The following is a 72,089-nucleotide window of genomic DNA, read 5'->3' on the forward strand; positions in this document are numbered from 1 at the left end:
TAGACAGGGCAGGACGATACATTCTGCTGCAGGGTACATTATATAACACACCCACGTTGATTATAAACACACATGGCCCCAATAGGGACGACCCAGATTTCTTCCAGCGTATAGGGCATATGATGCAAACACTTAACCACACCTCGGTCATATGGAGAGGTGACTTTAATGTGGTCCTCTCGGACGTGGCCGATAGGCAGGGTGCATCACGCGAGCATCACCCAAAAGCAACGGCGACGCTGTATGACATGATAACAGATATGCACCTAGTAGACTCTTGGAGGATGTTACACCCCACACTTAGAGAGGGCACCTGTGTAACACATCATCATGGCGCATGGTCGAGGTTAGATTTCTAGTTGTTGTCTAGAGATATACACACTTGGGTAGCAGAGAATAAACATCTATCACGTACATTCTCAGACTATGCACCTGTACAGCTGACATTTAGAGTGCCAGGCCCATATATAGCTCCGTTTAGTTGGAGATTTCCCTCTGGGGCGTTACAGGATCAGGTTTTCAGAGAAGAACTACGGAAGAAGATAGAGGACTACTTTGCACTGAATGAGGGTACTGTTGACTCACCAGGCACTATGTGGGAAGCGTTTAAAGCTGTGATACGGGGTGACTGTATAGCACTCAAGACAGGGGTACTCAAAGACATATGCACCACATTGGAGAGATTGGAGCGGGAGATTGGAGAGCTGGAGCGATTGCAGTCCTGCTCCCCAGATCCTACTAATATGGCGAAAATCCGGTCTCGACTGTCGGAATATCAGGCAGAGGCGGAGAGAGAAACTGCATACCTATATAAATCTGCACAGGCAAGGCGATATGGAGAGGGAGACAGAACAGGGAAAACACTAGCGGGACTACTTAGACCACCTAGGGGGTCGGATTATATAACGGAAATAACCACGGAAGACGGTGAGCTGGTTAGGTCCCCGCCAGAAATTTTGAATACGATGTCCCGATACTACGAAACACTATATGCGTCTAAGACTAAAGCTTCCCAGGCAGATATAGTGGACTACCTGGATACCATAGCATTGGCATGGTTTAGCAACAGCGCTAGAAAGTACATGGAGCTCCCCATAATGGTGAAGGATGCAAGACAAGTAATAAGTGATATGCCAGCTGGGAAGGCTCCAGGAGCGGACAGGCTTACGGCGGCCTTTTATAAAGAGTACTCAGATATTCTGGCGCCACGCCTGTTGCAGGTGTATCTAGAGGCCATGGAAACAGGCACCATTCCCCCTATCCTTAGAGAGGCTACTAGTATAATATTGCTGAAACCCAACAAAGATCCTAGAATGCCTGATTCATATCCCCGCTCTCCCTCATAAATTTGGATGCTAAAATCTATGCAAAACTCTTGGCCAATAGGTTGCAGACCATGTTGCCGCAGATAGCACTGCCAGACCAGTCTGGTTTTATACCGGGCCGATCGACTGCTTACAATTTGCGAACGTTGTTTGGAATACTGCACTATCTGGCCCCACATGTTCAGGCAATTGCTGCATTGCTAGACGCCACGAAGGCATTCGATTAGTTGGAATGGCGATTCCTTTTTGTTTTGCTGCCCCGCATGGGGTTTAGCCCCTTGTTTATTAAACAAATACAGCTGTTGTATACGAACCCTGTGGCACGGATACGAGTGAATGGGTAGGTGTCGACACCCATCGCCATAACCAGGGGGACGAGACAGGGATGCCCACTGTCGCCACTGTTGTTCGCCATTGCCACAGAACCATTGGCGGCATGGCTCCGCCAGCACCACACACAAAGAAGCATTGGGTTCACGTCCAGGGGACTGCTGATCTCAATGTATGCCGATGACATGATAATCTATATCACAAATCCGAGGGAAAACTTTGTGGAAGTCATGCGTGAGATTGTTCATTACGGTGGACTTACAGGTATACAGGTGAACTGGACCAAGTCTGTGGTATTTCGGCTCACTGACGGTACTACCCAGATTGACACACAATACCCTATACAGTGGGCTGGTGAGGAAGTCAAATATTTAGGAATATGGGTGAGCAGATCGGTGCAAGATATATGGCTGGCAAATTACGGGAGGGTGATGGACTGGAAAGAGTGCAAAATACAGAAATAGAAACATCTTCCGTTGTCATTAATGGGGCGAATAGCCATCATTAAAATGGTGATTTTACCTAAGCTTCTATATTTGTTCGTGAACATCCCAATGCCGCTAAACACCCATTTTTTCAAGAAGCTGAGATTGCATGTAGTGGACTTGGTATGGGCGAGTAGGAGTGTTGGAGACTAGAGTCACGGAGACGGAAGAAGGGCAGACGGAACTGGCCAAACAACTATGTGAAATGGATGGAGTGTTGCAGGTAATTCGATTAAAGAATGAGGATTTGGAGGCAAGGTCAAGGAGGAACAACGTACGAATTACCGGAGTATCGGAAACTACAGATATCCAGAACATGAAACGTTACGTAGAGACCATGATGAAAGAGCTGTTTGGCACATCCTTGTCCCCCATGTTCTTCATTGAGCGGGCTCACAGAACTTTAGGCCAGAGGTCACGACCAGGTGCACCGCCGAGACCTATTCTGGCGGGAGTCCTAAACTACAGAGATAGAGATGCGATCCTTCGAGCAGCATGGGAGAAAGGAGACGTGCAATACGACGGGAATAACATTGCTATGTACCCGCATTTCACATCGCAGGTTCATGCCGCCCTAAAAGAGTTCATGCCAGCCAAAAAGATCTTTCAGCAGATTGGAACTAAGTACTCGCTGATATATCCAGCCAAGTTAAGGGTACAGGGCCCTGGCAGGCCCGCCTTTTTTACAGACGCACAGGCTGCTCTGTCGTATGCTAAACAGTTGGCCAAGGAACAGAGACATAAGCCGAAGCCGGGGGATTCGAACAAGGCAAACAATCTGAGCGACAATGACTGAATGCACAGAAGGAATGCACCGTTTGGGCAGATAAGTCCACACATTTGCGTTATTGTATTGTAATGATTGAACTGATAGAGACACTCATTGACTGTAGACTCCAATAGGCTGGGTTATTAAGTTTTCTGGAATCGCTGCGGCCATACCAATGTACATGTTGTCACAGATATATAATCATCATGGCGCTGCGACTTGGGGCAATCAGTGATAAGCTCGGCCATCCTACCATGAATGTAGTGGTGTCATGCCAGGGCGGACCTGCGTTCCCCACGGGAAGATTCCCTTAGGGCTCCTTTTATGGGGCTACTGTTTCCAATTTTGGGTAATGGGGGGGGGGGACATCACAACCTCTTTGGGGGGTTGGTGTGGGTGGGGAAGAGGGGAATGGGAAAGTTGTGTTTTGGGTATCTGCCAAATGCTATATGCACACTCAGAGGTCGTTGTTGGTGGTTGAAAGAGAACACGTACATATGTAGATGCAGCCTGGATGCAGGTAAAAAGTGCTGGGCTGGAGGTAATTTGCAGAGGTGTTCTGATAGCCCGGTGTCTGATGTGTGTTGTAGAAATGTCGATTCCTTGATGCAACGATGTCGCATTTAAAATGTATTACTTGGAATATCAGAGGTCTGAATGATCGAAGGAAGGCGAGACTGGTCCATTCCTACCTTGCTAGGCACGGTGCGGACATATGTCTGCTGCAAGAAACACATCTGACGGACAATACTGTGAGTATGCTTGGACACAAAAGATGGGGGGAGGTGGTGGCCGGAGGCTATTCTAACAATTCAAGGGGGGTGGCCATACTGTTGCATAGAGGACTACAGTGGCGTACCCATCGCACAGTGGTAGACCGGGAAGGACGATACATTCTGCTGCAGGGTACATTATATAACACACCCACGTTGATTATAAACACACATGGCCCCAATAGGGACGACCCAGATTTCTTCCAGCGTATAGGGCATATGATGCAAACACTTAACCACACCTCGGTCATATGGAGAGGTGACTTTAATGTGGTCCTCTCGGACGTGGCCGATAGGCAGGGTGCATCACGCGAGCATCACCCAAAAGCAACGGCGACGCTGTATGACATGATAACAGATATGCACCTAGTAGACTCTTGGAGGATGTTACACCCCACACTTAGAGAGGGCACCTGTGTGACACATCATCATGGCGCATGGTCGAGGTTAGATTTCTGGTTGTTGTCTAGAGATATACACACTTGGGTAGCAGAGAATGAACATCTATCACGTACATTCTCAGACCATGCACCTGTACAGCTGACATTTAGAGTGCCAGGCCCATATATAGCTCCGTTTAGTTGGAGATTTCCCTCTGGGGCGTTACAGGATCAGGTTTTCAGAGAAGAACTACGGAAGAAGATAGAGGACTACTTTGCACTGAATGAGGGTACTGTTGACTCACCAGGCACTATGTGGGAAGCGTTTAAAGCTGTGATACGGGGTGACTGTATAGCACTCAAGACAGGGGTACTCAAAGACATATGCACCACATTGGAGAGATTGGAGCGGGAGATTGGAGAGCTGGAGCGATTGCAGTCCTGCTCCCCAGATCCTACTAATATGGCGAAAATCCGGTCTCGACTGTCGGAATATCAGGCAGAGGCGGAGAGAGAAACTGCATACCTATATAAATCTGCACAGGCAAGGCGATATGGAGAGGGAGACAGAGCAGGGAAAACACTAGCGGGACTGCTTAGACCACCTAGGGGGGCGGATTATATAACGGAAATAACCACGGAAGACGGTGAGCTGGTTAGGTCCCCGCCAGAAATTTTGAATACGATGTCCCGATACTACGAAACACTATATGCGTCTAAGACTAACGCTTCCCAGGCAGATATAGTGGACTACCTGGATACCATAGCATTGGCATGGTTTAGCAACAGCGCTAGAAAATACATGGAGCTCCCCATAATGGTGAAGGATGTAAGACAAGTAATAAGTGATATGCCAGCTGGGAAGGCTCCAGGAGCGGACAGGCTTACGGCGGCCTTTTATAAAGAGTACTCAGATATTCTGGCGCCACGCCTGTTGCAGGTGTATCTAGAGGCCATGGAAACAGGCACCATTCCCCCTACCCTTAGAGAGGCTACTAGTATAATATTGCTGAAACCCGACAAAGATCCTAGAATGCCTGATTCATATCCCCGCTCTCCCTCATAAATTTGGATGCTAAAATCTATGCAAAACTCTTGGCCAATAGGTTGCAGACCATGTTGCCGCAGATAGCACTGCCAGACCAGTCTGGTTTTATACCGGGCCGATCGACTGCTTACAATTTGCGAACGTTGTTTGGAATACTGCACTATCTGGCCCCACATGTTCAGGCAATTGCTGCATTGCTAGACACCACGAAGGCATTCGATTCGTTGGAATGGCGATTCCTTTTTGTTTTGCTGCCCCGCATGGGGTTTAGCCCCTTGTTTATTAAACAAATACAGCTGTTGTATACGAACCGTGTGGCACGGATACGAGTGAATGGGTAGGTGTCGACACCCATCGCCATAACCAGAGGGACGAGACAGGGATGCCCACTGTCGCCACTGTTGTTCGCCATTGCCACAGAACCATTGGCGGCATGGCTCTGCCAGCACCACACACAAAGAAGCATTGGGTTCACGTCCAGGGGACTGCTGATCTCAATGTATGCCGATGACATGATAATCTATATCACAAATCCGAGGGAAAACTTTGTGGAAGTCATGCGTGAGATTGTTCGTTACGGTGGACTTGCAGGTATACAGGTGAACTGGACCAAGTCCATGGTATTTCGGCTCACTGACGGTACTACCCAGATTGACACACAATACCCTATACAGTGGGCAGGTGAGGAAGTCAAATATTTAGGAATATGGGTGAGCAGATCGGTGCAAGATATATGGCTGGCAAATTACGGGAGGGTGATGGACTGGAAAGAGTGCAAAATACAGAAATAGAAACATCTTCCGTTGTCATTAATGGGGCGAATAGCCATCATTAAAATGGTGATTTTACCTAAGCTTCTATATTTGTTCGTGAACATCCCAATGCCGCTAAACACCCATTTTTTCAGGAAGCTGAGATTGCATGTACTGGACTTGGTATGGGCGGGTAAGCAACCGAGGGCATCCTGGAAGCTGCTGACACTACCTTTCGCCCAGGGGGGTCTGGGAGCCCCTGACTTCGAACTATATGCTTATAGTGCACAGGCGCAATATTTGTTTTTCTGCCAACACCCCACGCCCTTCCAACCACATGTAGCGATAGAAATCGATAGAGTGGCTCCCACTCCGCTGAACACGGCGATATACCAGCCTTACAAAAGACCCCATTTAGAAATTGACACAGTAGAAACACTAAGATGGGCATGGACTGGGATAGCTAAGAGGGCAAAACTCAAGGTATTATATGCACCATCTATGCCGCTAGGGGAAAACCCGCTCCTAACTCCACTAGTAGACAAAGCAGTTACGCAACGAGCCTCGGCACACGCGCTGGTGAAGGGTGCAGATCTTTATCCAGATGATACATTCCTTACTCTTCAGCAGATGTGCAAGGCTAAGGAGCCCACGGCATCAGACACACTTTTGTATTATCAGCTTAGAGCCGCCTGCCGGTATAGATACGCGTCTTTCCCGCAGGCACCGCCCGCACTACCAGCGCTAGAGAATGTGTTGGCGAATCCGTCTTCTCGCAAACTGATTACGCGTATATACAGCATCACACAAAAGGAATCGCCGATAATGGTGTGTACGGCCAGGGCTGAATGGGAGAGAGAGGCATGTATTGACATCACAGATAGACAGTGGCAATACTGCTGTTCGCAGCTAGAGCAGCTATCACCCAATTATAGATTGCGGCTAATTCACTTTAACTTTTTGCATAGATTATATCGTACGCCCTCCCAGCTGCACCGCATGGGCATACACCCGGACACGAACTGTTGGAGGTGTGGGGCATCTGGAGCCACATTCTCACATCTGGCATGGGACTGCGGTCCAATAGGGAGGTATTGGGAGGAAGTGTTTGAGCATGTTCGACAAATCACGAAACACAAGATACCGGCATCTCCGCTGACGGCGCTTCTGGGTTTTGTGTTTGAGGTCCCAAAGAACTCACGTAAACTTACGGCCATGCTGTTGCTGCTGGCAAAGAGGCATGTGGCAATTCATTGGAAAAAACAACAGGCCCCTACAATAGCAGCGTGGGTAAATACTGTGGTCTATTGTAAAGACCAGCTATCGCAATATTGGGAGTTAATGCCACTCAGATCCAGGCCGGCGGATATTTGGAAACCATTTGAGGGTTGGCTGGAGGCGGGAGGCTCAGATTTACGAAGGGGATAAGTGGAGAAGCACTGACGGCATCGCCATACAATAGGATAAACGTCAAAGTTTGGTGGTGTATATTACAAATGTGAGATAAAAGGAGAGAACCTTTGTGAGAACAGGCGCACTTGGGGGAACATGTGAGCGTATTGGCTCATGACAACCAAGTAGACTGCATGACCAACTGAGTGATATCGTGCACGAGTAATGGAAGGCAGAGGGGGTGGGTGGGAGGGGAAGTTAGTTGTTTTGGTTAAAGTAATTTAATATGAGTATACGTCATTAGCTGCACTGAGATGATAAATGGGCATAGCAGAAGTTGTAATGAGATTCTGTTGCAGCGCTGCCGGCCCGCTGGGTTGTAGGCACGCAAGTTGTGTACTGATAGCAATGCTGAAACCAGAAATTAGCTGCCGGCCTCCGGGTTGTGGGCAACAAGCTGTGTCAACCTAATTTTTTTCACACCAAATAAAAAAAAAAACACAAAAAAACATAGTTATTTGATCCGCTAATGTGCCCCAGAAGGCCGGGTTCCACAGCATCAAAGGTTGTAGTAGCCAAGTGGGAATAGGGGAGGGTGCTCTGCCTCAGATTAGGCAAAGCAGTAAGGGATTGTGGTCCGAAACCGTCATCAGAGGAGGAGATGAATGGGTAGAGGACAGAAGATCAAACTATCCTATCCAGGCAAACTTCAAGGTTGTGTACTGGGGAGAAGGAGCAGAATTTGACCCCGGATTGTGAAGTTGCCACGCATCCTGGAGGTACCAATAAGTGAGTCAGGAGGCCAAGTTCTGTGCGCTGGCGACATCAGGGGCTTTAGTGAGAGGGTGGTGTGAACAGTTAAGCCCTTTGTCTAAGACGCTGTTGAAATCACCTTATGTCCCAGTGGAGGTGTGTCCATTTTGCTAGTGAAGCAGAATGGAGCTGCAGGAAAGGAGCCTGATCGGCGTAAGGGGCGTATATGTTGCCCATGATAAGCGGGGGGCATCCAGTTTGGCATCCAGAAGGACAAATCTACCCCCAGAGTCAAGTTTCTGTGATAGGACTTGTAGTTGAGTGCCCGCCTTTATCCAGATCATAGCCCCTCTAGCACAGGTAGAATGAATAGTGGCGTTAGGCAAGCCCCTCCAACATCTCTGGAGCCTAGCGTCCTCGGTCCAATGCAAATGGAATTCTGCGAACAGTGCAGTGTGGAACCTTGTTCTGCGAAGGAGGGAGTTGATTTTGTAATGCTTAGTCGGGGTTTGCATGCTTCTAATGCTCCAGGAGGCAATATGATACTATTGGGGTGGGGGGATCAATGTTTAATGGGGTCAGTCCCATATGTTCCCATGCAGGAAGGAGAGTTCTGTGGCCCACTATGCTCTGCCGCTTCGTGGATGTGTGGGGTATGGGGAAGGGAGGAGTTGGCAACTCCAAGGGAACCTCAACCATGAAAAGGGAAGCCAGAATGGGGCTTCCCAAAGGTATTACCCAAGGTAGGGGGAAATGGCTCATAGATGGGAGGGTAGTCAATGCTGTTGATGGTGAAGGTGTAGTGTAAAGGTGTGAGTGTGACCTGGAGGGTTTATCGAGCTTCAGAAAGTGTGGCACTATGGTCAGTACCTCGAGACCCCCTCTAGGACCCAGGGGTGGTGCAGGATGAGCAACGGGGTAGTACTGCAGTGGCCTGTCAGTCAGAGGAGATTGTCTGCTGTTTGGGGGGTAACCCCTTGAGGTGGCCCCATCTCCTGTAGCAGTCCGGAAGAAGTGTCTCCATTGTCTAAGGCTTCAGAGGATGAACTCAGTGGTCCCCAGAGGGTTCGTAGAATGTAGCTCCCGTATACTGGATCAACTGCCTGCCACTGTTGACCTACGTGACCCCCATGTCAGGCAATTTATGCTTGACTCCCAAAATGGAGGCCCTCTGTCTCTGGACCATCAGTGTATAGAATGCGGAATGCAACGATTGTCCAGCAGTATGGGGTCAGGACCCAGTGCCATATCCAGTATTACTTCCCAGCCCTCATAATGAAGCATTTGCGCCACTATGGAGCATGGAACGGCTCCTGCTGGGGAGGCAGGCCAGCACTCAGTGGGACCTCTCAATGGAAAAGTAGGGTGTTATGCTGTGGTGGGGGACCAGGTCTTTCAATGAGGTAGTGTATTATATTCCAGCAAAGAATAGGAGATCAGGGGTGAGTGGACCTGCTTCCAGCAACCAGCATGGGAGCCTCACCGTGGACCAGTGCTGCTGCTGATATAATGGCAGAAGGAGGAACCATAGCAAGAAGTGTTGTGATGTCAGAGACTACCGGGTATTGGGGCACCACAATTTTGTTAACCTCTCGTAAATTCAATAATTACTAATAATAACTAAATTTTAGTATCAGTGTCTCTTTTCAAAATAGGAAGGATAGGGCTATTACAAATGTTATAAGGGACTTCTTCCACAACCCCCACCTTGATCAAATCCTGAACAATGTGCGTCAATGCTTCTTCACCTTCCCAAGATATTTTATATTGGGGCAGTCGAGGCAATGAAGCACCTTCCTTCACTTGAATATGCATTTAACCATTTGTCCCACTTCGGTATCTGATGTAGCCCATAAAGTACTAGGTAAAGATGCCAGAGTGATATCCTTTTTAATGAGACAAGATCTCTCAACCATTGGATAGTTATCATTTAAAATAACACGCACAGCTTCTGGGGAACAACGTATTGTAGCACGAAAATGTTTAAGCATATCGATACCCACAATATTATCCGGCGTGGTAGGGGAAAGCAAAAATGGACATGCTGCAGTGAATTTATCAAGACTAAATGTAAGTGGCTGTGACAGTGGGCTAGATGTAGGTGTCCCATCGAAACCTATCGATGTTATCATTGCGCCATACAGGGGAGCCCTAGGAACAAGAGCACTACGAGTAGCTCCTGTATCAACCAGAAACGGATCATTAGAGCCCAAGACATTTGCATCAACATAAGGACCTTTCTGATCTACTGGGACCTCAAACGGTTCCTTACCCCATCCTAGGCATCCTATGCATAATCAGAATCCCCAAGATCATCAACCGAATAATCAGACATTTGATATTGATTTTGTCTATCAATGGTATTAGAATAATTTGGTCCGTGTACAACTACCTCAAACTGGGGGCGAGGTCCTATACCCCCCCCCTATTTCCTGAATTCCCTGGGCGTCCTCTCATACTTCCTCTACCTGATACTGCTGACCCTGCAAAAGGGAGCACTCAGAATGCCAATGTCCAATCTCTTTACAATAAGCGCACTGATCAGAAGACAAAGTTGATCGAGAGAAAGGGGGTACACCAGGGGTATATACTGCACGTCCACCTCTACCACCACCTCTGAATGGTGGACCACATACTTGAGCCAACATAACTTTCATTTTTTACTCCTTTACCCTCTTATCCTCTCTGCTTCCAATTCCTGACGCTCATAATACTGGGCCATAGTCAAAAGGGAGACTGGGGAAGGCGTAGTCCACGAACTCTCGCTGGCCTTTAAGCGACTAGCTATGTCTGGCAAAATTTGTCGACGAACAGATGCTTACCCGTGTCATCTGTGAATGACTGCCCACTAAAGTCATGGAATGTCTCTTCAAATCGTGAAAAGAAATCAGAAACAGACTCATCCGCATCCTGTTTACAAGACGCTAACGTAGTCCAATCTATTTTCTTAGGGGGTATGAGAGTTTTTAACTTAGTTGCAATAGATTTGGGAAGATCTAATATCTCCTGTTGTGGCTTCTGTGCAGGCTCTTTAGCCGCATCTATTTCTTCTAAGTGCACCAAAGTACCACCATATGCTACATTATCATCTATTTTCCGAATTGTTCTCCACATATCAGGGGGCAAAATAAGTCCAAAAAACATATCAATATCTGGCAAGGTCATAGTGCAGGAGCTAATGGCGCCTTCCACTTCTTCATAGAAAGCGGCTGGATTTTTCCGCGGGTCAGGCAAAGCAGCTTTAAGAACCATAACATTTGCTCTACTCCAAGGAGTATAGACCCAATTATAGACAAAATATCCCTTTGCATCAGCTGAATCTTTATCAGCACTTGTTCCCGCACCCTTTGGAGGAACATACAAGGCGCAGCCTCACGCATCGGTTTTACAGTAACTACAGTATCACTAGGGTCATTATCTGTCCCCAAAACTACTTCTTTCTGCACTAGGGTCTGAACTTTTTGTGCAGTTTTAACTTTACCAGCTGATTTTTGCTCTGCTTTTAAACGTAGTGTATCATGTCTTAATTTAACTACTCGCCTAATTAAAACAGGTATATTTGACAAAAGAAAAGTTCCATCATTTAATTGTTTATAATCAGAATTGATATCATTAGGCTCTAAGTTTTTAGAAATGTTTCTAAAACCAAGTATTACCTCCCAGTTAAACTTCTCTGCAAAATATAACTGCTCTAAATCCTTCCACTGCTGAAACAGCGCTACAAGGTCTGGAGCAGTAGTCCCACGAGCTTCTTTGCGAGCAGTGGATCTGATAGTGACTTTTTCGTCAACAGTCAAAGTAGAGCTAGTCTGCCGCCCATCTTGCTTATCTAAGTCTTTATCATCTGAAGAAAGATGTTCTTCAGAAAGATCATCCTCAGGGGCAGAGGAAAATTTATACTGGGACGGAGGTCGATCTAACAAATGGAATCATTCTGAGGTTTATAAGTATAGGATAAATGGGGCGCCTAACAGGCTACTGGCCAGTTACCTCTAAACAATGCTCCCTTTCCTCCTTTTCTTTTATTGCCTTCATCTCTTTTATTTTTTAATTCTAACGCTTTTTGATATATCGTTTTTCGCTGTTCTTTTTCTGCTATAGCTTCTTCTTTCTCCCACATTTGTACACAATCAAACATATCTTGTCGACTTTTTCTCTTGAATAAACACTGCTCTACATATTGAATCTTTTTAAAGCCAAATGTCCCATTCACTGCCCATTGTAGATCAGGATCCTTTTTTGCATATTTGTTCCACAGTGTACTACACATTATGGAAGAAATACCATATTTGACATACATATGTCTATTAGGTGTCCCCTCTAGGGGAGCCGGCTGACTTCATTCTAAATCCATTTTGGTACCACCAAGACAGCAACACAGCCTACGGAGTGTGCTGGAAACAGGCATGATACCAAGTTTTTGTAAAATATTACTATTCCAAAATTTTCAAAATTGGAGAAAAATCTCCACATTACCTGCCTTTATTTTTTGCAAAAAATAAATCAAACAAACAAAACCAGAATCTTGGCCAAGCAAACAAGAGTGCCGCTTCAGCGACCTTACCAAACAAGAGTCTCCAACCTCAAACTGCTAATCTCTTGGTCGACCTAATGGTCACTGCAAAAATAACGCCAAAGGATACCTCAGTCGGGACCGGCAAACACCTGGAGGATCAAATCAAGAAAAACTGAAAAATCACTTCGGCTGCAAAGACAAGGGTTTCCTCATGCAGGATGTCTCCTCAGCAATATTCCACTATTCCGTCAAGACCACTCCTTCGGACGGCCGCGTCTCCGATGAGGACCCACGTGTCGGGCGCCAACTGTGGAAATGTGCCTTTTAATAAGCACACCGGTGCAGGGGTCACCCTTCTCTGTCCACGGGTCCTTAGACCAACAAAATAGAGATTGGCACTGAAGCTGGAATTCAAATAACAGGTTTATTAATCACTCATGAGTGGAACTACGTCCACACAGCACTCTCAAGTGCTGCCTGAGGTAGTACATTGAAGTCACAGAACACAGGCCTTATATACAGCTTTCTCTGCACTGGTGAGCATGTGGATACAAATAGAAGGTATAGGCCTACACAGGAATAGTTACCGACAAACATGGGCAGATGGGAGATTACTTAGTCAGCAAAGTGGGAGGGGGAGCAGGAATGCTTATGGCAGTAGTAAATGATTGACAGTTGAGTCTGAGACCAGGTGTTCTGGCAGCTACAAACTCTCAGCATGCATATTGCTTTTAGCTGAGTCAGGAAGTCAACTAAAATAGACAGCACAGGCTGGGAAAAATACGAGCAGCAGAGGATGGGAGAATTACAAAGCCAACAAAATGGATGCCATAACCAAGATGGCTTCAGCTTATGCTAACAGAAATTATTTCAGATTTCCACAATACTTTACCATTCAACAGCTTTTCCTCCCTACCTTTCATAAGAAAAGCCAGCACAAAAGATGAACAAATGCCCTGATAACAGCACAGACAAAAACAATTGCATGATAGTGATGATACAGCGGACAACCATTTAAACAGAATTTGTATATATATTTGAATTTTAAGCGTGGCAATGTAACTAGCAATTTAAAACACGTTTGAAACAAACCCATAGTTTTTTTTTTGGTTTGTAAATCTGTTTATTAGTACAATCAGTATTCCAACATCACTTTACAAGCAACAAAGCAACACGTTATAGTCCATCTATACCCAATAATTAAACTCCGTTCAGAGCTCACGGTACACATGTCGTGGGAGGCATCAGTAAAGGATTATATTTACAGTTACATTGTGGCCTATGCCATACATGTTAATACTGCTTCTTGAGGGGTAGTTCCCTGAGAACCTCCCGCATAACATAGTCAGTATGCAGTTGTGCCCTTAAATCAAATTCCTACTAGTTGATTTACACTTTTAATGAAAACAACCACCCATCAACAAACTACTATAACCATTTGACAGCTCCTGGCGGAATGGGCGACCCCCCTCGAGTTGTAGTGATGCGTCTTGCCACTGCGTGTAGGCGCAGTTTCAGTGTGATGTAGCTACTCATGCTCCTAACCCCCCGCCCGCCACCAGGCACACCTACGTTGGGGGAAGCCAGGGGAAGGGAAGGCCGAGGGGGGCCACACCCCCACCGCTGGTCTGCACTGCCGGCACAGCCCATGCACAAGGGGGGCGGCAAAACAAAGGCCCGCGGGGGCCAGGGGAGCCAGGGTGCACGCATATGTTGATGTTGCCTCTATGTGTGTATGTGTGTATGTATATGCAGTCTCAGAGCTGACGCCACTACTCGTCTGCAGGGGGAGGGTGAGAGCGATGAGGCATCTGGGGCGGGAGGGGGGAATTCCCGTTGCTTGCAAATTTGCGGGTGTGGTCCTGATTCGTCTGCATGGGTTACTCCTGGCGTTAAGTCCATCATGATGCCCCATGTCTCTAAGTCCCTGTCCGCATTTTCATCTGTTTGGACTGCCCTGAGTCGGCGCCCCTCCGCCACCCCCCATTGCCTTAGGTCCGCCCTCCATTTCTCTAGGGGGAGAGGCACCCCCGACTTCCAGTGAATGGCTATGCGGCGTTTCGCCAGCACTAGCCCCAACATAGCAAATTTGTGCTGAATGCGCATTGTCGTCTTGGGAGTCGGGAGTACCCCCAGAAGGCATCTTTTTATGGAAGCTTCAATAGTGAGCTTCGTGGCGCTGTGCAGGGTGTCCAACACTACGCTCCAGTAGGGGCCAAGTCTGGGGCAATCCCATGTAACATGGATAAAGTGGGCCGGGGAGAAGCCACATCTCGGGCATGCACCTGTCTGCGTCGGGTCAAACCTCACAATGCGTGCAGGCGTCAGATAAGTGCGGTGTAGATAGTTAAACTGTGTGAGCTTGAACCGGGCATTACTCGAGACGTCCTTAACCGCTGCCATGGTGCGGCGCCATTCCCCATCCGTCAAGGGTGCGGGCATGTCTTCCTCCCACCTTCCCCGTATCAGTGCAGTGTTTGGTCTGTGATCCGTTTTTAGGGCCTTGTATAGCCGGGAAATCAGTCCTCGGAAGGAACCCGGGTCCAGAATCGTGCTCAATGTGCTCGATTCCTCCGGCTCGTAGTCCATATTTCCCGAAACGTGCGGGTAATCTTTGCGTATTGTAGAAAATGGCCCCCTGGGATCCCATAGTTGTCCCTGGCAGCCTCGAAGGTTAAAAAGGAGTCATTAAAATACAGATCACCAGCCATAGTGCAGACGCCTGCACTCCAACTGGCCACATTCATCACCGAGTGCATCTGGCGATATCCCAGGAGCCATTCCAGCGGAAGCGCGCGTGCATAAGGGGCTCTTTGCAGCACCAGAGTCACCGCCCATTCCCAGGCAACTTGTCGCACTATGAATGGGCAATGCAAGGGGGTCCTAGCTCCCATCATCAGGTACCGTGGGAGCTCTGCCTCCGGACACCAACCGGCCAACAGTCTTTTTTCGGCGTTCGGGCCCTCCGCGCACCACTTTGCTGCATATTGGAGGAACCCAGCAATATAATAGAGAAGCAGGTCAGGAAGCCGAAGGCCACCCTGATCCATGTCCAGTTTCAGAATATCCAGTTTGACCCTACTCCACCAGCCAGCTCGGACCAGAAGGACTAGCAAGCTGTTCAGCATAGTGAAGGTGTCATTCGGGATTCGGGAGAATGAGTTCTGGAGGGTGTATAGGCAGCGGGCAGCAAGACCATCCTTGCCAGCGCTACCCGTCCCATGACGGACAGCGGCAATCGGTTCCAAAAAAGTATAGACTCTTTCAGATTATTGAGTATTCTCCCAGTGTTCAGGGTGTACTGGGCCTCCGGAGAGTGGGCTATCTGCATTCCCAGATAGCGAAAGTGGTCCCTTTCCCATGTCAACGCTATATGCGGGAGTGCGGCCACCTCAAGGCCCGCCAACCCTGCCAGAGGGAACGCGATCGACTTGGCCGGGTTGATTACCAGTCCGGACACTGTGCCGAAATCACAAAGGATGGTGAGCAGGACCGGGATAGCCTCCTCTGGTTGACGCACGTACACCAGTGCATCGTCCGCATAGGGACACAACATGGGTCCGTCCATCTATCTCCAGGCCCCAACGCTCCATGTCTCTACGGAGACGGATGGCAAGTGGCTCCCTAGCGAGCGCAAAAAGGAGCGGGGAGAGTGGGCACCCCTGACGCGTGCCCCGTTCAATATCAATCACCTTGGAGACCAACCCGCCCGTACGCACCCTAGCTGTGGGTTTCTGGTACATAAGCTGCACCCACGACACTAACGCCTGGCCGAGCCCCAAAACAAACCCATAGTTAAAGTAAAAGAGCTGTAGAAAAAATAAACAACATATCGAGCAACTCTAACTTAACAATCAGTGAAAGGCTTAAAAATATCAGACCGTTCTTGTGCAGTTTATTTATCATTCTATGTAAATGATTGACCTTGCACCTCTAAATACAGTCTGATATTTGATGTGCGCTGACATTTTGTTTAAAATTGTGTGGGTCTTTGGATTCTTGTTAAAAGAATCCCAGAGGCACTGGCCTGTGTCCCTGTGGAAAGAAAAAGAAAGGGTGTCCCTCCGTTTCCATGGGCAGCCAAAGATGTGCAAATGTACATATCTGCATAACAAGGGTCCAAGTGCCCAACATTGCTGATAACACCTTCAGGCCTGGGCTGGGGGATGGGCTCCCCTGCAACCCAAGGCACACACCTTGGCTAAGTGAGCAGACAGAGCAGGAAGCCAGGACAAACAGCACTAGGTGCGACTCGCCTGAAAGGCTGAAGATCTGCCAAAGCGTTTTTGTGTCTGTGCTCACAGCCTGAACTTGAAAAAAGTATCGTCTTCAACTGCAGCAAATGCAAGGCAGCATTATTCCTACGCAGGCTAGAGCAGCTGACTCAAAATTAGGTTTGTGTCCCGGCGTTTGCTCAACCTCCCCTGATTCTGGGCAAATCACTGCCTTAGGAAAAGAAAATCAACGGATTGATGTAAGGCCCTTTGGTCAAGTTTGCGCTATTTAAAAAAAAAAAAAGGTTATAGCCAAGGCAATCTTGCGATTTAATAAGAGCTAAGCACCTTCTACCAATGCATTTATTGAACAGAACAGCACAGTAATGGTGGCTTGGGTGTGTGTGGGTTCATTATTTGGCCTCGGGACATTTTCAAAAGGTTGGTATCCCATTTTTCCTTCCAGCTTTCGTGCAAAGCGATTTCTTTCTGCCCACCTTTATGTCGGACTGTATGACTCTTTATTCACCTATTAACCACAGGAACTTATTCCGATCAGTGGCCAGGTCAACCATCCCTTAAAACGAAGTTCGAAAGCACCGGACTGACTCCTGCTCCCTGGGCCTTGCCCCGCTGACCCACGTCGCCCTGCCCCGGCCTCCGTTGCACCTGTATTCGACCTCGTGTTCTTCAACCTGCATTTCTTGGATCTCTCCAGTGGCCTGTCCCAGATACCCCTTAGGTGCATCTTAAATTTCTCTCTCACCAGAGAGAGTCTTGTTGAAAAGAAGTAACTACTTTACTGATGAGGAGGAGCCTAGCGCGCAACCAAGATGGCCGCGTAGGTGCGAGGCTCCCGAGGACCTCCGCAACCTCCTACGTTTATCCTGCCTTCATCCTGAATCGGTTGAGGGGACTGTGTCGGTGAGCCTGAGCCGAGGTGGTACCCGTTTTCCGTTTTTGAATCGGACCCCGGGTGCCGGGGTGAGCACCGACCGAAGTTTGCGGCCTACTTCCCTCCTGACCCCGGATTCGAGTTTGGGGGTAACCCAGTGGCGAAGTGAACAACAACGGCGGGCTGGGCCTGGCGAGTCGCGTACCCCGCACTTTCACTTTCGCTTTTGACTCCCCCTGCCCTCATCGCAAGTGGGATTACGGCGCTTCTTTGTGTTGGGGTGGCCTCGCTGGGAGACCCTGCCTGCCTGCCTGCCTGCGGTGGCCCGCTCTGCCGTCCTGGGGTGACCCCCGGGGCTCTCGGCCTTGATTGCTTGCTCTCCACTGCGTAGCTGGTGAGGGCGCGAGCCACACGACGATGGCCACGAAGCAGGATGGGGATCGGTTGAAGGCCAAGTCTACCCGGCGTGGCACCGCGCATCAGGCCAACATCATGGACCGCTACACCCTCCCGAAGGGGTCTCCCGGCGGATCGCACAAGTCCTCCGAGTGCCCCTCGGATGCCCCGGATTTGCCTGCGGATCTGACTTTGCAGGATGTTATGGGCGCCATTGCTGAGATGAAGACCTCAGTGGGCCAGCAATTCGACACCTTGGCACAAACTCGACGCGGTCCTCATCGATGTCAACCTTGTTAGAGCCGATCTCTCTAAGACCAATGACCGGGTCGACTCTTTGGCCCACACCGCGTCGGGCCTCACGACTGAGGTAGCGGCCCTTCAGACGGAGGTGCATCGGCTCCGTCAGGCAAGTGCGCTCCTGGATCGGCGCCTGGAGGACTCCGAGAGTAGGGCCCGGAGGAATAATATCCGCATTATTGGAGTGCCCGAGGGACGGGAGGAGTCGGCGGCGGATCTCTTTGTGGAGGACCTGGTCTCTACCCATCTCCAGCCTAAGGGGCTGAGCAAATTCTTTGCGGTGGAGAGGGCCCATAGAGTTCCCGGAGGCAGGCCGAAGGTCGGAGCCCCTCCGCGGCCTCTTATTGCCCGTATTTTTAACTTTCGGGACAGGGATGCGATTCTGCAAGCTTCCAGACTGCAAGGGCCGATTAAGCTGGAAAACATGGAGGTGAACTTTTATCCTGACTTCACGCAGGCGGTCCAGAAGCAGAGACTGAGTTTCCTGGGTGTCAAGCGGCGGCTTCGGGACATGAACCTAAAATATGCCATGCTCTTCCCAGCCAGGCTGCGGTGGAGGCGGATGGTCGCACTCACTTTTTTGACCGTCCTGATATGGCCGGGGACTGGTTGGACACTTTGACTGGGGGACATGGTCGGGGTGGAGGGGGGGCGACGGGAGGTGAGCGCTCACCGGACCGGGTCTGAGGTACTGACACCGTGGCTCACCCCGGATGATGCCACTTTTGGCCATGCTTAGGGTCTTTTGCCTATTGTGCCTTGTTTCCCCTCCATGGGAGGTTGTGCTGGGTCTCGAGGGGGTTCTCCCTCCTCCTCTAGGGGGTCTTAGTAGTTTCATTTACATAGGGGCGACAGGCACACTGCAAGTTGGGGGGGCTGTTTGGGCTCATGCAGGGGTGCAGGGAGGGGGGAGTTTTGTTGGGGCTGTTGGGTTGGGGTTGGGTATTGTTTATTTGTACCACAAGGCAGATGTATTGTTGTGCTACTTCTACAGTGCTCCCTGGGGGGAGATGGCTCGACTTCGGCTATGATGGGGGGTAGGGGACTGAGTCTTTTGTCCTGGAATGTTAATGGACTGGGGACAGGATAAAACGGGGTGTGGTCCTGCAGTTTTTAAAACGTATTTCTCCCGATATAGTATTTCTGCAGGAAACACACCTCATTGGAAACTCCTTTCGTGCTATGAATAGACGGGGCTATCGCCTTGTAGCCCACTCGGGCTTCACCTCTGGTTCGAGGGGCGTGGGAATCATGGTTAAAACTTCGCTCCCGTTGGAAATGGATGAGGTGTTCCACGATGACAGGGGACGATACACGGCTCTGGTGGGTAGATTGGAGGGTAGAGTGATTGTTTTAGTTTCGGTTTATGTCCCGCCAGGGTTGCAAACAACTACTTTCGCTGATCTGGGACGCCTCCTCCTTGGCCTTCCGGAGGGGATTCTAGTGGTTGGGGGAGATTTTAACGCTGTAGTCTCCGGTACTGAGGATCGTCACCCTCCTAGGGATCTCCCCCGTGCCCAAGCGTGGTTGTCCGGCCTCTTGGATACATTGGGGCTGGTGGATTGTTGGCGGCTGAAACACCCTACGCAGATACAGTACACCTTTCATTCCGGGGCTCATGGCAGTCTTTCAAGGCTTGATTATGTTCTGATGCCAGCGGCACAGGCGGGGAGGGTTGGGGAGGTACGACATTTGGCGCGGGGTATTTCGGACCACTCTCCGCTCCTGCTGCACTTCGACATTGTCCCGAGGGGGGAGGGGAGGGTGGTCCCGGTCAATCCCTGGTACCTGCGTGATCCCACAATTCGCGCAGCTTTGGTTAAATCTCTTGAGCGGTATTTTGAAGATAATGTGGGATCTGTATCGTCTTCGGTCTCTCTGTGGGAGGCGTTTAAGACGGTAATCCGGGGGGAGGCCCTGTCCCTTATTTCCCATTCCCGTTGGCGCGGGCGGGAGGAGGTGACCCGTATTGAAACTGAGATAACTGAGTTGGAGGGTGATCTGGAATGTGGGGTGACGGACGACAAATTACATGCTCTCCGACTCAAGCAGGCGGACTATAAGGCCCTCGTCACGGAGGCAGTCAGGGGCCTCAGTAGAGAGCAGCATGGGAGACTGTATGATGTGGGTGATAAGGCTGGTAAATTGATTGCGTGGTTGGATAAAAAGGAGAGAGCGAGTCGAGTTGTCCCGTCGATTGAGAAATTGGATGGTGTGTGTGTCACTGATCCGGGTGAAATTGTTGATTGCTTCGCAGAATATTTCCGTGGGGTGTATTCCCCGGTATCTTCCCGCTCGGAAGAGGATTCCCATGCTCTGCTCAGGGACATTGCGCTGCCTTCCCTTTCGGAAGAGGATAAAGTGTCATTGGACGCCGCCCCTACATCTGAGGAGATTGCCCTCGCCATACGTTCGGTAGCTTCCGGCAAGGCCATGGGTCCTAATGGCCTTCCCATCGAATTGTACAAGCTGCGACCGGATACGCTGGCGCCACATCTCCGTGCTATGTTCCTCGCGGCCCGTTCGGCGGGTTCCCTCCCGCTGGACCAGCGTCTGGCCACTATCGTGGTTATTCATAAGGAGGGGAGGCCGCGGGATCGGGTCACGTCTTACAGGCCCATTTCTCTGTTGAATGCGGAGCCCAAAATTCTCGCCAAGGTGCTGGCTAATCGGCTGGTTAGCGTGGTGTGCGATCTGATTCACCAGGACCAGTCCGGCTTTATCCCTCATCGCAACACCGCGCTTAATCTGCGGCGTTTGCATGGGGTGCTCGCGCGGGTCCCGTTCATACGAGAGCCGGACATTTTGGCGTCCTTGGACGCCACTATGGCGTTCGACACGCTTGAGTGGCCATATATTTGGGCGATGCTGGCGAAGTTTGGTTTTAGCCCGGGATTCATTGGTTGGGTGAAACTGTTATACTCCGGACCTCTGGCGCAGGTGGTGGTGAACGGTAGAGTGTCGGCTCCGTTTGAGCTGGGCAGGGGTACGCGGCAGGGCTGCCCGCTGTCGCCGCTCCTCTTCGCGCTTGCCTTGGAGCCCCTGGCGGAGTGGCTGCGGTGGGATCCTTCCATTCATGGTCTCCGTTGGACCCCTGAGTATGAGGATCGCGTATCCCTTTACGCAGATGATATCCTTTTATACCTTGCTTCCCCGCGTAAATCGCTGATTGTAGTAGTGGATGTTTTGCATTCCTTTGGCCGCAATTCTGGCCTAGTCATCAACTGGGCTAAATCCTGTGTGTATGTCCTCTCCGGGGAGACTCCTATCCTACCGCGGGGCTGCCCTATCCAGGTCGCTCCGCAGGGATTTAAGTACCTGGGTATCTTTATCACCCTGGACGCTGAGGCCCGATATAAACAAAATTTGCTCCCCCCCCTCCAGCGCCTGAAGGAGGACGTGGCGCGTTGGAGGCGCTTGCCGCTCTCATCGCTTGGCCGTGCGGCATTGTTTAAGATGATGTCGCTGCCACGTTTCCTATATGCTTTACAGAACACGATGGACGTTGTCCCGGCGCGCTACTTTCGCGAGGTGGAGAGTCTGCAGCGCCACCTATTCTGGGATGGGAGGCCGCGTATCGCCCTTGCGAAGCTGACACTCCCGTGGTATGACGGGGGGGTCGCCCTCCCAGACATCAAACGGTACTACTGGGCCTCCCAGCTGGCCGCGATAAACCACGGCCTTTACGGGCCCGCTCTAAACCCGGCCTTTGAGATGGATAAACTATTACTGCCGGGTGGTGACTATAATCGGGCGCTTTATTCTCGATCGCTCGACGCGCGTCTGACGGGCCCTACGCGGGTCATGGTACGGGTGTGGCACGCGGCAAACTTGGCGATGGGGTGGAAGGATCGATTGACCCGGGCGACGCCACTGTATGCCTCTGAGCGGCTGGGCTCCCTGTGGACCTCGAAGGGCTTTGAGAAGTGGGACATGATAGGCATCAGCAGGGTGGGCGATCTCTGGACGAGGGGGGGATTCAAAACGTTCGATGTGCTGCAGGCGGAATTCCAGTTGCAGGACAGGGAGTACTTTCGATATCTACAGGTCCGTCACGCGCTGGTCTCCGTATTCCCGGATGTTGCCTCCATCCCGGAGTACTCCCCTCTGGAAGATAGAGTGCTAGATGGGCATGTGCCGGACGGCACGATTTCCTTGATTTACAAAAAGCTCATCAACGATCGCTCGGGACTGTTGACTAGCCTTCGTGAGGCGTGGGTCGCCGATGGATTGGAGCTGGACGACGAGGACTGGGTGTCTGCGGTGGCCTCCCCGAAAGAGGTGGCCATACCGGCCCGCCTTTGCTTCGTCCAGCTCAAAATACTCCATAGGGTCTATGTTACGGGGCCGGGTCTGATGCGTATGGGATATTCCGTGGATGGGTTGTGTAAGCGTGGGTGTGGTTCCTTAGGGACCTTCGTCCATATTTTGTGGGAATGTCCGGAGGTGGCGCGATTCTGGCGTGGTGTGCATGCGGTGTTGCAGGCGGTCACACATGTGCCGCTGCTACCTGAGGCGAGGAGGTGTCTGCTAAATGTGTGGGAGCCGACTGATTACTCAGTGCCGCAGACGTGGTGGGTGACTCTGGGCTATATGGTGGCCAAGCGTGACATAGCGCAATTGTGGGGCTCCCAGAGGTCGCCAACGATCTCGGCATGGAAGGACAACATGGATTGGTGTATGTTTCGGGAAAAAGTGGTGTATGTCGCGAGAGGTAAGCCTGGGAAATGGGTGAAAGTATGGGGCCCCTGGAACTCCTACCATGGCGGAATTTGTACCCCGCCGCTGACGCCTGATCTGGCACTGGCCCCGTCTCCCTAGTCTCCTTGTCTCCTTGGTTCTGGGTACTGAGTCCACTTTGTTTCCACTCCGGCTTGTCCCCCCCCGCTCTTCCTGTGTATCGGTAGGGTCCTCCCCAGGGGAGCTCATACTGCTGCTTCGACTTCTTGCTGCCTTGTGGATTTGTTTGTTATTTCTTACATAAAAATGGAACCGCCATCTGGGGGGTCCGGACGGTGTGGCCGCCAACGTTTTTTCTTTCCAACTCCTGTGATTTCTCACGCTGCAGCGTGTGTTTCCCACTTGTATTCTATGCTCTTATTGTTTGCTAGCGGCCGGCCCGAAGGTTGTAGGCCCATTTTTGTATCTCTTTTGACTTCTGCAATAAAGGTTTAAAAAAAAATAAAAAAAAATACTTTACTGATATTTACAAATAAACAAACAAAAAAAAATGTTCTAAAAAAAGATTACTACAGAAAGTATCTTTTTGGCACAACTCCCCATGCTTTCAAACATAACTGCCAGGCCAACAACTGTGCTGTGATCGCATAAGGGGTTAGCTAATACAGATGATATTCAATCAATCAAATAAACTTTATTCAGGTTTTAGTAAAAAAAAAACATAAAAGTTACACGGATACAGGTAGATAAAACCAGTAATACGTTAAAACATGATTTAAAAAGTCAGAACCTCTTATACAATTTATAAAAAGACCCAATACGCACCCAGCCAAATTTATTCGAGCTTTAAAATGCCTCGGACCAGATAAGGATGACTTCCAGTTGTATTTACTTTATACCGCGAGCTAAATCAGCTAAACTAATAAACATACCTAGACCTTCAATGTCTACACATCCATACAGGTCCTAGATTTCACAGAAGCTTTTAAAAACCCTACTATAAAAATGATGCAGTCCTCTTTCAGCAGTTGAAGATACATAAGGGCAGGACGGGCCTGTCTAAAATTAATTCTTTTTAAAATGGGAACCAGAAAATGCCTTGGGGGGGGGGGGGGGTTCATACAATTTACAGAAAAACATAAAGTGCAGCAGATCCTGTGGAGACTTTCCGTCACAACCGCAGGGAGCTAGCACTTGACCTCTGCTGTATCCCTTAGGTCTGGCTAACAGTAGGTGGAAAATGTTCATCCGAAACCTAGTTAATAAAAACTTCTTGTGTGTTGACAGAAACCCCATAAGATAAGGTTCCGTTGTCAAAGTTGTTTTAAGCATTGAATACATACGAACACTAGGTTTCAGCATCTCCTGCGCTTCCCTGTCCACTTTCCTTGAGGTTAGAAAGGCTACCCTAGTTGATTCCACATCCTTCTTGACAATAGATTCAGGCTTACAAAATAAATCGCCGCACCCTATCCCTTCAAAACTGCTTTTAATGTACCTAAGCCAGGGAATACGGGATGAATTGTCGAGAGACATACACTCTCTTAGAAACAAATAGTTGAGAGTTAGATCTTTGGTGAGCCAGCACTTCAGCCAAAAAGTCAGGGGGCGCAGAGCAAGAATATCACTTAAATAGGGAACCCCCAGTTCCTCATGGACCGCTAAGTTAGAGGTTCTGCGCAGAACACACAAAAGACGTTTCAGAAAGTAATTCTCCGCTACCTGAAGGTAATCCGCAACAGTATATCCCCAGATTTCACTGCCGAAGGTAGCTATGGCCATGGTTTTGGCTTGATAGACTTTCAGCATAGCTCCTGTTGGTTTCTTCCCTGTTTTACAGGCAAAGTTAAAAATTGCTGCATTTACCCGGGCCAGGTCCCCCTTTTTCATCGAGATTAAAGGACCCCATTTTAATTGGTCATCAAAAAGAACCCCTAAATAGGAAAATACGTTAGTACGGGGGATCTTAGCGGAGCCAACACTAAATTGAAAACTCTTTTTGGGTTGTTGCCCCACTTTCATGACATAGGATTTAGAGTTATTAATTGCCAAGTCACGATCAGTCATGAATCAAGAAAATGTTGTTAAAAGAGATTGCAAACCCATTGCAGTCCTGGATATGAGGACGGCGTCGTTTGCATACAGCAGAATGGGGATGCCACGCCGCCCTACACAAGGGTAATCAACTCCAGTTGCTCTTAGTACAGTATCCAGATCATTGATGTCAAAATTAAACAAAAAAGGCGCTAAGATGCATCCTTGACGGACTCCCCCCTTAATCTCAAGGTCCCAAGTGTCCTGCAGGTCCTGTGAGAACCTGACATTAGCTTTACTTGATTTATGCAGGTCCTCTAGGAAATTAACAATACTATTCTCCACCCCCATTGCCCTCATGGACTGCCAAAATTTAACCCTATTAACGCAGTCAAATCCGGAGGACAGATCCATGAAGGCGAGGTGGATAGTGATGGGGCATGCAACAGTATATTTGATAAATTAAGACATTGAGCAACAGTAGAACGTCCTGGCCGGAATCCATACTGGACATCCAACAGGATCTCATGCTCCTCTGCCCATGTTGATAATCTCTGCAAAAGAATACGTCCTACCACAAGAACCACTGAGTCAATGAGCGAGATTGGCCTGTAACAGTGGGTACTGTTTCGGTCACCCTTCTTGAAAACAAGGACTATGGTGGAAAAGGCCCAAGACTGAGGACAGCCATTCTTTGCCGCTGCGTTAAATACTGCCTCCATTATCGGGGCCCAGAACGGGGGGTCTGACTTGAATAAGTCCGGAGGGATCCCATCTGGGCCCGGCGCTTCATTAATGGATAACCTGTAATACCAGCCATAACCTCACCCCTTTCAAAAGTTATTACAGGGTCATTTGTGTCCCGACTTTCTTGGCAAATATTCTCCTTAGGGTAGTCAAACATAGATTTGAAGTGAAGCACCCACTCCTCCTCAGTAATGTGTGAGTCTAAGGCCCCCCCTTTCCTGATCAAAAAAGGGTCGGTTCACAACATTCCAAAACCTAGAGCTGTTCCTAAGAGTGCTTGAATAAATCAGCTCCCTCCACGCCTCCTCCTTCAGGGCACCCTTCCGTCTGGCCAGAGCTGACATATTTTTTTCGGCAAACACATACCTCGGTTTTAATTCTTGGTTTGGCTGACAGAGCTTCCCTCAGCTTCTTTGCTGCCTTAGAGCAATGAGAGTCAAACCATCTGGGGCCGTGGATGGCATTTCTACTGGCCGGGACGCTTAAGATTTCACCCACTTTACGCGCTATTGATTGGTATGCGCCAATAATCTCATTGCAGCTGTACATAATGCCAACTCAAGGGCACAGGATTCATTTACTTCACTGTAAAATGTATCTGGGGATATCTGAGACCATTTAAATCTTCGCTTGCCATCAGTCGGTCTCAGTGCACCCCTGGTTGAAACGTCACCGATTCTTACTGATAATGGGCTCATCATGTGTACACATAGCGGGTTGTGGTCGCTAAATTCACTCACCAAAATATTAAAACCATGAAAAGATGATTGCAAGGAAGAGGAGATTAAGATAAAATCTATAAACGACCCCATACCGCGCCCTTTAAAAGTTGGCATCTGCATGCAAGTGTGCATTTATCAGTTTAATAAATGCAGAAATATATTATTTGTTACTTAAGTTTTTCATGTAGGACTAAATTTGCTTGTCACATAATTCTTATGTTAGTAATATATAATCACATTGACTTTTCTGATTACAAGATACCACCCTGTCCACAGCCACACAGAAGTGTAAATGGTACCCCCACCATTTTTCCATTAGTAGCCACAAAACCAAAAGTGCTGGCGTGTTTGAAGATAGGACACATTTGATTGGCTGATACTTCGCGGCCAAAGGCTTGTTGAGTGGGATGTAGGTCACCATTGCAATTCTCTTTAGGACGACACCATGGGTCCTGTTCGCAAAGGTAAATTTCCCTTTCTTACAATTGCCAGAATTCAGAGATTCCTTAACTAGGCACAAGAAATCTATTCTTTTTTTCTTTATGTACATTATTATGTATTCATTGCTAGGTACATGAGTGGAAATAAATTCCTGAAGGCTCAATGTTATATGCTTAAAACAGCTCAAAACGCTATATAAATGCAAACATTTTTCCCTCTTCTATCCCTTCACTATCCTTCTCAATCCAAGTAACAGACCAACATATCCACCACTCACGTTAATTTCATATTTCACTATACTAATTCACCACTAATACTTTATGGGTTCCAGAGTAGTGTGTTACTCGCCGAAAAAACACTTCAACACCTCATTAGGGGTAGCACGCACTATATAAATGCAAACCTTTTCCCCTCTTCTATCCCTCTGCTATCCTTCTCAATCCAAATAATTGACTAACATTTCCACCAATCAAATTATTTTCATATTTCTCTATACTAATTCAAGACTATTCATTTATGGGTTCTGGAGTAGCGTGCTACTCGCCAAAAAGGCGCTTCAATGCATCATCAGGGGTAGTAAGCGGTATATAAATGCAATTACAATACAATACAATACAGTGACTTCGCCTACACAAGCGCAGAAAGTTTAACACCAATGCTTGTTTTGTTTTATTAAGGAAAACCCCTTCCAATCATTATTTTTTCTTGAACATTTGAAAATTATTACCATCTTCTTTTTAGGTCTTATTGAGGTGGGATGCATATCTGAAATTAATCAACCTGCTACTTGAAAAAGGAATCTGCTATTTCAAAACAAGCATTGACAAAGCCAATACGTCTTGCCTATGTGGGCTTTGCTAATGGTTTTTTGCCATGTTGCAGATGGATGAAAGTAAAGGGAAAAAAGCTTTATGACAAAGCTAGCATTGACAGCGTCAGTGTTTTTTTTTTACTTGCAGCTATGCTGCACTGTAGCCAGCACTGCTGTATATATTTATACTATAACGTCCCTGTAGATCTATAGTTTGGGTGTCCCAAGCACACTCCTGACCTTTGCATGCTGCCTCCTGTTCAAAATGGGCTAGCATGTATTTACATTTAGATCATATTATATGTAATAATAAAAGTCAAATATTGGCAGAGCCAATACGTTTTGCCAATGCGAAATCTATTGTCTTTGTCAATGTTTTTTGTACATGTTGCAAATGACTATAATAACGATGTTAAATAATGGAATGAGCAGCCAAAGTGGGGATCCGGGTTCGAGGCTCGGCTCAACATCCTGTGATCCCTGCCAAATCATGTAATCTACCCAGTGCCATAAACAAGGGGATTTTGTGCAATATAACTGGTGCTCTTATGAATTGCTGAAATACTTTATAGAATTTTAAGTGCTTTTTATAAAAGCTGCCCATACTGTAAAAAAGGTGCTTCATAAATTTTTAAGGTATGCCAGTGTCCCAGGTAAGTAGAAAAGGAAGCCTGCGAGGGAGGAAGCCCTTGAGGTTATAGAGGATAGGTCAGGAAGCGCAGCAGCAGTAGAGGAGGCGGCGCAATGGGACAGCAGGCAGTTGGTAGGGAGCAGGGAGATATCAGCCAGAGCTGGTTCAGAGTTGGGGGTAGTAGTAAAATACAGCAATAATCAATATTCAGTGGGTTTCCTAGATCCCTTGGCCCCTGTGCCACTGCACATGTTGCACCATTAAAATCATCACTCTAATGCCTTCAAGGTATTTGCACTTTTGACTGCTTATTTTGTAGTCAAATATAGCAATGATCAGTGTTCATTGGGTTTCCTAGAACTTTGGGCCCCTTTGTCACTACACCTTCTGCACCATTCAAATCATGGTCCTAGTGCCTGCAAGGTCATTGCACTTGTGAATGCTTGTGTAATAGTTACATACAGCAATAATCTGTGTTCAAAGTGTTTCCTAGAGCTTTTGGAACCTGTGCCACTGAACCTGCTGCCTCATTCAAATCATGATGCTAGACTCCATAGGGGCATAGGAGGTCTCCCTTGATAAAGCCACTGTAAAACTAGACTGCGTATAACCACTGGATGTAAAAGAAGATGTGTACTCCAGGAGTTTATTAGGACCCACCACTAGGTTAGGCTGGTGTGAGGTGTATATCCCAGTGTTTTCTGAACTTGTGACAGTTTGTGGCCTCCTATTTCCTTGAAACCTAAGTGCCGCTTTACTTTTGTCAAATGATTTGATCATATCAAATTTGACCATGAGTGTCCCCAACTTCACTCGTAATAGGGAAACTTCATTAACTAATTTTTGTAATGATTTCTTGGAGCTGGCTTAATTCACTCTGGCATGTGCAAATAGTACCTACATTGTTATCCCCAACCGCTCTTTTAGCTTACGCTGCGGCAGAGCTTTATGTTAATGTTAATGTAGGAGACTTATAAAGCACTCTGTTACCAAACGGTGTCCTGGCACTAACCTAATGATCAGACCAGAAAACAGGAATCTTTACCAAAAGTCTGATATGCTGAAAAGCCGTGGCAGAACGGATGGATAGCGGGAATTTATTCCAGATTATTATAGTTCCCAGATAAAAACTTCTACCACCCCAATTCATTCTTTTGAATTTTGGTACCACCAAGGTTCTAGAGTTAGAAGATCTAAGTGATGTACTAGGCGAGTAGTATCTGAATTTCTGGCCTAAGTCTTGAGGTCCTTACTTGTGCAAGGCTTTGTACACAAAGCACAAAGCTTTGAATTGGATCCTCTCCTTCACCGGCAGCCAATGCAGCTGTTTGATTGTCTTCCTAACTGATAAAAATTTAGGGATACCGGTGAGAACTCTAGCGGCTGTGTATTGCAATACCTGAAATTTCCTGTATAGGCCGTTACAATAATCTAATCTGGCCAATATCAGCGCTGATATGACCAGTATTTGAGAATTTGCTGAGAAGAAAGGCAAGATCTTTCTAACTTTTTCTTAAAATAAAAAAAGAGAAAGATGTCAGAGCACTGATCTGCTTAGCAAAGGTGAGCCTGTTGTCTGTAATTATCCCAAGGTTTTTAGCCTTTTCTACTGGCACTGGCAAGTCACCTAGATTAGTTGGCCACCCCCCTTTTTCCGGTCCAGGGAAGGCATGGCTTGGCAGTTAGGGCTGGACTGTTCCCATGAGGCACCGGGTCAGACTGATTTGCATATGGCCATGTCTGAACTGGGGTGGCAGAGTGGGCTAAAGAACGGTGATGGATCAAACCTAGATCTGTTGACTGGGTGTGAGTGTTAGATTGGTCCTGATGCTCCGTCCATCACCATCCTCTTTTGTACCGCTTTGTTCGCCATAAGTTGGCAGGGTATGCTCAAACGTGAGTCCCTTGCTCACTTTGCCACTGGATTCAAGCAAGCCTGGCTGAAGACGGCTGAAATGCCAGAAACCGGTCCTAGGAAGCTTGTTTCCGGTCCAGGGAAGGCATGGCTTGGCAGTTCGGGGTGGACTGCTCCCATGAGGCACAGGGTCAGACTGATTTGCATATGGCCATGTCTGAACTGGGGTGGCAAAGTGGGCTAAAGAACGGTGATGGATCAAACCTAGATCTGTTGACTGGGTGTGAGTGTTAGATTGGTCCTGATGCTCCGTCCATCACCATCCTCTTTTGTACCGCTTTGTTCGCCATAAGTTGGCAGGGTATGCTCAGACGTGAGTCCCTTGCTCACTTTGCCACTGGATTCAAGCAAGCCTGGCTGAAGACGGCTGAAATGCCAGAAACCGGTCCTAGGAAGCTTGTTTCCGGTCCAGGGAAGGCATGGCTTGGCAGTTCGGGGTGGACTGCTCCCATGAGGCACAGGGTCAGACTGATTTGCATATGGCCATGTCTGAACTGGGGTGGCAGAGTGGGCTAAAGAACGGTGATGGATCAAACCCAGATCTGTTGACTGGGTGTGAGTGTTAGATTGGTCCTGATGCTCCGTCCATCACCATCCTCTTTTGCACCACCCTGGGGACCAGAAAGAGGAATCGTTGCCAAAGAGGACAACCTCCGTTTTATTAGAATTCAGTTTTAGACTGTTAAAGCTCATCCATGAACTTACGGCTGACATGCAATCACTGAATATCTTACAATTGGAATGTGGTTGTTTCATGACTGCTACGACAATTTGTGTATCGTCAGAATAAGAGGTTAAGGCAAAGCCGAATGATGTTATAACTGGGGCCAAAGCAGCTATGTAGACGTTAAAAAGAGTAGGGCTAATTGAGGAGCCCTGTGGCACTCCACAAGGGAGGTGAAAAGGGTTAGACTTAAACGGGTCCATAGCTACAAATTGCATCCTATCTTCCAGAAAAGATTTAAGCAGATGGAGTGCTGATCCCTGCACCCCTATTGTTGTTAGTCTATCCACCAAAATAGTATGGTGGACAGTATCAAAGGGCGCCGACAAATCTAATAGAATAAGTGCGGCCCTCCATCCGTTGTATAGAGCTACCCTGATTTCCTCGACTGATTTGATCAGGGCCGACTCAGTGCTGTAACCGGTTCTAAAGCTATGTTGTGTATCGTCCAAGCAGCTATGTAAGGTGATGTAATCCATCAGCTGTTTATTCATGGCCCTCTCTAGAAGTTTGGTGGGAAAAGGTAGGCGGATATAGAGCGACAGTTGTTAACGTCCTCTGGATCTAAGTTTTTTTTCCGGATAGGCAGAATTTATGCCGTTTTTCACAGCTTAGCGAAAACACCCATCCTAAAGATATGAGTGAACATTTTTGGCAGATTTTCAGCAACGATATCTTGCACCATTTTTACCACTGCCACTGGGCAGGGCTCGATCGACGAGCCTGATTTTGCTTTTCCAATTAGATCCACCACTAGTGCCTTTTCCAGGACATCGAATTGTCAAAGCGGGGCTCCTCAGTGGAGCTATCTGCTTCAGGCTTCATATCAGAGATGGACAGTTTCTCCTTAACTCTACTACAGCCTACTTCATTAAAATGCTTTCCAATTTAAGCACAAAGTGCCTTGAAATCTGATCACACATAGCCTTACTGCAGGAAACCCACTTATTGGGCTCTAACTGCCCCTTACTGTGTTGATTTGGTTACAACTGTGTCTTTCATGTGGGTTTTTGTTGAGGCTCCAGAGGAGTAGCCGTATTACTCCACAAGCACTTCCCACTGGTTGCCATATGGTTCATCCACAACCCGCAAGGTTACTACATCGGAGGGGTGAAGACACTAGACGCGAAATCATACAGCAACCCTAGCATTTAAATTCCACAGACCCTCGAAAAGCTTACAAAATTGATAATCAAGCTGCCACCTGGGACAACGGTCCTTGGCGGTGAATTTAACACTACACTTACCCAAGACAAAGAGCGTCAGGCCCCCCACTAAACACTACTGGTAAAATCCAGGGCACTTATCTCTTAGATGGACTCCCTGGAATTATGCGACAATTGGCAGATATGGCACAGAGAGAGGGCATACACACACACACATCTTAAACCTTTATCCCGCATCAATCTCATACTTCTCCCTGCCTGCACACAACAGCAGCAACAATTACCCCCTGAGGGGTCTCTGACCATTCACCAATTACTCTCCAAGTGGGGACCCCTATGCACCATAAACAGCCACTCTGGTGTCTCAATGCCTAGTTTGTTGTACAAGATCGGACACTCCTACTTTGAGATAAACATTGAGTCGGTTACCAAGGCGGGGACCCTGAGGGCAGCAAGGAAAGGCATGATCAGAGGGTTGGCCAAACACACAGAAAGGGAAAAATGCAGCTGTATAACAGAACTTGAGACTCACATTTTAATGCTGGAGACCAAAGCAGTCTCTGACATGTCTGACTCCCTCCGCCAACATATCCGAGAAAGGTAATAAAAGCAGTCCTCTACTGGTTAGCCACCAGAGATACTGGCTCCAATTTGAACCTCTCCATTACCGACCCAACAGGACGCCCACTACACACACCAGTCGAGATAGCAGGAGCCTTTGAGGATTGCAATAGACGGTTATAAGCCCACCAGTCAAGATCCACCCGGGATCATACCAGCCCCCTCCTTGACAGAATACTCCTTCCACACCTCACAAAGCCTCAGTGGTAAGAACTGGACTTCCCTTGTATAGAAGATGAAATAATATCCACAATGCGTGTTTGGAAAAGTGGGAAGACTTCCGGTCCCGACGGGTTTCCTCTTGAATAATACTGTTAATTCAGAGACATTATTGCCCCACACTTGCTCCGGTTATCAACCAAAGTGGCATGAAGGGGCTCCTTCCCATCCAAGCTAGACTTAGCTTCTATGGTGGTACTACCCAAAGCGGGACACCCAGCAGACTGTTGTGCCTCATACAACCCCATATCCCTGATAAACATGGACATAAACTTTTTTGTCTAAGCATTAGGAAATAGTTTCCAGCGAGTCCTCTGTACCTTAATACATCTGGACCAATGTGGCTTTATGCCCAACCGCAGATTCCGCCACTGCATTAGACACATCCATTATGACACTACAGTTTACGCCACTTCAGTGTACGCACCTCTATTCTATGCTACTCCACTGTATGCTATTCCACTCTACGCAAGTCCACTCTATATACACTGTACGCTATTCCACTTGATACCACTCTACTGTATGCCACTCGAGTCTAAACCGCTACACTATGTGCTATTCCACTCTATGCACTCCACTCTACGCCATGCCAGTGTACGCTATTCCACTGTACTCTAATACACTGTACCTTACTCAAGTCTACACCACTCTATTGTACGCCACTCCCACGGTACGCCACTCCACTTCACTCTACGCTATTTCACTCTATGCCACTCCACTCTAACCCACGCTATTCTACTGTATGCCACTCCATTGTACATCACTCCATTCTGTCCTATTACGCTGCACGCCACTACAGTTTACTTCACTCCACTCTACGCTGCTCTACTCTATAACACTATACTCTGCGGCACTCTACTCTATGCTATTCCACTCTACGCCTCTCCACTGTACACTATTCCACTCTATGGCACTCCACTGTATACCACTACACTCAACTCTATTCCCTTGTATGTCACTAAGATTTTCTTCTCTTTTCGTGTGAACAGAACATCCACCAATTTGTGGAGAAAGGGGTATGTTTTAATTGAAGCATTCTCAGCTTGTAAAAATCCGTATTTGTAAAGCTTATGGGTCTCAAGGCGCTAGGGGGCGTTGTGGAAATTAAGTGAGCTATTGCCCAATCACATGGTGCTGAGCTGCCGCCGGGGATCGAATCGTGAGCCCTGTGCTCTGAAGTCAGCTGCCCTGGCCGCTGTACCACACCTCTCCAGCTTCTAGAGAGCTATCTCCATCATTGGGATAACTTGATAGATATAACTCTGCTGCTAAATCTCCACTGAAAATCAGAGCGTAAGGAATGATTTGGTGTTGAATAATAACAGAAAGTACTTTGATTTATGGAGTAAATGCTAAAATGGGTTCACAGAAAATCCACCATATGGTTAATGTGGATTATCGAGCATTACATTTTCCTTGATTGTGTTCATTGACACATTCTGCTGCTGGATTGGTTTCTGGTTTAGCTGTTCATTCACAAACAGCAGGATTTCCTGACACCCACACAACTCTAAACAAGGCATTTTGTGCCCAGGCAGTTTCCATGCAGCTCTTAGCATGCACAATTTTGGTAGATAATTAACCATGATTCAATGAGATTAAGGGCCATAGTCAGACATGCAGCAAATGCAAAATCTACCTATTTAAGAAGGAAGTCCTAAATCCGCAGTTTGAGAAGTTTCACTTTGTAGACTCCAGCAGAAGAGTTATCATGCCGATCGATCCCTATGGCAGAGATGCAGCAGAGTTATCATGCCGATCGATCCCTATGGCAGAGATGCAGAAGAGTTATCATGCCGATCGATCCCTATGGCAGAGATGCAGAAGAGTTATCATGCCGATCGATCCCTATGGCAGAGAGAATGCTGCTGGTATATACCTCTAATACCAGACAATGTCCCAATTAAGCACTTACTAATTTCTCTATCATCAATTGGTAGATTGTCTCTTACTGATCAATACTTAAAAAAGCCTTTAAGGGTTTGTTCATTTTTGCAAAAGTTGAACTGGGGAAGCAGACAAACACAAAGTACGTAAACCTTTTTTTTTGTTTTCGCTCACACATTGATTGTAGTGAATGAAGTGTTCCTGGGAAATGCAACAATGAAACATAAACAAATAAAACCACTGAATACTTTATTAATGAATTTGGTCGCATTTAATGTGTTTGCAGGCAGAACTTTGCAACGCTGTACTTATGTTGTAAAGCCACAGACAAAATAATGACTAGATTGTAAAAAAAAAAATATCAAACATATTATTGCAGCATATATATTCCCTTAGCATGATTTACATACATGACATTGACCATGTCGCATTAAATATAAACTATTTCTGTTCTTAGTGGTGAACTACTCCTCGGTTTAAACTGCCATGTAAATTAGGCCTACTGGCTGTTCTTAAGCAAGGGGGAGGAAAGGGAGGGAAGAACTTCCCAGGGCCAGGAAAGGATCTGCAAATGCACATTCCTGCATAACAAAGGGCTTCTTAACAAGGGGTGTTGCAAGCACCTGCAGTCAGTGACTGTGGCAGGCTAGAGGATGGGGGAGCTGCCTCAAAATACACATCTTGGTGAAGGAAGCGCCCCAGCAGCAGCTGCAGGTGAGACGGTCCTGAAAGTTCCACAGCAACCAGAATGAACCTGAGGAATGAGAAAATGTGATTTTGCAGGTGCATCCTTGTGATTCAATGAGAGCTGAGCACTCTGTAAGAGTATATTTACCTATCAGACCAATGCGGTGTATTTGTCTGCAACAGCAAAGAAAATATATTAAAATCATTTGCTTTGTTTGCTTAAATAAATTTTCCTTGAACATTTCAAAATCATTACAGTGTTATTAGCATTTACGTCTTTCTATATGTAAGTGACTAGGGCTTTGTTTCTGAAAATCGTCAATCTGCTGAAGATTTGTTATATATATATATATATTTTTTGAAACCTTTATTACAGAATTCAAACGATATACAAAGATGGGCCTACAACCTTCGGGCCGGCCGCTAGTAAACAGTATGAGCATAGAATACAGTCAGTAAACAGTCGCTGCAGCGTGAGAGAGGTCACAGGAGTTGAAAGAAGCGTTGGCGACCACACCGTCCGGACCCCCCACATGGCGGTTCCATTTTTATATAAAAAACGACAAACAAATCCACAAGGCAGCCAAAAGTCAAAGCAACAGTATGAGCTCCCCTGGGGAGGAACCTACCGATCCACAGGAATAGCGGGGGGGATATATTTTTAAGCTGTTATTGATCCTTTATTTGATGGAACGTTTCCCGTATTTTGCTTGTAACATTATAAGTGCACTTATTTTTCCTCAACCTACTTTAACCCAGGGCAAGACAGAAAAAAACTCAAAAGGAAGAAGAAAGCGGAAGAGAAAGATGGAAAAACCATATCAATGGGACAAAGCAGGGATCGAAAAGAATCTATAAGAGCGAGATTAAAAAGGCAGGGAATGTGGGAAGAGGAGGAATCAAGACTATGCAGCCTTAGTATTCAACACCCCCGACCTTAGATAGTGTGGGCTGCTGCTTCCGAGCAAACTTTTGGATATGACACTTAAGGGCATATTTACTAACATTTTGCACTGTGTTTGAGTCACAAAAGGGATGCAAACTCGCATAAAATGTTTTTTTTATTATTTACTTTCCAGGGCAAAACTTATTTTGCACACATACACACATACAAAGTAGGAAAAGTTTTAAAAGTTGTCTAGGCAGAGTATTTTGTACTGGAAGGGCACCCTTCCAGTATAAAACCTATGCTAGACTCCTGCGCACGCCCTTGTACTATGTCAAAAAGGTGTGTGCGTGGCGCACAGTAGCAAAATTCTGGAACAGGAGTTAGGGAAAGGGAAGGAGAGTGGCATATATCTATAGATATGTGTTGGACTTGGCCCTTTTTGCAGGGTCATCCCTGAACTTTTTGCCTTCCTCCTGTATTTTTTCTGACCTGTTGTTGGCTGTTTTATGACTCAGGGCACTTTACCACTGTTGATCAGTGCTAAAGTGCATATGCTCTCCCTATGGTAAATTGATGTATTGATTAGTAACTCCATGATTGGGTTATTTGATTTACCTGTCAGACCCTAGTAGAGTGCACCATGGGTGCCTAGGGTTTGTAAATCAAATGCTGCTGGTGTCTGCCACTGCAGAGCCTGTGTGCAGTCTCTGACTGCCATGTTGACTGGCCAGGTGCACCCACTTGCCAGTCCCTAACCTTCCCTTTTCTTCATATCAGACACCCCTATGGTAGGCCCAAGGGCAGGGTGCATTGTAAGTATAAGGTAGGACATGCCCTGGTGTGTGTGGCATGTCCTAATAGTGAATTCCAGCCATTTTCGTTTTTCACTATTGCAAGGCTATCTGTTCCCCATAGGCCAGAATGGGCAGTTTGAATATTACATCTTATAATCCTAACTGACTCAGGGAACTAGGTAGAAATTCGAGTTTAGTATGCCTGAACTCAGAATGATAAAATATATCTTTTAGTGAAGTTGGTTTTAACATTCTGTGTTTGAAAATACCACTTTTAGAAAGTAGGTATTTTCTTGCTTAACTGTCCAAGCCTGCCTCTGCTGGGTTGTGTATTGTGTGTCTGGTTCTGTGAGTGACAGGGGTTGGGGGATTCCAGGGGAGAGGGTGAGTCAGCACAGGGCTGAATAGAGAGATCTGCATGTAGATGGGTGGGAGGAGTTGCATCTGGGACCTGCATAGGGCTGTGCCTTCCCTCCACAATGCTGGCACCACCTCCTGTGGTGTGTCTGATGCCCCTGGCCTACCCTGTGAAAGGAAAGAAGGAGTCTTGTCAACAAAGTGCTCCAGGATTGACCAGAACTGGTTTGGACTAGGCAAAGGTCTCTCTGCCTTCATAGAACAAAGAGAAAAGTAGTATAAATATGGGGACCCAGACCCCAAGACTTTAGATCACTTCTGGAACAACAAGACGAACCTCTGTCAAGGAGAAGAACCAAAGGAAGATGTAGGAGTTGTACTGCCCCCCTGCCAGTGTGCTGTGTTACTGGGTTGGCCTACAGTGGTGTCTTCAGTGCCAAGGAGAGGAGAAGGAACTTTTGTGTGTACTTCATCATCTTGCAGAATATTTCTCCAACGGCTTGCACTTGTGCTTGCCTCCTGCTGAAGTCTCAGGGACAAAAAACTTCACCACTAGCTCCCCTCTGAATTTCCTTGCTGGGAATTCTATCTGCAGAAGCCTGTGTGTCGCTGGGAGCTGGCAGCGCGACGCAACAAGAAGAAGCGTGTCGCCGCCGCAGCTGTAGTCGTCGCATCGCCGGAGAAGCGTGCCGCCGCTGCATCTCCCCAGAAGCGTGTCTTCGTCGCAGCTGTCTGTTGTCACATCACCAGAGAAGCGTGTTGCCACTATGAGGGTCGCCGTCGCATCATCGGAGAAGCGTGTCGCAGGGCCTGTCGCGGCTCCAAAGTACAGAGTCACCGCAAGGCTGCCAGGGCGTGAACGCATCGTCTTCACATCGTCACATCCACGGCACCATCTTATTGCATCGCACCGGATTGTCGCATTGCATAGAGGCGCCATCTTGCCGCATCGCAACCAGGCTGCAGCACGAGAATCTACACATCACCTCCTCTCCGGTAAGGATCAAGACGCATCCCCTACTCTGCTCAAGCATTGAGGCGCGACGCATCATCTCCCCCGAAGCAAGGAACCGACGCATCACCAACCTGGGGGGCTTATGTTTATTTTGCGTTATGCATCCAGGTACTTTTGTGAGAACTGTGTCGCATTTACCATCGACTTGAGCTAAGTGAATTCTACCATCTTTAAGTCAATTTTGAGTACAGTATTGTGGATTTTTGTCGTTTGTGGCCTTGTGTTAAGTCTATATAAAAAATACTTATTTTTATAAAAACCAGTATGGTGTCCATCTGTAGTGTTTTCACTGTATTACTGTATGTGTTCACTAATGCTTAACACACTGACTCTGAGATAAGCCTGTCTGCTCGTGCCAAGCTACCAAGGGGGTGAGCAGGGGTTATCCAGTAGTGTAATACCCTTTCCCTGACTTAGAAGCAAGGGTCCCTATTTGATCAAAGGTACCTACCTCTGCCAACTCGAGACCCCCAGTTCTAACAATATGGCGCTCTCCTGCTCCCACCTTGCCACGCACGCAGTACTGCATTTTTGGCTGCTGCTTTGGGTGACACTTTCGTAAATCTGCCCCTTATTCTTTTACACATTTAGCACTGGTGGAGATCTTAGATTGTCTCATGTTACACTAAAACAGCTAATTTTGGGTCTTATCTACTAATATTCCAAATAAGAAATTGTAAGTTGCAAATCCCACCTTATTAATATGCATGAGGTAGGTTGAAAATTGAGATCCACAATAATTGCCTAAAGTCGCAGCATAGGGGTGTGAAGGGGGGGTGGGGGTCAGAGGACAACCATGTGTTTAATTGCTTTCAAATAAAGCAGTTATTTTTTTCATAAAGTCAGCCTGTTTTCCTAACAGGAAAAGGGGATTTTATAGTTGGTATTCTAAATTGCTATAGAGTGATAAGAAATCAGGTTGGTGGGGTCCTTTTTGAGTTTTCGCATTGAGGCTAATGTATGCTCGCAGAGGGTGGTAGGCCATTGGTTCCTGGTGTCTTGTTCCTGGCTAATTCTGTGATTGCCGTCTTAATATCATGAGCTGTAATAGGTGTATCTATCCCCTCCTGATTCACATGGGACAATCAGGGGAGAGGGTTTGCCCCACAAAGGTCGGAATGGCTTCTGGGGAAGTGTCATGGTGGTGACACTATAGGGCCCTATAGAATAACACAATGGATCTGTGAATATCATGCTGGGAGTAAAGGAATGTCCCATCGTGGCCACAGAGTGCCGTTGTTTGTGGCTGCAGTGCCTCTTATTGATGAACCAAGCCAATAAGTGCCTAGACTTGTCACCCTCCGAGTAAGTGATGACCACATGGCGTTTATTGACTAACCACCATAGCGGCTCCACCAGCACCACCTCGTCCTCCAGAAGATGAAGGCAGTGAGATTTGAGAAAAGGGTCGTTGACTGTAATCTGTTCGATATTGAGAGATTGTTGTTCAATATCGTTCAAATCCTGCTGTATTGCATACTTTTCACCCAAGGTCATACGGATGCACATCCCTTGGATGATCACTTTAAAGGTCTTTCATTTGGTAGCCAGGGTTGAGGTGGATCCCTCATTGTGCTCAACATAGTCAGTCATTTGATCCGCTAATGTGCAACAGAAGGCCAGGTCCCACAGTATCAAAGGCTGTAATAGCCAAGTGGGAATCGGGGAGGGCGCTCTGCCCCAGATTAGGCAAAGCAGTAAGAGATTGTGTTTCAAAACCATCATAAGACGAGGAGATGAATGGGTAGAGGGCTGTAGATCAAACTATCCTATCCAGGCGAACTTCAAGGTTGTGTACTGGGGAGAAGGAGCAGAGTTTGACCCCGGATTCTGAAGTTGCCACGCATCCTGGAGAGACCAATAAGTGAGTCAGGAGGCCAAGTTCTGAGCGCTTGCGACATCAGGGGCTTTAGGGAGAGGGTGGTGTGAACAGTTAAGCCCTTTGTCTAAGACGCTGTTGAAATCAACCTGTGTCTCAGGGGAGGTGTGCCCATTTTGCTAGTGAAGCAGAGAGGAGCTGCAGGAAAGGAGCCTGATCGGTGTAAGGGGCGTATATGTTGCCTATGATAAGCGGGGTGCATGCAGTTTGGCATCCAGCAGGACAAATATACCCCCAGAGTCAAGTTTCTGTGATAGAACTTGTAGTTGAGTGCCCACCTTTATCCAGATCAGAGCCCCTCTAGCACAGGTAGAATAAATAGTGGTGTAAGGCAAGCCCCTCCAACGTCGCTGGAGCCTAACATCCTCGGTCCAATGCAAATGGGATTCCGGCAACAGTGCATTGTGGAACCTTTTTCAGCGAAGGAGGGAGTTGATTTTGTAACGCTTGGTCGGGGTTTGCATGCTTCTAATGCTCCAGGAGGCAATATGATACTATTGGGGGGGGGGCATCAATGTTTAATGGGGTCAGTCCCACATGTTCCCAAGCGGGAAGGAGAGTTCTGTGGCACACTATGCTCTGCCGCTTCGTGGGTATGTGTGGGGTATGGGGAAGGGAGGAGTTGGCAACTCCAGCAGAACCTCAACCATGAAACAGGAAGCCAGAATGGGGCTTCCCAAAGGTAATACACAAGGTAGGGGGAAATGGCTCATAGATGGGAGGGTAGCCAATGATGTTGATGGTGAAGGAGAAGTGTAAAGGTGTGAGTGTGACCTGGAGGGTTTATCGAGCTTCAGAAAGTGTAGCACTATGGGCAGTAGCCCGAGACCCCCCCCCCCAGGACCTGGGGTGGTGCCGGATGAGCAGTACCGCAGCAACCTGTCAGTCACAGGAGATTGTCTGCTGTTTGGGGGGTAACCCTCTGAGGTGGCCCTGTCTCCTGTAGCAGTCCGGAGGAAGTGTCTCCAATGTCTAAGGCTTCAGAGGAGGAACTCAGTGGTCCCAAGAGTGTTCGTAGAATGTAGCTCCTGTATACTGGGTCACTTGCCTGCCACTGTTGACCTACGTGACCCCCATGTCAGGCAATTTATGCTTGACTCCCAAAATGGAGGCCCTATGTCTCTGGACCGTCAGTGTATAGAATGCAGAATGCAATGATTGTCCAGCAGTATGGGGTCAGGACCCAGTGCCCTATCCAGTATTGCTTCCCAGTCCTCATAATGTAGCATTTGCGTCACTATGGAGCATGGAATGGCTCCTGCTGGGGCAGCAGGCCAGCACTCAGTGGGCCCTCTAAATGGAAAAGTAGGGTGTTATGCTGTGGTGGGGGACCAAGTCTTTCAACCAGGTAGTCTATTATATTCCAGCAAAGAAGAGGAGATCAGGGGTGAGTGGACCCGCTTCCAGCCACCAGCATGGGAGCCTCACCATGGACCAGTGGTGCAGCTGATGTCAGAGGGCTCACCTGTTAGATAGCTGTGTTATGTAGAGACACCTGCACCATGAAAGTCATGGCTGAACCTCCAATTTCTAGGTCTAGAGAGTGCCTCCTGTTAAGCCTCTCAATGTGCACTAGCTCGGCAACAACAAAACTTGGCACAGCCACAAGGGTACCACGCCACTGTCACACTTCTAGACCGGTGTCAGACAATGAGTCCAGGGGGCAGCCCCTTAAGGTCCGGCCTCACCAATGTTGCCGTGGGAATGCTAGGCAGGCCACTGCTCTGGCATAGGTGGGGCCCGCTCCAGGGCCACCACGGGTGGTTCACCCCTGGCTGGTTCCAATCAGGCACCACAGGTTCGGGGCGAGGGCCTGCCAGCCCCCAGGTAGCGGCCGGTCTCTGGGTCGTGGCTCTGCTGACTCGCTGTGTGTGCCTGCCGACTTGCCACAGCGATCAACAGTATGGGACCCTAGCGCACCGTGGGCCCTCCCAACACAAGACCATTTGATTTCCTCCAGGAAGCACTGCACAGGTCACCTTCCCCGGCTAATTGGGGGTTTGCCGGACTGAGGTGATCCCGCACAGCCCACGAGGCCCAGCTGCCGAGTCTACACTTTGGCTCAAAGCAGGACTGGGAAACAGGTGGTGTATCTTCCAGCCCCTCCAGCTGTGGGTCACAGACCCATGGGTGAAATTTCCATTGGATGGTCAGATAATAGCCTGATTAAAAGAGATTTTAAGCCGGGAGACTTGCTTTAGGTATCCGATATGTTGGCCACACAGGCCTCGCCCCATAACATGAACATCACTGTAATCACACAAAATCTTTAAGGGGACTTTAACTTCACTTTAGCAACACACTATCTTTGTGGAGACTTGTTCATGATGTCCTTCACACACTGTCTCTGAGGGAACTTGAACATTGTGATCATTACACACAAATCTGTTTGAACTCTGTGTGGAGATGTAAGCATTGTCACTACACATTATATCAGTAGGGACTTGAACACAATCAGCTTCACAGACTATCTCTGTGACATCATCACTATAATAACGCACAATCTGTGAGGACACTAGAACATCATTATAATAATAGAGTATCTTTGTTGGGACTTAAACATCACTATAATGACATACCATCTCTGTGGGTTTTAAAGCCTTGCTATATTTACACACAACCTCTGTGTGGACTTGATAATCATTACCTGCACACTCTCTGGGGTTTTCAGATTTGTCTTTCCACACTATTTTAGTGGAGACATGAATAGAATCATCTTTCCACACTATCTCTGTTGGGACTTGAACATCTAATGATAACACTCTGATCCTTTAGGAACTTGAACATTACTATAGTACACACAACCTCTGTGTAGACTTGAACATCATTAGTTTCAAACTCTCTGTAATATGATTTCAGCTTTGACTTTACATACTATTTCAGTGAGGACATAAACACAATCATCTTCACCCACTCTCTCTGTGATGACTTGAACATCACTATAATAACACACTCTCTTTGTGGGGACATGAACAACACTATATTGACACACTATCTTTATGGGGACTTGAACATCACTATAATAACACACCATCTCTGTGGGGACTTGAGCATTCCTGTAATTAAACACAACCTCTTTTGGGGCATGAATGTCATTAGCTTCACACTTTCTGTATGGAGATTTAGGCTTTGTCTTTATACACAATTTCATTGGATACAATCATCTTTCCACACTGTCTCTGTGGGGACTTGGGCATTACTATGATAACAAATATCTCAGTGGGGACATGAGCATCACTACGATATCACACTATCTTTGTGGGGAGTTGAACATCACTATAACTACTCACTATCTCTGTGGGGACTTGAACATCACTATTATAACACACCATTTGTGTGGGGACCTGGGCTTCCTATAATTACACACAACCTCTGTGTGGACTTAAACATCATTTGCTTCACATTCTCTGTAATGGGATTTAAGCTTTGCCTTTATACACTACTTTAATGAGGACTTAAACACAATCATCTTCACACACTATCTCTGCGGGGACTTGAACACCCGTATAATAACATACTATGTTTGTGGGGACTTGAACAACACTATAATAACATACTATCTGTGTGGGGACTTGAACATCGCTAAAATAACATACCATCTATGTGTGGACTTGAGCATTCCTGTAATTAAACATAACCTCTGTTTGGACTTGAACATCACTAGCATCACACCTTCTGTTTTGGGATTTAAGATTTGTCTTTACACATTATTTCAGTGGAGACTTTAATACAATCATCTTTCCACACTGTCACTGTGGGGACTTGAACATCACAATGATAACACAATATCTCAATGGGGACATGAGCATCACTATACTAACCCATTATCTTTGTGGGGACTTGAACATCACTATAAAAACACACTATCGCTGTGGGGACTTGAACATCACTATGATAATGCGTAAAAAAAGGTGGGGGGGACCAGGAGCTAATTAATGGTCCAGTGCTTATGCTCCGAAACGTCAATGAGATAATCACTATGAGGACACTGTTCCGGGGTGAGTATGGTCAAGAAACGACCAATGTCCAGCCCAAAGTTAAGGGAGAGAAAAGAGATAAGGTCTAGGGTAAGGTACTAAGGACGGGGGGAGACAACAAAGTGTCTCTTGTTGCCCTCACACACCCCGAGGGATGTCATGCTTCATCATCGGGCGTGTGCTCCTCGTCGGGCCGGCGGTGCAATGCCCTACGGGTCCCCCGAAGGGTCTCTTTGGCGGAGATCTTTTAGAGAGCTGCCGATGGGTGCATGGGGGTATGTGGAGGGGAAGTACTGGGATATGTGGTGGAAGTAGTGTGTGCAAAGTAAATTAAAAGTACCTAAGGGTTACCTAGGTCTAGGGAGTGTTTTAATAAAGAGGTACCCTTGGTACAGTAAAAAACCCGTAGGTTAATCGTTAAGTATCAAGACGTAATGTGTCTAAGGTAGCTTACAAAAGTGGTCGACATGTTTCCCGCCTTAAGTGGTCAAAGCGATCCCTGGCGTTTCATCAGGACCAGTAGAGGTGAGTGATGTGAAGAAGGTGCACAGACTAAGTGTAGTGAGAGGGGTTTTAATCACCCTCTCACTGGGCAAAGGAGGGGGTAGTGTCTCCTATACAAGAGGGAAAAAAAAAAAAAAGGGAAATCAAGTTGAATTCAAATGTAGAAGTTCCGTTTCGTACGGCATTTTGCAGGCAGAAGTAGTCTCCACACAATGCCGGAAGACAGTCATACTTTCACACACCAGTGGCACAAGTTCACTTGATATTGGTAGGAAGAGCAGCAAAAGGAAATCAAGTTGAATTCAAATGTGGAAGTTCCGTTTCATACGACATTTTGCAGGCAGAAGTCCCCACAAGGATGGTTCTGTGCATGCGATTAAATAACAATATATTAATGATACAGGATACAGGATCCTGATTCAAATTTGCGAATATATTGTTATTTAATCGCATGCACAGAACCATCCTTGTGGGGACTTGAACACGTGCTAACATCCTTGTGAGGACCTAGTCCATAATAGTATTTGTGATTGGATACAGGCAAAGACCCAAGGCTAAATGTTTATTTTATCAACAATGTACACAAACAACATTATAATCTAAGCATAAATGAATTGCTGCATATATTATAAGGTCATAAATCAAAGGCAGATTATGTTAATGTGTCAAAAAATATCCTGTTGTGATTACAGAGAGGCACTTAAAACTGTATTTAACCTATTTATTAGTGCTTACAATTATATTATATATATATATATATATATATATATATATATAACCATCCTGACACACAAACAGGCACCGACTCTGTGAGTAATTGGCAAAGAAGGTATTTATTCCAACCCAGACGCGTTTCGGCGGAACAACCGCCTTGTTCACTGCATCAAGTGCTCTGCCATTTTTTCTTTTAAATACATACAAATCACTCTCCTTTGGTTGTCACAGCAACCAGCCCCAGTGATAGACATAAAGGGTGATGTTCTTACTGAGTCGTCATGACAACAGAAAAACAGACCCAACTGAAAATAAATGCAATAAAATATAAAAATATTTAAAATGAAAACATGAATTTGCTACGGTTATATCATCACACATTAGCAAAAAGTGATAAAAGATAAAATAGTGCAAAATAACAGCATATGTATGACCATGTTGTGTTTATATATATGTGAGAAGTTGGCCTGGTATATGATGTTCACTAGTTAAAGTGACCACCTTGTACCATGCCAAGCAACCCTTATGGTGTGGTTGTAAGTCAACCTTTTCGGACCAGCTGCCCTAGTGGTAGCGTAGGCTAAGCAGTCTTTGAGGCTAAACTCGTGAAACGTGTTAAGCAGGCTGTTTTACCAAATGTAACCCCCCTTTATACCAATGAAAGGACACCACACAGATATATATTCAAAATATATATGTATTTATTTCTCAAAGTATCCCCTAGATTCTTTATGAGCACAGGAGCACAAATCATTAAACAAGAATACGTTAGAATACACAGAAGTTGCACTTTATATGGATAGGCCCTGGTGGCCACTCTAAAATAGTGGTATAAGTACTACGAACAGGAAAGGGAAAAGGCCTAGGGCCTCTAGAATCGCTGGGCCTACAAGGAGCTAGCTTTAGTTAGTGACCAGGAGGTCCACGGGTTGCGTGTGCAGAGCAAACAGTCACACGCGGGCTCCCATAGGTTTTCAATGGGTGCGTAAAAGTTACAAAGTTACTGCAAAAAGGATCTTCCGGATGGACTATGAACTCAAGATTGGAAACACAGACACTAGAGATGTTACTCTACACTTGGGCACCGGAGTGCCAGCTTTACCTCACCCACAGGAAGCGGGTGTATAGGTCTCGAAGTGCGTCGGGTTTCTTCTATCTGTTCAATGGAGCCTGAAGACAAAGATGCTGCAGGCGGTCGGTCCGGAAGAGATGCGGTGGATCCCAGAGTGGATCGGAGTTGTAGAAGACCTGTAAGCAGAGGGGACAGTGTTCACAGTCACTAGCCAGTGACCAGCGTGGCACCAGGTGGGTACCAGGCGATGTCGGGTGCAAACAGGAGGAAAGGATCAGCTTGTCTCTGCAGCCACGTGGTCCCTGAAGGTCGACGACGTCCAGGAGTCAATTCACGAGCTGTCCCACGCAGGCTCTCGCTGTTGGCGGTGTCGGCGACTTGATCGAAGCAAACAAGCCTTGGCAAAAGCAATTGTTGTGGAAAACGAAATGAGCTGATGGTTCTGACCAGCAAGGTCAGAGGGACTGCTCCTTTGGAGGGGACCAAGGGCCAGTCTGGAGCAACCAGACCAGCGGTGTAGTTCTTGAAGTTCGTCGCGAAGATGGCCACTAGCCAACGGGCCAGCAACCGGTTAGGCGCGTCAAGTGGCAAAATGCAGAGGGGCCCCACGCAGATCGTGGAGATGCTGGAGGGCTCACCTTTGGTGCAGATGCTGCTCGGGTGTTGGGCTTCTCAGGACCCAAAGCACAACTTGGAGGGAGCCTCGGTTGTCGCGCTTGCAGCTTGTCGTGGTCTTTTCAAGATGGCTGGCTCCACGTGTCTCGGTGCCTCCATGGGTTCCTTCTTTTCAGGGACTGTGGATCGGGCGGTGAGAGGTCTGGAGGTCCAGGTCTTGTCAGTCTCTGGGCTCGGGCTCCGGCGGGAGGCGGCGGCAAAGCAGACATTGATTCGCTGGATGGTGCTTGCGTTAGCAAGGTGGTCACTCCCTGACCACAGGGGAGATTGGCTTCAGTCCTCTGTGCGGCAGAGCGTCGAAGTTCCCGTCTTCTTCTTGTAGTTAAGTTGATTCCAGGATGTCTAAAGTCTTAGGACACAGCTCCTACCTTTATTCGGATTCTAGGGGCCGGACTACCTGCTAGGTCCCTCCCTAAGGGTGGGACCAGGAAGGGGGGTGGTTACACCCCCAATCCTTTGTCCAGCTCGCCCCAGGTCCAGGGCTGGTGTGCCCTAGGACCGGTTTGAACTGGCATATGCACCGAGGCTCCTTGTGAGCCTCAGGCATGTCTGGTTCCTTTCAAGCCCTACCTGACCAATACACAAAATCCTGTCTGGGGTGGTGCACGCACCTCCCCTGGCAGGAAACCCTTTGTCCACACCTCCCAAGCTGGAAGGACTCCCAGCAGCAGGAGGGCAGACTTGTGTCTGTGGTGGCAGCATCCATTTTGTGGAGCTGAGGCTATGTCTGATTTTACCCGGGTTTCTGGTACTGTACATGTCGTGTCCCTCTAGAAGGGTGGAATGCTAACCCCGTCGCCATAATTGGCGAGGGGTTAGTATTCCAATTCGTATGACACCTTACTCGACATGTTTTGATAAAGCCAAACCAAAGATAGCATTTAACCGCGAGGTTCATAATGCACTTAAGAGTATATGGTATGACGATATCTGGAAACAGTAGAAGGAAGTGGTTCCGACCACTGCAGACAGGCTCAGCTCATGCCAGAGCACCATCTCACATGGAACCAAGCACTCTGCCTTCAGGATTGTCAAGGCCTGCTATAGGAGTGGCTGATAGGTTACCATGTGTTCCATTTAAGGTTAGGTATAGGTATACTACACCTAAGTAAGAGGTGGTTACACCAACTTACCCCAGCTGAGTGTTCAGCCAGTTGTGTCAAATTTGTTAGGCCAGGCCAGGGGTGGCACAATACATGCTTCAGCCCCTGGTAGGCCTTAGATACACCAATGCCCTGGGTACCTAGTGTACACTGGTACAGGGGCTCACAGGGTGATCCACTTCCAATTGGTTATGCACCTAGGGTGCATAGTGTAAATTTAGTAGAGAGAACAGCAGGCTGGGGGTCTGATTGGCAGGCCCACAGCCTCAATATGTCAAAAACCAGTGAAGCAAAAAGCAAAAATTTGGGGTGACCATAGGATAGCAGACCCTACTCTCCTACAATATACATCACTTGTGGAGTGTAACCGATAGACATAGAAGATCTCAACCTTCCTAATTAACGAGAAGAGCGAGCTCGGTAATATGCTTAGATAGCGGGACTGCCGTTGAGGAAGTTATTGGGGTCCCGCTTAGATAAAATACTTTACCATCTAATTGAAACAACGCTCACGTTTTAAGTGTAATTGCCTATAATGTGACAGTAAGTGTAGCGCTTTCTTATTAAGGGGCGTATGTAATCACCGAGAGTGACTCTGGCGCAATACGTGAAACGGTGACCATGTACAGTAGTACAGGTTACTATGTCAAGCCCAAGTGGGCATGCCCGCGGGAGTCAACAAGGTGCTAGCCTCAAGATGCAATTCAACGCTTATCTGTGAGAGTACCGGTCACGAAGAATTTAATTAAAAGGAGAAGTGGAAAAATAAAAATTTATATAAAGATAACAACGCTGTGAGGAATGGATCAGTTTTGCGGCTATAGAGACTGTAGTTTATAAATGTACATTTAACGCTTCATCCGCATTCATCCCGTGTGGGATTTTGGAGTGTAGGAGGATGATATATCTAGACTCCAATCTCCTTAATGCCAATTGTCTGTTGCCCCCCCTTGGGTTTTGTGGAACATTGTCAATGACAAAATAGGAGAGGTCTTGGGCTTTTCCTGCATGGCATGAGTTTAGATGTCTTGCCACTGGGTACGATTGATCATTGTTAGAAAAAGCCCTCAGATGCTGTAGGATGCAGACATGCACAGGGTGAATGGTGCTCCCTACATATGTTTGTTGCAGGTGCACTGTAGGATATACACAGCAAAGTCTGTTTTGCAATTATAACTGCCTCGTATTTCATCAGGTGTTTGTCTGAAAGGCATAGGCACTGTTTTGATGTTTGTTCCATGTCTACATACTTTGCATCTACTGCACTTTGAGAATCCCTTTGATGATTGCAGCCAGTTAGTTGTTTTAACAATGGTGGGCGTATTCTGCACTAATTCCTGGCGCATAGATTTGGCTCTTCTAAAACTGATTGAGGGAACTTTAGCGCCGGGTCATTACGTATGGTGCCCCAATGTCTGTAGAGTATTTTATGCAAAGATGCATGATACGCATTAAAGCCTGTGATTAATCTGGGAGTGTCCATTTTGTTAATCTCTGTTGAGTCTTACTCTTGTTGTTGAATAACAGATCTTCTCTGGTAAGTTTCTCACTCCTTGCCTTTGCATTTTCTAGGGTTTTTGTCTTGTATCCCCTTCTTCGGAGTCTATTGAAGAGGTCATTGGTGGATTTATGTAAATTCTCTTCCGTACTGCAGTTTCGCTTCATTCTTAATCACTGAAAACTGTTGGCATGCAGGATAGCATTAACTGCTGTGGGCTTTCTATATGTTCTGGTTTATAACTTGTTCTCCACGTAAACCTCTAAGCCCAGAAACTGTATACAGTCTTTACTAGTATGGCTAGTGAATGATAAATTCAGTTTGTTATAGTTCATGTGCGAAATGTTCTGCACTTTCCTGTGTTCCATGCCATAATACAAATATGTCATCGATGTACCTGACATAAAGCTCTACATTTTCAGTCATGACCAGGTTTTGTGTCTTCATGGGTACTTGCTCCTCCCACTAGCCCATATGCAAATTAGCATAGCTGGGGGCGAAGCAAGTACCCATGGCCGTGCCCTGTAACTGTTTGTAATACAATTTATCAAACATAAAAATATTGTTCTCCAGGCACCACTCTGCCATTTGCAGAAGCATCAAAGTGTGCCCATGTAGGTGTATCAGTCTTTTACCAAGATAATACTTCAATGCGTGTAGACCATCCTTATGCCTAATGCTCATGTACAAGGTATTTACATCAAGTATCATAAGAACATAATCATCCTGCCATGTAACATCATAAATTGTAGTTACAAAGTCGCCCATGTCTTTTATGTGTGACGGCAATTCACATACTGCTGGCTGAAGGAAATGGTCAATAAAACGTGAAGTGTTTTCAAATAGGCCACCAATTGCGGCAATGATAGGCCTTCCCGGGGGATTGGTAAAATTGTTATGTATTTTAGGGATTAAGTACAGTTGTGGAGTAGTTGGGTAATCCATTTTCAAGTATTCAAATTCAGGTTTGGTGATGAATCCCTGGCCTCTCCATTCATAGAGAGCTCTGTGATATTTCTCTTTAATACCCATAATGCTGGTTGGTGCAATGCGGCTGTAACATTCTCTGTCATTCAACTGTTTATGTGCTTCAATGTTATATTTTGCCAATGACCAGAGAACCATATTGCCGCCCTTATCTGACCATCTTACCACACTGTCCTGCCGTTCCTTTATTTTGTTAATCACATTATTATAGTCAGTCCTGTTGGCATTTTGCGCTTTGTTGAATTCTTTGCTACTTTTGAGAGCTAAATTCTTGAGATCTTTTATCACTTTGTCAGCAAAGATGTCGAGCCCATCTCTAGGCATCATTGGCATGAATACTGACTTTGGTTTGAATGGTGTGCGCACATTTGCGTAAGTGTCTAGTTCAATGTTTATCATTCTTTCCATTGATGTTTCTGGGTTGATTGGTTCTTCGTATTCCAATTGAATCAGATCTTGTAGCAGTTCCATGTCTGCCACAATTAATCCACTATTTCTTTCTCCACTTGGTGTTTCATCATTGTCTTTGTTGGAAATGGCAAAGAAATGTATTTTAAGTTGTAATTTTCTAACGAATTGAAAGAAATCAATTCGAGCTTGGGGATAATCAAAATTTGTTTTGTTGCAAAAGGATAAGCCCAGGGCAAGCTTACTTTGTTCTTTTTCTGTTAGTACCATATCGGTGAGGTTGATTACTGTGTTTTCAATGTCTTTATGTGAGTTTACCTGAGTCTGTTTCTTCTGTAGGTTTGTTTGTTTTTATTTTGCACAGTTTTTGCCCCAACGTCTGTTCTTTTGTCACCTTCCTTTCGTTGTTACTTGCCTGTCTTTTTGTTCTCCTGGCATGGAGGCCGGGGCCGTAGATTCATGGTCCTTTCTATACGTAAAAAACCCAATTCCTGGATAACTGTTGGTGGATTGCGTTTCTGTGTTCCGCTACCAATAGACTGTGTTTCTGATTCTATTTCAGAACTTAGCTCCGATGCGCTTGGTTCTGTAGTTTTTGCTTGTGTCTCAGCTGTAGTTGACAGTTGCTGTCTTCGTATATTTTCAAATTATTGGGAAAACGTATATATTCTTCCTTGCATATAATCGTTCCTGTCACGTTGGAATTTTGTTGCCTTTCTTTCTTTGATTGATTCCTCGTGTTTTACCAGTCTCGCCTTCATTTCGCTTAGTTTCTATTTGATATCCTCCTGATTTTCGCATTTCTCTAGTTCTTTGAGAAGTGATTCAATCTTCGCTAACATGGTGTTACGGTCACTGTCAAGCATATTTGATCAGTATGTGAAGCATTCTCTTTGATGATTCCACACTATTGTCCGCCCAGTCTTTTAACATATCAGGGTTTGGATTCTCGTAGGTAGGGGCTACTAGAGTCCTGAGGCCTCTTGGGATTCTACCCACATCAAGATATCTCTGTAGCGATTTACACTCCCACCACTTTGCTATTTCATTTTTCCGTAATTTCTCCAATTCTTGGAGCATTCTCACACTGTTGTTTACTGACATTTGTTCTGTATTCCTACTTGCACTAGGAGCCAACCTCCATAGAAAATCTGAAAATTCTATTTTGAATAACTTTGGCGCAGCTCCTACCCTGAAAGTCTCGGGGTGATTAGTCAAGCGGGGGCCGAGAAAAAAGGGGGGTCCCAAAACGCGTTTTCCCCATGCATTTTTCCATAGGGACCTTTAGTCCAAGGTACAGCCCGAACGGCTGAACAGAATTACTTGAAATTTGACAGAGAGGTAGTCCTCAGGTCAGGGATGTGCCTTTTGAATATCTGGAGTCAATCTGTTCAGTAGTTCCTGAGAAAATTTCAGTTAAAAGTACATATATATCTATAAGTGCGCACCGTGAGCGCAAGGTGACGTGCGCGAGCGCAATTCTGATTGGTTGTTAGATGTCAGTAAACATTCGAATCGGTCGAAATCAGGAAGTGTCGTCCGCCATTTTGTCTCTCGCAGTCTGAGGCAGTGAAAAACAAAGGTGGAGAACGTGAAAAGGGGGCAGGGTGGACAGTTCCTGACCCCCTAGCCTCTGTCAGGGGGTCACTGAAGGACCCCCAAGGGTGAAAAAAACATTTTTTTTTTACAAAAAAGCGCAGGGTGCGCGCAGGGTGCGCGCACGGCACGTACCACGCATCGTGGGCGCTCGGTGCGCAAAGCGCACCGAGCGCCCACGATGCGCGCACGGTGCGCGAAGAGCACCGTGCGCGCACGGTGAAAAACCTGAAAAAAAAATATTAAAAAATACATAACTTAGCATTTAAAAAAACGTACAAATTCACTTAAAAAACCATAGGTTTCACACACGTTATAGTTAGGAATTAGCATTTAAAAAACCTTGCAAATTCACTTAAAAAACCATAGGTTTCACACATGTTATAGTTAGCTGGACATTTCCCTCGTAAAAAACCAATGAAATTCCCCCGTTATAGTTAGTGCAGGCAACTATAACTCACGCGACCGCAATCCTCTGCTGATGACGTCAGATATTACATCACTGTATTTAGACACCTATTTACCCATGTCTTCTTCCATTAATCTTTAGCTATACATATATTACAAATATTTATTTTTCCAAGCGACACATATTTAATCAGTGATGTAATATCTGACGTCATCAGCAGAGGATTGCGGTCGCGTGAGTTATAGTTGCCTGCACTAACTATAACGGGGGAATTTCAGTGGTTTTTTACGAGGGAAATGTCCAGCTAACTATAACATGTGTGAAACCTATGGTTTTTTAAGTGAATATATACATATACATATATATATATATATATATATATATATATACATATACATATATACACACTATCTTTGTGGGGACTTGAGTGTGATAACACACGCACGCACGCTGTGGGGACCTGAACCCAGGTTCCCACAAGGCAATGTCTTGGAAATGAGAAAGAATTACTTCAGGAACATCCGTGTCAAATTTGACAACTTTTTAAAAAACTGCCTTGAATTTCATCAAGTGTGTTTATATTTTTGCTCAGCTCTGCCCCTCTAGACAGGAGACGGTACTGCAGTCTTAAACACACTTTGCATTTAAACACACTTTGCTTACCAGAAACACACTAGCAGCAGAAAGGACATACATTTAAAAGGAAAAGATGCATACCTTGGGTTTATGCAAATATTTTTAATGCAAATTAACATTTTCTCTATTCATTAAAATAAAACTTTATGTACATGGAGCTATTGAAATTTAAACTTTTAGTGTCTGAACATTGTTAGTGGCTTCATAACCATTGCTAAAAGCAATTTGGGTCTGTAATGAGTCCTAGACTACTTTGCTATAGCTGTTTGATCCTTATCTGCAATTAAAGAATGATGGTTTATTACACTGTGATACAACATAAACTGATTTGCTCGTTTTTTGTAAATAACAGAGGGATTAATGCCTATTGTTACAGATCTCCCTGCAGTTTGCACAAGACTACAGATTAAAATGAAGACACATTTACAGTAAGAAATTCCATATACTTTGAAGATGCTTATACATGCAATTTATAACCAAGTTCCTATTTCAATTCCTCGATAAAGGAGAGCCTGATGGCTTAACAATGTACTAAAAGCTGTGAAATACTGGTAAATGTATTTGCAGATTATGATTGGGAACTGAGGTAAAAGGAGTGTTTTGGTGCCTTCATCAACAAAATAGGCTATGAGATACACATCTTTCACAGTGTGCCCTTTTGCTGCACAGCTGCCGTCTAGAGATAAGGAATACTTTGTTCAATTTCAAAGTATATTCTAGTAGTATATTTATGTGCACAAATTATTTTGATATACATGTCTAAATTACACATTTTGCATATGTGGTGCAAATGGCAGTGGGCGTGCCAGAGTTCCTCCCCCATCTAACTTTTCCAACATCCCAGTGCAAGGTAATTCCTTTCCAAAGATAGGCCTTGGTAAGGTGTGTGGGCATTTTGGGTATCCTATCCATCACTGGTCCAACTGGGATGAAACAGTGCTCACTTCAGAGCCTACAAGATTTCGCAGCTCTTGACACTAGCACATAAAGTAAATAGGCATTTTCAGACATCTGATCCATTTTGAGTCCTGAGTCTAATAAAAAAAATACCTTAAACCAGAGTTTCAAAATCCAATGTGACCTGACTTAAATTGAATTAAAATGCTAGGGAATCACTAATTGTTGTTTGAGAAAAACATGTGGAAATGTCATTCCTCTGTGTTGCATACAAATAAATGTGCCTGCAGGTGTGGAAATCGTTCCACCCTGGAGGCTGTAATCAGTGAAAGCCTCTGTTTGAATGCTCTTGCCTGACACTAACTGTCACCAGGGTCATGGCTCAGTCACACCCTGTACTGCTTACTGATCGAAAGATGTGTGCCTTCAGTATAGCCCATTCCCCAGTGTGGGAAAGCAACCATCTTTATGGGCTTAGGCGCACTGATCACTTGTAATGCTAACAGGGCTTTTGTAATGCAAGTGCATTTGCAGATCTGTGGCAGCAGATCCTCAACTACTCCAACGAGTTTCTTTACAATTGGATAGTAGTAACATCTCCACTGGATACACCCGCAGGGATTTTATTTTACAGGAAGCAGAAAAAACCTTAAATACTTAAAAGTAATTTCAACTAGGACAAAATCTGTGTATTCACATTTTTTGTTTCCTTTGATGCAAATTCATGTTCATGGCCTAAACTATTAAGAAAGTTTGAGATATTTCACAGAAAGTATTTTCAAAACATTCATTTCAATAGTGCCAGTCTCACAGCACAATGTACAATATCCTTCTCGAGACCTGTTTCCTTAAAGACAAAGCTGCGACCAAAAGCTATTATTTGATGACAGATTAAACCTCGTATGAAAATATGCTTTAAAACATAGGGGTATATGTACAATGAAGTGGCGGAGTGTGTCATTAGCCTCCTTCGGAAACGCAAGGTTGTACCATATTTACAAGAATGTAGTGCAGCCTTGCGTTTATCTCTACGATGGCGCTAAGTTTAACAACTTAGCGCCAACGCATACACCCTTGCACCAGAGTGCAAGGGTGTTTGCGTGCAGGGGAGGATTGGTTATGTGTAGGAAGGTGCCCCTTCCTGCTCATAGACAATCCTCAAATGCCATTTTGTAACTTTCATGTGTGCTGCTTCATGCAGCACACATGAAAGTTACAAAATGGCATTTTTTAAAAGGTTTGTTTATGTACAGGAAGGGACACCTTCCTGTACATAAACAAACCATGGCATTTAGATTTTTTCATGTGTGCTGCACAAGGCAGCACACATGGAAAAAGCAAAAACGAGGAGAAATAATGCAATTCTCCTTGTTCCGCCAAGTTAAGTTAAGACCAGGATTTTCCTGGTCTTAATTTTGGTGCTGTCTGCTATGTACGCCACCCTTGTACATAGGGGGTAGCGTCAAATACAATGGGTCTTGCGGTGGAACGCCCACCGCAACACCCACTGCACGCCCCTTTCACGCAAAATATAGCGTGAAAGGGTGCCTTATGTACAAGGCAGCGTTAAGCCACTTAACGTGGCTTAACGTTGCCTTGTACATCAGGCAAGGTACCTATCGCTAAGGGAAAGTCACAAAAAGTGACGTTCCTGTGGTGATAGGGGCTTGTACATATGCCCCATAGCTGGATAGGGCAGAGTAAAAGATGCATATAGCTTTGTATATAGAAAAGCTGTACATGTATGTGTTTTCTGCTGAGTATAATTTGGATATGTTTTTACCAAAACTATTTTTACTCTGGAAGGTAGATATGATTACATTAACAAAAGTCGTGCTCTTCCATGCAGTTCAAAATACTAACATTTTGTTGCATATTACTGACCAGAATGTGTCAGTGATCTATATGCGCACAGCTGAAATATGCAATTAACTGTGGGCCATAAGTGCACATTATATTTTCCTTGTTATTTGCATTGCATTGAAATGGCAAAAGTGTGGTATGAAGTGCAATATAAAAAACAAGTTACTATAATTATTATCTTAAAAGGGTTTGCTAAACAAGGGCAGCTTTCTTCTTAACCCCTTCGGCGCTCATGACGGAACGGTTCCGTCATGAGCGTCGGTTGAGCTGTGCTCATGACGGAACCGTTCCGTCATGACCACGCCCGCGCAAGCAGCGCACAGCACAGCGGGGGAATCCGCCCCGCATGGAAGGGGTTAAGAATCCTATGTATTGGATTTTATCACTGAGTACAAAATGTAGAAATATTGTGATGTAAGAATATTTTGGAAAAGGTATTGAGGAGCGAAATATCAAAAGGTAAGTGTATATATATACATAATCGTGGGTCCGCTTCTGCTTTGCTTGGGAGATACTTGTGGGATGCGAGAAGCAGCCTTTTGGAGATATATATATATCTACACTACATATATATCCTACTAGTAGTTACCAGTAGGTAGTTATAGTTAGGGCTAAAGTTTTCATATGAAAAGAGTTTTTTGTTTTGCCAATAACTTTGGTGCCCTTGACAAATCTTCACGAAATTTTCAAAATATTCCCCTGTTTGGTTCAGGTGCTGTGTTGAAAGTTTCGGGGTGATCCGTGAAGCGAGGGCGAGAATAAATGGGGTACCAAAACACGCTTTCCCCTATGTTATGAGATTTTTCCTTTTTTGAACATGACTAAAGCCCGAACCGCTGAACAGAATTACACAAAATTAGAGAGAACGCTAGATGTTGGTCCAGAAATCAGTTTTTTTGTGACCACCCCAGATATAGCGGGTGGGTCCCACATGGACCCCTCTGGGATTTAAAAGCATTTTCTTTTATTTTGCCACAAATTTGCGGGTTAACCCACAAATTCATGGCAAAATGTAAAAGAATAGATTACCCGGGCTCCAGCACATCTTTTTTATTAAGCCCCTGGGTGGGCCAAATCCTGGCGGAATGTTCTATAAAAATGTGGAGGTTGCTGATGCAGCACCCCCCATAGCCAGTGGACCGCCACCTCCCCAGGGCAACCAAGTGAAGTGATGCAGGGGAGGCCCTTATGGCCTCCCTGGCAGCCCCAGGGACACCACCTCCCTGGAACTTTAACTTTTAGTAATGAAGGGCCGCACGTACCCCCCAGCCACAGAGACTGTCCCCTCCCTGGGGCTTTCTTCAAAATAAATGTGGGGGGCCGTGTGGCCCTCACAGCCTGAGAACCGCCACATCCCGGGGCAACTGCCAGAAAAATATGGGGGTCCTCCCTGGGGCTCAAATCATATAATGGAGGGGTCTGTTGTGGACCCCCGGCCCCAGGGACCACTACCTTCCCGTGGCTATATGAAAGAAAGGAGGGGGCCATGTGGTCCCCCTCCTGGAGCCAAAGATGGCCATGGGGACCATCGCCCCCCAGGGCGAGCTCCAGCAATGTCCCAAGGTGCCCACCCCCAGGACATTGTAGTTTGCTATGGCTTACACCATAGCAAACTCTGCTTTCCTTAGAGTAAGCAGGAACATGTAAAATGCTCTAGCTCGATCGAAGCAGAGCAGAATTGCTTTTGAACAGAGGGAGCTGCATGTTCAGCAACTCCCTCTTTCCAAAAGCAATGCCGGCCTCAGGTCCCCACAGTACAATCAAGTCCCCACAGCGTGAGTGTGTTATCACATTCAAGTCCCCACAAGGATAGTAACACAAACCCACACAGGGAAAGCTGGCAGGGCCCACAGGGGCCTTGAGGCTCCCCCTGTGGTTCCCAACAGATGAGAGTGGATACTGTGGGTGGGACCAGGGCACCCAATGTATAGGCCCCGGGAGGGGGGCTGTGCAGCGCACCTCCATTTAAAAATAAAAGGGGGCAGGCCCCAGTAGATGGGGTCCCCGGGGGCCTAATAGGCCGAGGAGGGAGGGTCACGCAGCCCTCCTCCCTTTGATAAAAGTTTTTAAAAAGAAAGGCTGGGACCCCGAGGATGGGCACCCTGAGGCTGAAAGCAACCCAGGGAAGGTGGTCTACGCAGCCCCATTCCTAAAAAGATTAAAAAAAAAAAAAAGCCTGGCAACTCTACGGAGGCCCTCCCTCTTTCTCTACCACTCTGCAAACGTGCCTTCTGGCACGCTGCTGGATGGGGGATGAAGCCCCTCTGGATCCAGAGGGTCCTTGGGGACCAATAAGCCCTCCTGTTACCTTCAGTAACTTCCACACAGTGCGATTGCTGCGGAGTCTTTGGAGGTTGGGGGATGAAGTCCCCTTGCCTCCTGAGATCCACAGGACTAAAGTGGACTTCTTCCCCCAACCGGTGGTGCTCCAGTATATGCCACTCCACTGTATGACACTCCACTCTACACCACTCCACTGCTTCCCACACCACTGTATGCTATTCCACTGAATGCAAGTACACTCTATGACACTCTCTTATACGCTATTATACTGTATGCAACTACTCTCTATGCCACTTCACTCTACACTATTCCACTGTACACCACTCCACTCTATGCCACTACATTCTACAGCACTTCATTGTAAGCTATTCCACTGTATGCCACTCCACTGGGCACTAGTGTTTCCACTCCACTCTATGGCACTCCACTGTATGACACTCCACTCTACACCACTCCACTGCTTCCCACACCACTGTATGCTAGTCCACTGAATGCAATTACACTCTATGACACTCTCCTATACGCTATTATACTGTATGCAACTACTCTCTATGCCACTTCACTCTACACTATTCCACTGTACACCACTCCACTCTATGCCACTACATTCAACAGCACTTCATTGTAAGCTATTCCACTGTATGCCACTCCACTGGGCACTAGTGTTTCCACTCCACTCTATGGCACTCCACTGTATGACATTGTAGTGTATGCAAATTTACTCTACGCCACTCCATTCTATGCAACTCAACTCTTTGCCATTCCACTTTATGCCAGTGCACTATACACCACACCACTCCATGCCACTCAACGTAACACCTCTCAACTCTATACCACTCCACTCCACACCAGTCCACTGTACGCTTTTCCACTGTACTCCACTCATCTATGCACTATTCCACTGTACACAACTACACTCTATGGTACTCCACTCTATGCCACTCCCTAGTATGGCACTCCACTCTACGCCACTGCAATCTACACTATTTCACTCTTCTCCACTCCACCCTATGCCACTGAGGTCTGCGCCATTCCACTGTACTCCATTCCACTCTATGCTAATCCACTCAAAACTATTTGGCTCTATGCCACTCCACTCTACGCTATTCCACTGTATGCCACTCCACTCTACGCCACTCTCCTGTACGCCACTCCAGTGTACACTATTCCACTCTATGCCACTCAACTCTACGTCACTCGATTATACACCACACCCCGTTTTTATTTTTATTTTATTTTATGGAGTTTTATATAGCACGAACTTGACCAGAAAGTATCGGGTATCAGAGCGCATTACAGAGCACCAGTTGCGTTATAAGAGGACTGTTCGAACTGGGGGGTCTTTAGTTGGCTGAGGTAGGTACCTTAGTCCAAATCGGAACCCTTGCTTCTAAGTCAGGGAAAGGAAGGACACCTTCTCAGATAGCCCCTGCTCACCCCCTCGGTCGCTTGGCACAAGCAGCCAGGCTTATCTCCAAGGCAAAAGTGTAAAGTATTTGCATCCACACTCTCAGTCACCCAGTGATAACACCACAAATGGACGCCACACAAGTTTCATAAAAAACAATTATATGTTTATAAAAAAGATTTACGATGAGACCACACAATAAAAATCCAACATATGCGTATTTGTAATATTTCACCTTGCCAGTTATTAGGTCAGCAAGCCCTTGTAGGTTCTTGCAGTATTAATGAGCAATATTCGATGATCCAATGCAGTCCTAATGCAATTCCATGCAGTTCGTAATGCAAGAATCAGGCAGTTCATAATGCAAAAATAATGTACTCCGGCACCGATCGCGGTGCTCGGGACGGTCTCTTTGCCACTCTTACTGACTCGCGGTCAGCTACTGCCAAAGTATGCCCCCAACACTGTTATGATGGAAAACAAAGTGTAGCTCCATACTCCGGCCCCAGTACTGCCACTCCTCGGCAAGTACAGGCCGTGATACGGACTTGAGTGGAGGCTCGCGCTGCAAAGATGGGAAAGGCCGAGAGCGTTTCTCTCGTAGCCCGCACCCCGCCCCAGGCGGCGACACATGCATGCTCGCTGAGCGTAACCTGGGTGGTACGATCTCACTCTCCTTTCGGCTTGGGCCTCCGATGCGACTTTGTTGATCTTGGGCAGTGGAACTCAGACCCCCGACGGGGATGGTTCAAGGTCTCTCCTTGGCAAAGGCAGGCCCGGGCCGGCGGCGGTGAATCCTCACAGCTTCTCTGGGGATGCCGGTACGAGCCGATGGCAATGACGATCGCAGCACTTCTGGTCACGCTGTCGATCAAAGCAGAGAATAAGACTGCTCCGGGACACACAGTCACGGGGCAATTCTCACAAAGGTCTCAGGCTGCAACAGGGCACACTTCGTCGCTGAGACTCACTTGAGCTCCGGGTGCACACAGTCACAGGGGAATCCTCACGAAGGCCTCAGGCTGCACGAAGCCCATGCGCACAGCGTCGCTGAGACTCACTTGGACTCGAGGTGCACACGATCATGGGGTAATCCTCACAAAGGTATCAGGCTGCACGAAGCACACGCACATAGCGTCGCTGAGACTCACTTGTACTCCGGGTGCCCATGATCACAAGGCAATCCTCACAAAGGTCTCAGGCTGCACGAAGCACACACACACAGCATCGCTGAGACACACTTGGAAACTTTTATGTTCCTGAATTTCCACAACAGGAAGCCAGCTCTCCTAGGGCCCTTGGGGACAAGTTACTTCAGGACACAGCAGAGCGGAAGTCCTTTCAAGCAGGGGTACACAGCACACAGCAAAGTCCCTTAGCCTCTCCTTGGTTAAATCAGCAAACTGCAGCCAGCCCCAGAACACACAGCAAGGGTCAGTCCTTCTCTTCAGTCTCTTCAGCTGTTCTTCCTTGGCAGAGGTTCCTCTTGACCGCAAAGTAGTTTCGATCCTTTTCATTCTTGATCAGTCCAACGTTCAGGGGTTTCAGCTCTCATAGTTATACCTCTAAATGTCTTTGAAGTCTTTGTGTTCAGGGGGCACTGACCCCTGTCTAAATCAGTTCTGGAAGTCTCCCTGCCAGTGACACCTTCTTCCTTTGATAGTGGTGGTCTGGATCCTCAATCACTCAGCAGGAGATGGAGCCATTGTTTTATGGCAGCAGCCCAGGCCTCTTCACCTCCAGGGGTTACTCCTCCACCGTACACTCCAGATGCAGGTCAGCCTGTTGCTGTTTCACCTTTTCCACTGTGTCAAGACCTTTACCAGATCTTATCACTTTCAAATTCAGACAGTCAATCCACAACCAGGCAGAGACACACAGAATTGTTAGAACACAAAAAAAACAGCCACTTCTAAAAGTGTGGTTTCTAAACACACAATGCAAAAACCACCTTCACAAAAAGATGTGGTATTAAATTGTGAGTTCAGGCACACTAAACTTAACCTCTCCATCTTAAGCCTATGGGAAGATATGTTTCCAGCCTACCCCATTCTGTCCTATGGGCAAGATGGCCTTGCAACAGAGAAAAACGAAATGGAGAGTATTTCACGGTCAGGACATGGTACACACCTTAGTACATGTCCTACCTTTCACAGACATTGCACCCTGCCCAGGGGGGTACCCTGGACCTACCATAGGGGTGTTTGATGTGCATGGAAAGGGAAGGGTAAGGCCTGGCAAGTGGATGCACTTGTCAGGACAACATGGCAGTTATCAAACTGCACACAGGCACTGCAGTGGCAGGCCTGAGTTCTCTCTTTAGGGCTACTTGTGTGGGTGGCACAATTAGTGCTGCAAGCCCACTACTAGCATTTGCATTTCCAGCCCTGGTACACATAGTGCACTTTTCTAGGGACGTTACTAGTAAGGCAAACATACCAATTATGGACAACCAATTACCGTAACACTTTATACAGGGAGCACTTGCACTTTGACACTGATCAGCAATGGCAAAGTACCCAAAGCATCTAAGTTGAAAACACCAGGTCAGAAAAAGGATCTAGGGGGAAGGCAAAAAGTTTAAGGAACTTTAGCCAAAAAGGGCCAAGTCCAACAAGGACACATTCATATTTTTGTTATGCACGGGGAGATTAAGTGATATGCCCAGAATCACGAGAGGTTCAGCGTCGTTGCCGATACTCGAACCCAGTTCCCCAGATTTGAGGTCGACCGCCCTAGCCATTAGGCCAACTCCTCTCTACACTAACCCACTGTACAACGCTCCACTCTACACCATTCTACTCTACACCACTCCACTCAATGCTATTACAGCATTCCAGTCTATTCTACAACACTCCAGTCTATGCCACTCCACTGTATGTCCCTCCGCTCTACACAATTCTACTGTACGCACTGCCACACTATGCCACTCCACTCTAAGCTATTCCACTGTATGCCACTCCACTATATTTCACTCCACTCTACACCACCCCACTGACCAGTATTCCAATGTGTGCCACTCTACTCTGCAGAACATACATCAATAGTGACAAGATGCACTCCGATTCAGTACTCCTAATTCAATGTTATTTCTGTTGCTGCGTGCAGCTTGGTAAGTGCCCTGCCCAAATGACACCAGGGTTAACGTGAACGTATGAAATGGGGCCAGATTCCGCCCCAATACCGAATAAACACTATCTGATGAACCTCGCATCTGTTCATGTTTTTACAAGAGGCCAGAGGAGCACAGTTTAAACATTAAGAAATTTGGAAATGGGGACAAAATTGGAGAAAAATGAGGACAAATTGAGAACATTGGGAGATAAGTTCACAATAAAGATTGGATTAACTATGTATATATGATTGCCAACGAGGCACTTTCATGCTGTGTGTTTGGTTAGGGCGGAATCTGGCCCCATTTCATACGTCCACTCTACTCTGCGCCACTCCACTGTACACCACTCCACTATGTGCCACTCCCCTCTACAACACTCCACAGTATGTTGTTACAATCTACACTGCTCCACTCTATGCCACGCCACTCTACACCACTCCACTGTACGCTATTTCCCTCTACATCACTCCATTGTATGCTACTCCAGACTACATCACTCCTCTGTGCCCGATTCCACTCGATGCTGCTCTAATATACAATCTACCAATGTACACAACTACATTCTAGGCCACCCTACTCTAGGCTATTTCTCTCTACACCACTACCATTATTCCCACTCCTTTTTGCACTACTCCACTTTCGGCTATTCCACTCTAGAGCACTTCATTCTTTGCCATTCCAATCTATGCCACTCCACTGTACCACACATTTTCTATATGATATTCCACTCTACGCAACTACACTCTATACCACTACACTATCAATCAATCAATCAATCAGTCATTTGTAGAGTGCACTACATACCCGCAAGGGTCTCAAGGCGCTGGGAGTGGGGGGGGCTGCTACTGGTCGAACAGCCAGGTTTTAAGTAGCCTCCTGAAGGTCAGCAGGTCTTGGGTCTGTCTTAGGCTCAGTGGGAGGTTGTTCCAGGTCTTGGTGGCGAGGTGGGAGAAGGATCTCCCGCCAGTGGTTGTTCTTCGGATGCGAGGGACGGTGGCGAGTGCGAGGTCGGCGGAGCGGAGCTGACGGTTGGGGATGTAGAAGGAAAGTTGTCTGTTGAGGTAGGCTGGGCCGGTCTTGTGGAGTGCCTTGTGTGCGTTGATGAGGAGCTTGAAGGATACCCTCTTGTTGACGGGGAGCCAGTGCAGGTTTCTCAGGTGGGGGTGATGTGGCTGTGGCGTTGTATGTCGAGGGTCAGTCGTGCAGAGGCGTTTTGGATGCGTTGCAGTCGTTTGATGAGCTTGGTCGAGGCTCCCGTGTAGAGGGGGTTTCCGTAGTTGAATCTGCTGCAATGAGGGCCTGGGTGGCTGTTCTTTTTGTATCTGTCGTGATCCACCTGTGGATCTTGCAGAGCATGCAGAGGGTGTTGAAGCAGGACGAGGAGACGGCGTTGACTTGCTTGATCATGGAGAGCGTTGAGTCGAGGATGATTCCCAGGTTGCGTGCGTGGTCGGTGGGTGTCTGTGCTGCCCCCAATGCCGTCGGCCACCAGGTGTTGTCCAGGCTGAAGGGTTGGAGCCGAGGATGAGGACCTCCGTCTTGTCCGTGTTCAGCTTCAGTCGGCTGTTCTTCATCCAGTCAGCGACGGCCTTCATTCCTTCGTGGAGGTTGGTCTGTGCTGTGTACAGCTCTGTACACGATGTGTGAAATTGTGTGACAATAGCTGCTGTTGAGTAATGGTCCTCACCGGCAGTATCTGTTATTTTAGTGATGGTGTATGTGTCCTCCTTGACTCTGATTTTAGCCACTAAATTATGCCCCGGCCTTCCTCCCTCCCCATACACTCGGGCCATGTGTCATCTGGACATAATTTTCTTATCCGCCAAGTCAGTGTATTCCGTTAATGATTATTTGATTTTGGCAAAAAGTGTATTGCTTGGGGCACTCTCATATTCCCTCTCTAGTCTTCGCAGTGTGCGTTCAGTCCGGGACAGCTGACCACGAAGGTCTTTCAGTATCTCCGCAGTGGTGCTTATACATTGTCCGCGTATCGTGGCTTTGAAGGCTTCCCATAGGACCGCTGCACTATCTACAGTCCCCTTATTTTGTGAAAAATATTGTGTAATGGCTTCGCGAATAGTGTGTGTATAGAGTGGGTCAAGGAGCGCTTCAGAGTAAAACCGCCACGTGAGCTGTCGGTGTATAGTTTGCGGGATATGCAGGCTAAGTTTTACTGGATTGTGATCCAATAGCGTCCCTCTAAGTCTGATACCCAGGTTGAGTTGCGCTTGCTCATGAGCCAGTAATCTAGCCGGGACCAGCTACCATGTGCCGTTGAGATATGAGTCCCTTCAAGTTTGTGTGGATTGCGCAGTCGCCAAACATCTGTCAAGGTGAGCACTGCTATGCCAACGTTAATAACCCTGAAATAAGGGAGGCTCTGGAAACACCATAACCTGCGTGAATCACAGCTAGGACCCGAAGGTCTCATTAAATGTAAACCAAAAGTACATAAAATATTCAAAACTTAAATTGAAATAAACAATAAATCAGTATAATTCTTGAACAGAGTGGAAAGCGGGTACAAAGGTTAGTTTGCTATACTGCTTTGTATTTGAAGCAATTCAATAAAGATGTATTGTTAATGCCACAATTCATCTGATACATAGAATGCGTTTCCAAAATGTGAATCCAAAGATACATCAAATGTTGCATAAAAAGTCCCAATGCATTTCGGGTTAATTTCTAACCCTTCGTCAGGGGAAAAAACAGAATCACAGTAAACAATAATCAGTAATTCAAGATTCTTTTGATCCAGTGTCGTCGACCTCCGACTGGAGCTACAACAAAAGCCACATGTATGCAATTAGCGAAGGCGGAATACATGTTGAGTCTATAGAATTTGCACTCGAATGGAAAAGAAAAGTAAAGTGACCCTTAGAAAAGGATTTATCACATAATAGAAAAAGTAACAAGTGGACTGAATGTCACCAAAGGGTGTCTGAGAAAAATACAATAGTGAAAATAATGCCAAGTGACCTACATCAATGTGAATGTTCTAACCGCAACGATGTGGAGTCTTAAGTAACAAAAGTGCTTAGCCGATGAGTGAGATAACGTCTGCGAAAAGACAATAAACCATAAGCTAACAGCTACATATAAGAGGTGCCTGTATTGTGCGATGCAGTGTAACGCCATGTTAACTCACCCTCCTCTACTGTTTGGTATCGTGAACAGTTCGCGACCTCAACGAAAGCTGAAATAGCAGTGCCTGTGGTAAAAAATTACTTAAAGTAACTATTCACTGTTATAAGACGTTGTGGGTTTAAAAGAAAGTTCAGTGGACTAAGTAGAGTAGCGCGTCACCGCGTCTCACCTTTTACAGAGATGTGTGTATCACGGACGTACTTCCGACATTGCCAAACTCGTATGAGCGCATGCGTAGAAGACGTAACCTAACGTTTTTATTGATGAAAAAAAAGGGTGGTTCTAAGAACAAGTGAACACAAACATAGGACTAGTGTTGAGGATCGTGTAGTATAAGAACTGTGTAATACGAAGCGTTGCGATGTGTGCACGACGCGAGAAAATAAAATAAAAAAATAAAAAAATGTAAAAGTGTGTGTGTGAGAGGAGAATGATCCACATGAAAAAATGATAGTGAAGCTCAAGTTTAAATAACACCAACCTTCAAAATACGCAAGGAGTAGAACTGAAATGAATATGGATCTTGGGTGCAATGAATGGAGTAATGATTAGGAAAAGTGAAGAGAAGCATAAAAGCTGAAGAGCCAGAGTGCAAATCCTTTACAGAGGAAAGACATATTTGTACATGGTAGAAAATTGTCAAATAAAGCATAATAATTCATAGTGATCATTCAGACCACCTGGGATCACCGTACCTAGGAGTTTGATCCAGTGTGTCTCTCTACATGAAAGGACATTATTCATGTCAGTGTCTGCCTGCATGTGAAGGCGTTCTAGAATTGTAAAACGTAGCTGGGGAATGGTGTGCGATGTGTTAATCAAATGTGCAACTAGGGAGGAATTCATGTTACGGTTGCGGATTCTGCTCTTGTGTTCAATAATCCTTGTTTTAATCTTGCGACTGGTCCTCCCTACGTATACAAGGCCACACGGGCACTTGATCGCATAGATTACCCACTCTGTATTACAGTCTGAGGTATGTTGCAATTTGATTTTTTTGCCTGTATGCGGGTGTGTGAACACATTACCTAGAATTACATTACTGCATTGCCCGCAATTGAAACATTTTTTCATGCCTGCCTGATTCAGTGTTATGGGTTTAGTATGACTTTTGAGAAGGTCCCTCAGGTTCTTAGGTCTAGTATGTGCAAAGAGTGGGGGATCCTTGAACAAATCATGAAAATCAGGCTCCTGTTCAATTATTTCCCATCGTTTACAGATGATGGATTTAATCTGTGTGGATTGAGCTGAATGTTTTAATACAAAAACTTCCCGTTTAGAGGAGGTCTTAGGGGTGGTAAGGAATAAATCTTCGCGTTTCTTTCGTGCCACCTGTTTTTCTGCCTCGATGAGGATATCTTCAGGATAACCTCTCAGCCTGTATCTATCCAGTTGTTGTTTAATTTCAATCTCACATTGGTGGTGATCGGAGGTGATTCTTTTAATTCTGGTGAGCTGAGACACAGGTAAATGTTTCTTAAGAGAGTATGGGTGGGCGCTTGAGTAATGCAATGCGTTGTTGACATCTGTGGGTTTCCTGTACATCATGGTGGTTACACCGTGGCTAGATTTGTGGATCTCTAAATCCAGGAAATGGATTCTTTCAGATTGAATGTCATAATTGCATACATGTGGCTTTTGTTCTAGCTCCAGTCGGAGGTCGACGACACTGGATCAAAAGAATCTTGAATTACTGATTATTGTTTACTGTGATTCTGTTTTTTTCCCCTGACGAAGGGTTAGAAATTAACCCGAAATGCATTGGGACTTTTTATTCAACATTTGATGTATCTTTGGATTCACATTTTGGAAACGCATTCTATGTATCATTTGAATTGTGGCATTAACAATACATCTTTATTGAATTGCTTCAAATACAAAGCAGTATAGCAAACTAACCTTTGTACCCGCTTTCCACTCTGTTCAAGAATTATACTGATTTATTGTTTATTCCAATTTAAGTTTTGAATATTTTATGTACTTTTGGTTTACATTTAATGAGACCTTCGGGTCCTAGCTGTGATTCACGCAGGTTATGGTGTTTCCAGAACCTCCCTTATTTCATTTAATACCCAGGGATGTAGACTTACATCCCTTCACGTGAAAGCACGCTCAAAACAGAATAAGATTTTCTATGAACTTTACGTTTCACATTTAGCTATAAGACAGGTGTGCAGGTCCACTCAACCACAGTATAACGTTAATAACCCTGGCAGCTCTAGGTGAGTGTCCCACTTGATTTATCTTTACTGGGATCTAAACGAGTGTTGAAATCACCTCCCTATATGATCGTGGCATCCGGCCATTCTTTCAGTATTTAAAGTATGCGCTCGTAAAACTCAAGGTCGTCTACGTTCTGGCCATACACATTCACAAGGGTGATTAATTCCCCCGCTAGTTTGCCGTGCGTTAAGGCTTACTCCGTATGACTTTTGAGCATAGTGAAAGGCAGGTTCTTTTTGATGAGAGTAATTACCCCCCTAGCATAGGATGAGTACGATGAGGCAAGTCTGTACCCCACCCATTTCGCTCCGATTTGTGTTTCGGTATGCCGTGTCAGATGTGTTTCCTGTATGAGGGCAATTTTGGCCTCATGCCGGTCTAGGTATGCTAGCACTTGTCGTATTTTTTGGGGAGAATTAAGCCCCCATATTTTCCATGTCAGGCAGACAACGTTTTCATAGCCTGTGTGTGACCCTGGCATAGGACATGGAACCTGCACTATAGGACAACAGAACTATACCACTGTATATCGTGTATTGAGATGTCAGTGTAACATTGAGCCACTGTAACATAACCCTCGTTTCCCCACTCCCAATCCCCCCCACCTACTCCAGCAACCCCAACATGCCAGAGCCATTCCAAACCACCCAAAATAATGCCCAACTGAGAAACGTAGCTGACATAACAGCCGTGGGGAATACCCATTGGGGAGCGCTGGAGCACAGATTCCCTCCCAAGTTAGAAAGGGAGGTGGCCGGAGAGCATTAATATGAGTACGTGCCCGAATCCTATTACAAAACCGTCCAAGCATGCATTTATGTATATAGAGTAACATTCAAAAGGAAATCTTATCTGCAACATCGGTGTTCGAAACAGCAATTCGGTCGGAAGCAGCATACAGAGTAGGACCGGTTCCACCTGTGCAGAGTTTACGTGATGAGACAGCAAGCAGTGCCCTGAGGGGCAGAGATGCATGTGGCTGCGATGGTGTAAGGAAAGAGAGTGCCAGCCGTCTGTCAGCACGCCAGGGAGGCAGCAGGGCTCGCAACAGTCTCTATCCTCTGTGTGCACGTATACGCGCTCAGTCCGCGTCTTCTCGTGAGGAGTCATCTGGCACGCCATCCGCCATGTTGGTGTTCTCACGGTTTCTGCGTTTAAGATTTTTGGCATAGTCCATTGCAGATTTTGGAGTGGCAAAGATTTCAGATATTCCATTTAGCTCAATACGTAATCGTGCTGGATATAGCATAGCGGTGGGGAACTTTTCAGCCGGGAGTAGTCTCTCTTCTTTTCTTGCGGCCTGCACAGCTGCTGTAAAGTCCAGATAGAAGGCTAGGAGATTGCCTTCGTGAGTGAAGGTCCCCTTCTTCCTGGCCATGCACAAGATGGTGTCTCGGTCTCTATAGTTCAACAGCCGCGCAATGATGGGACACGGAGGAGCCCCCGGCGGAGGTTTAGCAGCCAAGGAGCGATGCACGCGTTCCACAACCAGGACAGACGATAAATGTTCAGCCCCGAAAATTGCTTGCAGCAGAGCCTCAATTAAAGATTCTAGGATACCCGTGTTTGTGGATTCGGGCAGGCCTGTGATTCTTAGATTGTTGCTCCGTGAACTTGCTTCTAAGTCCTCGTTTTTTGCCTGTATGACGGCGAGTACTTTTTCCATAGCAAGCGTTTTAGTCAACATTTGTTGCAAGCCTCCCTCTGCGTCAGAAATTCTCGTCTCGGCCTCACCAAGACGCAGTGCATGCTTGTCTAATATTGTAGACATGTGGTCCATTCGTAAATTCAAACTGTCTATCTTTCCATCAATAGTTTGCAGACTGTTTTGGACAGCTAGAAGTGATTTTTCAATAGTAGATAGACTGTCCATTGGAGAGTCCACCTCTGAGTCGGAGGTGGCCCGTTGTTGCGACCTGTTTGTGTGGGGTTCAAAGGTGAGACGAGGCTGGCCGTGCTCGGTGTTGCCCATGTTTGCCTTGGTCTGATTTGTGCAATACCCACAGCGCGTTCCGGGAATGTTAGGTGTTATTGGCAAAGGTGGTGTCGACGTAATAATCATCCACTGAACAGCTCCTTGTATCGAGTCATGCACATGAGACGGGACGCTGGAAAGGTGGGCAGCGCAATCGCTCATAACAGTGTTGTCATCAGCTCGAGAACCACAGGACGCGTGGACGGTGCAGGCGCCTCCATGACAGGTATAAAGCCACTATAGTGCCTTTTAGCGTGGGTGTCATACCCCAACTGAGTGCAGCTGCACCGGTGAGTGCTGAGACTTAATAAGTCTATAAGATATACATTAGTAAAAAGAAAGTATGATTTATGTGAGTGTATGGTATTTCATAATTATGGTGTAAATGGATGACTGTTGCACTTATATTTCTAAACAAGCCTCTTGAGTGAAACATTTTTTTTAAAAATACCGTCAAGGTTATATGTGAACTGTTGGATATGTGAAGGACTATTACATTGAAAGATTGTCATATATGGTTTTTAATTGTTGTATTCTTACTGTCTAGGCAAATATAGGATCCGGCCTTTTAAAAGTAGAGGAAGAAAAAAAGTATTGTCCTGAAGAAGGTGGTGTTTATTGGCATTATACCACCGAAACGCGTCGACGCTTACATATGGGGTTAAATTTGGTGAAGTCAGCAAATAGTTACAGACAGGGAATTTAGACCTATGCTTGATGCTGCCTATACAAATGTCCAAATTAACGTTTTAAAAGACATAGTATATTGTCTTTTTTCTGTATCCTTCCTTTTTTATATGTTTTTTAATGTTTTTGAAATGTATTTGTTTTAATTTGGAAAAACTTTTTTGCTGATTATATATGAATTTTGATGAATCTTAATGTGATTGAATTTATATGTGCAGTTCATATTCGTGTATTTGTAATATTGATTAAAAAGTCATTGATATCTTTATGAGACTGTAGTTGATCTATAAGTGCCTCAATCATCAACATTGTGTGTGAGTTGTGTGGTCTACAAGAAGGTTACACGTGAACGATAAATGCTGAAT

The sequence above is a fragment of the Triturus cristatus genome, chromosome 3_2, assembly GCF_964204655.1.
Source record: "Triturus cristatus chromosome 3_2, aTriCri1.1, whole genome shotgun sequence".
NCBI lineage: Eukaryota > Metazoa > Chordata > Amphibia > Caudata > Salamandridae > Triturus > Triturus cristatus.